This window comes from Leptodactylus fuscus, chromosome 7, assembly GCF_031893055.1.
Source record: "Leptodactylus fuscus isolate aLepFus1 chromosome 7, aLepFus1.hap2, whole genome shotgun sequence".
NCBI lineage: Eukaryota > Metazoa > Chordata > Amphibia > Anura > Leptodactylidae > Leptodactylus > Leptodactylus fuscus.
In genome coordinates, this window is record NC_134271.1 from 155,191,149 (window position 1) to 155,244,750 (window position 53,602).

Sequence of the window (53,602 nt, forward strand, 5' to 3'; positions counted from 1 at the left end):
ATGACAGGATTGATAATACCAGTCTTCATAAATCAACCCCACTGTCCAATTGCTTCTTAAGAGACGTCTAGATTTCTCACCAAGAGGTACACTACCCAAAAGTAGCCTCTTCAACTCTAATGGACAACCAAGAAAGCACTTTTGCGCCCTCTTGTGGTAAGACCTAGTGTCTGATCAGACACCAGTAATCACATATCTGCTGGATCAGAATTATAGGAATCTGACATTTGTATGGATGGGGGTGGGGGGGTGTAACTGGTGAAACTGTATACCAGTCTGTCTTGTGCAGTCTACATACTTGCCACCGATGACTGAACATTCAGACATTTCCACAGCATATGCATACAACCTAACCACGATTGATGACACCTACAGATTTCTGCTATTTCCACAGCCCGGAGTGAAGACTTCAGGACCAGAAGGTTTTTGGTTGTAACCTCGGCCGGATGACTCATTCCTAAATGCAGCGAGTGAGGATATTCCCTGGATTGCAGCGTTAAGATGAAGATGTCACGTATCACCCCCCCCCCCCCCAAACTGAATCCAAGCTTGAGCTGGCGATCCTCTAAGGATTTACACTACAATGATCTGATCTCTCCTACGTTCTTGCAGGGTTGCTGCGTATAGCGTCATCCCTTTAAGCAGAGACTCCTAGAAGGCAATAACCCCCATCAGAAACATGTTGCTGAGACTGTGCGTGCTAGGTGAAGAGGTAGCCAAGGAGGAAGTCACTCGTCACTGAGATCAGGACTGACTAAGCTAGGTGGCAGGGTGACGTTATCAGTGAGGGGACATATTGTAGGATAATGGATGACTGGTGGGGGTCCAAAATAGGACAGCCACTGATCAGCTGCTCGTAGAGGCTGCAATTATTGGGCGAGTGCTGCAGCCTCTTCATTGAATACCAAGCACAGCGCCATACATTGTATAGTGGCCGTGCTTGGTATTGCAACTTTGCCCTATGAGATGCCCAGTCAGTTCCTGCATTTAGCCCTGTGAGCAGGTGGCAGGGTCAGCAACTCGCTTATTTACCTGTGGGGAGGGGTTGGTGAGGATTCCCTCCCCCTCAACTGTCACCGACTTGAATAACCCCACAGTGTCAGACCCTGAAAGAAAACACAAAGGAAGCCATTAGATACACTTGGCCATTTAGGAGATACTTTTTGTATTCCGATACAGATTTTGTTGGAACCTTCCACCAGGGAGAAAGGCTGGGCCATCAGAGGAGTGGTGCAATGCTCATCCAAATCCAGGCCCCGCCGACTCCTGATGGGAAGGAAGTCAGTCACACCAAAGTCCAGAAAGAAGACGACTGTGTAGTCCGACACCACGTCAGATACCCAACATCTAAGTGAGGAGCAAAGGGAGGGGGGGGGGGGGTGGATACTCGACCACAGAAACCCACCCACAGTCTCGGGTGCACATAGACCACTGAAATACTGGGACATGATTTGGAGCGACATCTATAGAGTTTGCATTGTGCGACCTGACAGACACCAACCTACTCCAGGTGCCTTCAGTCTGTGCGGTCAGCACGCACCGCACCGGGCATCGCCTCCCTCTCTCCAAGTCCCTTCCATCTGTGCTGTCAGGACGCACCGCAGCAGTCATCGCCTCCCTCTCTCCAGGTCCCTTTGGTCTGTGTGGTCAGCACGCACCGGGCATCGCCTCCCTCTCTCCAGGTCCCTTCGATCTGTGTGGTCAGCACGCACCGCGCCAGGCATCGCCTCCCTCTCTCCAGGTCCCTTCCATCTGTGCGGTCAGCACGCACCACGCCAGGCATCGCCCCCCTCTCTCCAGGTCTTTCTCCTCTATATACTTCAGCTTTGGTTCTGCCTGCTCCAGTCTTGAGCAAATCTAAAAGTGTAGTAGGATTCCTGTAATAACAAATACACGTCGCCATCTTCCATAACCTACAAGACAAGACTATGAGCAATATGACTGACCTCTGTGATGGTCACAGCCCAGAAGGACTGACTGTCAGGGTAGACATTGGTCACAAGTAGCTTATCTCTCCTCTAGACTGCATTAAAGGGGTTGTCCCATCACAAGGATCCTATCTATACTGCTGGTTAATGTGGATGTAAGACTTTTCCTAAATACATTGCTTCAGCAAAACTGCTTTGTTTGTCCACTATCTTACTTTATTCAATTCTTTGTGGCCACAGCCCTGACCTAGCTGCTCCTGAGTCAAGTGATGTATCTGCTGCTCTCAGGGGGGAGGGAGGAGGGGCTAAGTGCAGGGAGCAAGCCTGTGTATCTAGCTATTCCTGTGTCTACACCACATGACCTAGGTCCTGCACTCAGATAGGGGAGAGGAGCTGCTTTCATTTCTTCTGTTCTCCCAGTTATCAGGCTAGCTAATTCAATTGTGTTCATTATGGCAGAGACAGGCAGTCTCTGTATGTAACACAGAATGGAGTTGCTGCTGCCTGTACTTCATAGTCCAATGTGGGTGGGCGGAGCTACACGCGAATTTGGGGGCAGAGCTAAACTGCAGGTTGCCTGTGAAACCCCGCCCACCAAATGATGCAAGCAACCAGGAAGAAAGAAGATTTTACAAGAGTGAAGACTGCTGAGTATGTGAGGCGGGAATACCCCTTTAACCTTGCAAGCCAGTTCAAGTCCCTGAAACATTCTCTAACCATGGCGGTCAGGAAAGATCCTCTGTCACAAAACAGCCAGAAAATAACTGTCCTGATATTGTAGTGACTTGACTGTCAGTTCTGCCATCTGATGACCAGATTATATTGTAGTGTCCCGACTGCCAGTGCTGCCATCTGATGGTCAGTTTATATTGTAGTGTCCCGACTGCCAGTGCTGCCATCTGATGGTCAGTTTATATTGTAGTGTCCCGACTGCCAGTGCTGCCATCTGATGGCCAGATTATATTGTAGTGTCCCGACTGCCAGTGCTGCCATCTGATGGCCAGATTATATTGTAGTGTCCCGACTGCCAGTGCTGCCATCTGATGGTCAGTTTATATTGTAGTGTCCCGACTGCCAGTGCTGCCATCTGATGACCAGATTATACTGCAGTGTCCCGACTGCCAGTGCTGCCATCTGATGGCCATGTTGTATTTACTATAGTGGTCAGTCTGCAAGTGTTCCAGGATAACCCATCCTTTGGCTAGATCATCAGTATGTAATAGGTGAGTGTGTACTCACTGCCTCTGATACTTGGGACCTCACAGATCAGTGACATGTTCATTGGGCACATCGCCAGTGAGCAGTTCAGTCTTAATCAACGAAAGGGGCTGAGCTGCAATACCAAGCATAACCAGTATAGAATGTATGGCGCTTTACTTGGTCTTCAGTGAAGTGGCTGCTGTCACCTGAACATAGAGCAGTTGGATGTTGGGACCCTCACCCATCTTAGTAAAACACGGTAACCAACATATTAACATCCAGCAGAGGGCGGTGTTGGCTGCACAATTGCTACCCATAAATTATCTGTCTCCAGGACATCAGAAATCAATAAATTATTGAACAATTTCTCTCCATTAAGGCCGCAGTGAAGTGCGCTCTGAAACCAGCGCACCTCATCTCCACGGAAATCGAGAGCAGGTTCCTGGTGACCACAACATGTTCTGGTTCACTCACTGATAACAGAACACAGATTCCTATTAACAGCCTGTCTGGTGAGATGGCGATCGAGCGATAGGGGCGGCGGGCCTACCTGCTTTACTGCCAGTAGGGCTCAGACCGCAGTGCGGGACCTGTAACAACACACTGAGTAATAGATCTGTCACATGAACACAACGACGCCATTACTATCTGCGCAGCAGGCAGGACGGAAGACGTTACCGTCACAGCAGCGCTCCTTACATCGAAGCTAGTTGCAGGCGAAATCCTTTAAAAAGGGGGCAGTTAAGATTGTGCATTGCCTGGACGACATCTTTGGAAGTGGCCACCTCCACAACACCAAGTCTAGAACAGAAGAGACAATATTATAGCGAGACATTACATTACAGGGGCCACTGCGGTGGGTTGTGACTGTCCTATGTGGCCTTTATACATACAGGAGCCAGTATAGAGACGATCACTGTAGCCTCATGTCCTGTGTATATAGCGCCCTCTAGCTGAGGCTTCTGCAAAATGTATAGTATTAGCCTTCAGGTCAGTAGTTATCAGCTGCTGTGCTCTGTTATCATATATATATATATATATATATATATATATATATATATATATATATATACATATATATATATATCCCATCCTATGAATAGCACACCAAGAAAAGATCTGTGGGGAGGGGGACCCAAGAGCAGGCCATGCGAGGTCACCATCATTTTCACATGGACTCATCGCAATTCAGTCCCATTGATGTGAAGGTGCTAAACTCTGATACCAAGCACAACCACTATACAACATGCGGCGCTGTGCTTGGCTGAACACTGCAGCCTCTTCAGACAGCTGATGACAGGGGGCTCAGGTGTCAGACTTTAAATCTGATAACCTGATGTAAAGGACGTCTCACTATATCAGTGATGTCAGTCAGATGAGACACTCAGGACAACCTCCAACTACCAGATTTAGTCCTTTACACACTGCTACATCTATATTCTCCTCCACACACAGCTCTGCTACATCCATATTCTCCTCTACACACAGCTCTGCTACATCCATATTCTCCCCCACACACAGCTCTGCTACATCCATATTCTCCTCCACACACAGCTCTGCCCTCTAATAGTTATATCCCGGCCTACTGAGGTGATAGGACAAGGTTATTGCCTTACTGGTCAGTCTGTAGGTATTCTTTGTTGTCCATCTATGGAGATCCTATTGATGTGATAGGACAATGATAAACAAGACATCCATCTATAGCCTTAGATGGTATACAATTCTTTTGTTGCAAGGCTTAGGCCACTGAAATACATTCTAGCTATAAGGTCAGAATCTGCTCTGATCCTATTAAAGTGATTGGGAGGAGGGCCGCAGTTCTAGGGGCCAAAACTACACTGTATGGACTGAAAATGGGGTGGGAAATTAGTTGAAAAATTAGCAAAACCAACCATGACTCTAGAAAACTGATGATACTGTATGTCCTGAGCTCTGGTCTTCATCCTCTTCTCACCTCCTGGATGGTGCTTCTGCACAACATGACCAATGTGGCCTTGGTGGTCCTTAACATTAAGGAGGCCTGAAGAGGGTGAACTCTTTGCTCACCTCCCCTGGGCGTCCGAATAATAGAGTGTAATAGATTTGGATTGGACATGCTGGAATGAGCCCACTGGGTGAAGTCAGGATGTAAATACAGACAGAAACATTGGCAGATTCTGTATAGGAAAATGGAAGCAGATTTTGCACCAAACCCAAGAATGGATTGAGCAGAAGGTAGAAGTATAAGGGGCTGTTCACATGGAGTAAACGCAAGCTGATTATGGCAAAATACACGTGTAAAAATCAGACTCCCATTGACTTCAATGCCATTTTTACACGTGTCTTTTGCCATAATCAGCTCGCGTTTACTCCGTATGCACGGCCCCTAAGGCTACGTTTGGAGATTCCTGCATTTTTGGGGCAGAAACCAGGTGGACCCCATTATAGTCTCCTCATGTTTCCTCCTCCCTTTGATTAGATTTTGGGTCCAGACAGGCGTCAGCTGTAATAGCACAGTGAATGAGTGCAGTATAATATATGATATATAATATGGGGTCACCTCGGCGGCTAGTTCCCTCTGCGCTGCTTTGCTTCTCCTGGTCCTCGGCAGACATGTGCCTCACCACCAGGACGCGGCCCCTCAGAGTGGTCTTATGGAATTTGCCGACAGCCTGGGATGCAAATTCCAGTGTCATGAACTTTATGAAAGCGTAGCTGTAACAAAAGACACGTCCGATGTAAGAGCAACGTCTAGGTCAAGTACAGCTGTGATTTCTTACCTACGTGAGGCCTTACGCCAAGGAGGTTTTCTAGGACTTGACTATTGATGATGTTTCTGTAGGACGGGTCATCAATCTCTGAATGGTGGTGGGAGGGGGTCCAACACCAAGGTGGCAAGTGCTACTTTTGCTTCACAGTCATTGGTCACATGGTCTGTTTACAGTTCCGGCCCATTACAAAGCACAAACCCTACACCATGTTCTGTGTTGTGTGAAGAGGGTGCAGCGCTCACTAAATACTGCACCAAGGCCCAAAACCTGAGATCCAAACCCTGCACAACCTCTGGGGGCACCACTCTAGTCAAGTCATAGGAGCACAGCTGACCATCTAGGACTGCAGGATAAATAGGAACTTACTGCAGAATCTGATGTGACCCAAAGCCATCAGCAGAAAAATCACAACGTGCGATAGGGGAGGGGGACTAATAAATACTGCAATGCAGGCGAGCAAATATGTGAGCGCCTGACGACTGCAGCCTCAGCAATACAGCACGACACAGGAGACAGAGCGTGGCCGTACAATATAGGAATAACTACAGCGAGCACGTACCAGCCTGTATATATCATGTGTGAGAGGTTGTCACAGCTCCACCCCCTGTTACTGCTAACCAGCCTGTATATATCATGTCTGAGAGGTTGTCACAGCACCGCCCCTGTTACTGACAACCAGCCTGTATATACCATGTCTGAGAGGTTGTCACCGCCCCCTGTTACTGACAACCAGCCTGTATATATCATGTCTGAGAGGTTGTCACCGCCCCCTGTTACTGACAACCAGCCTGTATATATCATGTCTGAGAGGTTGTCACCGCCCCGTTACTGACAACCAGCCTGTATATATCATGTCTGAGAGGTTGTCACCGCCCCCTGTTACTGACAACCAGCCTGCATATATCATGTGTGAGAGGTTGTCACAGCCCCGCCCCCTGTTACTGACAACCAGCCTGTATATATCATGTCTGAGAGGTTGTCACAGACCCGCCTCCTGTTACTGACAACCAGCCTGTATATATCATGTCTGAGAGGTTGTCACAGACCCGCCTCCTGTTACTGACAACCAGCCTGTATATATTATATCTGACAGGTTGTCACAGCCCCGCCCCCTATAATACCTTACCTGACATACAGAAGTATACCCTGATACACAGCGGTGCTATTTTCTATATACAGACAGTCACTACACCACAGCCTCACCTCTGACACATCATTTGGAAGGTTCCTGAAAAATATATAAGGATCCTCTTAGGAACAAGAAAAGAGAAAATATAACTATAATCTATAAGAACTTGTTCACACCTGTGCTGCAGTATTTCATGCTTCTGGTCGTGGGGGGGGGGGGGGGGACCAGAATATCAGATAGTACGGGATCCATTGTATGGCAGACCAACCACCACATGGACTAGAATGGATTCCATTTGGTATCTGCTTCTGTGAACTAAGCCTGAGTGCTGCAGACCCACGGAGCTTACAATCTACACCTATATACGGAGTCACTGTCCCCCCAGAGCTTACACCATGGCTCCGTATATATGTGTACTGTCCCCCAGTGCTTACACTATAGCTCTGTATATATGTGTACTGTCCCCCAGAGCTTACACTATAGCTCCGTATATATGTGTACTGTCCCTCAGAGCTTACACTATAGCTCCGTATATATGTGTACTGTCCCCCAGAGCTTACACCATGGCTCCGTATATATGTGTACTGTCCCCCAGAGCTTACACCATGGCTCCGTATATATGTGTACTGTCCCCCAGAGCTTACACTATAGCTCCGTATATATGTGTACGGTCCCCCAGAGCTTACACCATGGCTCCGTATATATGTGTACTGTCCCCCAGAGCTTACACCATGGCTCCGTATATATGTGTACTGTCCCCCAGAGCTTACACCATGGCTCCGTATATATGTGTACTGTCCCCCAGAGCTTACACTATAGCTCCGTATATATGTGTACGGTCCCCCAGAGCTTACACTATAGCTCCGTATATATGTGTACTGTTCCCCAGAGCTTACACCATGGCTCCGTATATATGTGTACTGTCCCCCAGAGCTTACACCATGGCTCCGTATATATGTGTACTGTCCCCCAGAGCTTACACTATAGCTCCGTATATATGTGTACTGTCCCCCAGAGCTTACATTATAGCTCCGTATATATGTGTACTGTCCCCCAGAGCTTACACTATAGCTCCGTATATATGTGTACTGTCCCCCAGAGCTTACACCATGGCTCCGTATACATGTGTACTGTCCCCCAGAGCTTACACCATGGCTCCGTATATACGTGTACTGTCCCCCAGAGCTTACACTATAGCTCCGTATATATGTGTACTGTCCCCCAGAGCTTACACTATAGCTCCGTATATACGTGTACTGTTCCCCAGAGCTTACACCATGGCTCCGTATATACGTGTACTGTCCCCCAGAGCTTACACCATGGCTCCGTATATATGTGTACTGTCCCCCAGAGCTTACACTATAGCTCCGTATATATGTGTACGGTCCCCCAGAGCTTACACCATGGCTCCGTATATATGTGTACTGTCCCCCAGAGCTTACACCATGGCTCCGTATATATGTGTACTGTCCCCCAGAGCTTACACTATAGCTCCGTATATATGTGTACTGTCCCCCAGAGCTTACACCATGGCTCCGTATATACGTGTACTGTCCCCCAGAGCTTACACTATAGCTCCGTATATATGTGTACTGTCCCCCAGAGCTTACACCATGGCTCCGTATATATGTGTACGGTCCCCCAGAGCTTACACCATGGCTCCGTATATATGTGTACTGTCCCCCAGAGCTTACACCATGGCTCCGTATATATGTGTACTGTCCCCCAGAGCTTACACTATAGCTCCGTATATATGTGTACGGTCCCCCAGAGCTTACACCATGGCTCCGTATATATGTGTACTGTCCCCCAGAGCTTACACTATAGCTCCGTATATACGTGTACTGTTCCCCAGAGCTTACACCATGGCTCCGTATATACGTGTACTGTCCCCCAGAGCTTACACCATGGCTCCGTATATATGTGTACTGTCCCCCAGAGCTTACACTATAGCTCCGTATATATGTGTACGGTCCCCCAGAGCTTACACCATGGCTCCGTATATATGTGTACTGTCCCCCAGAGCTTACACCATGGCTCCGTATATATGTGTACTGTCCCCCAGAGCTTACACTATAGCTCCGTATATATGTGTACTGTCCCCCAGAGCTTACACCATGGCTCCGTATATACGTGTACTGTCCCCCAGAGCTTACACTATAGCTCCGTATATATGTGTACTGTCCCCCAGAGCTTACACCATGGCTCCGTATATATGTGTACGGTCCCCCAGAGCTTACACCATGGCTCCGTATATATGTGTACTGTCCCCCAGAGCTTACACCATGGCTCCGTATATATGTGTACTGTCCCCCAGAGCTTACACTATAGCTCCGTATATATGTGTACGGTCCCCCAGAGCTTACACCATGGCTCCGTATATATGTGTACTGTCCCCCAGAGCTTACACCATGGCTCCGTATATATGTGTACTGTCCCCCAGAGCTTACACTATAGCTCCGTATATATGTGTACTGTCCCCCAGAGCTTACACTATAGCTCCGTATATATGTGTACTGTCCCCCAGAGCTTACACTATAGCTCCGTATATATGTGTACTGTCCCCCAGAGCTTACATTATAGCTCTGTATATATGTGTACTGTCCCCCAGAGCTTACACTATAGCTCCGTATATATGTGTACTGTCCCCCAGAGCTTACACCATGGCTCCGTATACATGTGTACTGTCCCCCAGAGCTTACACTATAGCTCCGTATATACGTGTACTGTTCCCCAGAGCTTACACCATGGCTCCGTATATACGTGTACTGTCCCCCAGAGCGTACACTTTACAGGAAAGTGGTGAATGCAGATTTTAACCCCCCCACAAATTGCAGCTTTCAATACACCTGCCCTATGTGTACAATGGCGGGTCTGTGGCCCAGTACACAGGATAGAGCCCGGCCCACCACAGGCCGCCATTATTAGGCTACACCACCACTATGGCCACAACTCCCAGAGCTCACACTGACACTTATATGAATCAGGGCAGTAGTGTAGGAAGGGAGGGGTCGTCATATATACAGCAGGTATACATGGAGGGGGGCGCGTCATATATACAGCAAGTATACATAGGGGGCAGATATATAACAGGTATACATAGAGGGGGGGGGGGTCGTCATATATACAGCAGGTATACATGGGGGGCAGATATATAACAGGTATACATGGAGGGGGGTCGTCATATATACAGCAAGTATACATGGGGGGGCAGATATATAACAGGTATACATGGAGGGGGGGTCGTCATATATACAGCAAGTATACATAGGGGGCAGATATATAACAGGTATACATGGAGGGGGGGTCGTCATATATACAGCAGGTATACATGGGGGGCAGATATATAACAGGTATACATGGAGGGGGGGTCATCATATATACAGCAGGTATACACAGAGGGGGGCAGATACATAACAGGTATACATGGAGGGGGGGTCGTCATATATACAGCAAGTATACATGGGGGGGTGATATACAACAGGTATACATGGAGGGGGGGTCGTCATATATACAGCAGGTATACACAGAGGGGGGCAGATACATAACAGGTATGTATACATGGAGGGGGGGTCGTCATACAGTTAGGGCCAGAAATATTTGGACAGTGACACAAGTTTTGTTATTTTAGCTGTTTACTAAAACATGTTCAGAAATACAATTATATATATAATATGGGCTGAAAGTGCACACTCCCAGCTGCAATATGAGAGTTTCCACATCCAAATCGGAGAAAGGGTTTAGGAATCATAGCTCTGTAATGCATAGCCTCCTCTTTTTCAAGGGACCAAAAGTAATTGGACAATGGACTCTAAGGGCTGCAATTAACTCTGAAGGCGTCTCCCTCGTAAACCTGTAATCAATGAAGTAGTTAAAAGGTCTGGGGTTGATTCCAGGTGTGTGGTTTTGCATTTGGAAGCTGTTGCTGTGACCAGACAACATGCGGTCAAAGGAACTCTCAATTGAGGTGAAGCAGAACATCCTGAGGCTGAAAAAAAAGAAAAAAATCCATCAGAGAGATAGCAGACATGCTTGGAGTAGCAAAATCAACAGTCGGGTACATTCTAAGAAAAAAGGAATTGACTGGTGAGCTTGGGAACTCAAAAAGGCCTGGGCGTCCACGGATGACAACAGTGGTGGATGATCGCCGCATACTTTCTTTGGTCAAGAAGAACCCGTTCACAACATCAACTGAAGTCCAGAACACTCTCAGTGAAGTAGGTGTATCTGTCTCTAAGTCAACAGTAAAGAGAAGACTCCATGAAAGTAAATACAAAGGGTTCACATCTAGATGCAAACCATTCATCAATTCCAAAAATAGACAGGCCAGAGTTACATTTGCTGAAAAACACCTCAAGAAGCCAGCTCAGTTCTGGAAAAGTATTCTATGGACAGATGAGACAAAGATCAACCTGTACCAGAATGATGGGAAGAAAAAAGTTTGGAGAAGAAAGGGAACGGCACATGATCCAAGGCACACCACATCCTCTGTAAAACATGGTGGAGGCAACGTGATGGCATGGGCATGCATGGCTTTCAATGGCGGCACTGGGTCACTTGTGTTTATTGATGACATAACAGCAGGCAAGAGTAGCCGGATGAATTCTGAAGTGTACCGGGATATACTTTCAGCCCAGATTCAGCCAAATGCTGCCAAGTTGATGGGACGGCGCTTCATAGTACAGATGGACAATGACTCCAAGCATACAGCCAAAGCTACCCAGGAGTTCATGAGTGCAAAAAAGTGGAACATTCTGCAATGGCCAAGTCAATCACCAGATCTTAACCCAACTGAGCATGCATTTCACATGCTCAAATCCAGACTTAGGGCGGAAAGACCCACAAACAAGCAAGACCTGAAGGCTGCGGCTGTAAAGGCCTGGCAAAGCATTAAGAAGGAGGAAACCCAGCGTTTGGTGATGTCCATGGGTTCCAGACGTAAGGCAGTGATTGCCTCCAAAGGATTCGCAACAAAATATTGAAAATAAAAATATTTTGTTTGGGTTATGTTTATTTGTCCAATTACTTTTGAGCTCCTAAAATGTGGAGTGTTTGTAAAGAAATGTGTACAATTCCTACATTTTCTATCAGATATTTTTGTTCAACCCTTCAAATTAAACGTTACAATCTGCACTTGAATTCTGTTGTAGAGGTTTCATTTCAAAACCAATGTGGTGGCATGCAGAGCCCAACTCGCCAAAATTGTGTCACTGTCCAAATATTTCTGGCCCTAACTGTATATACAGCAAGTATACACAGAGGGGGGCAGATACATAACAGGTATACATGGAGGGGGGGGTCGTCATATATACAGCAGGTATACATGGGGGGGGCAAATATATAACAGGTATACATGGAGGGGGGGGTCGTCATATATACAGCAAGTATACATGGGGGGGCAGATATATAACAGGTATACATGGAGGGGGGGGTCGTCATATATACAGAAGTATACATGGGGGGGCAGATATATAACAGGTATACATGGAGGGGGGGGTCGTCATATATACAGCAAGTATACATGGGGGGGCAGATATATAACAGGTATACATGGAGGGGGGGGTCGTCATATATACAGAAGTATACATGGGGGGGCAGATATATATGTTGGGGTCTCATATATTACAAGTATATATAGAAGGAGTCCCATACGGCAGGTATATATAGAAGGGGGGTCTGATATACTGCAGTTGTATATATAGAGGAAGTCTCATCTTGCAGGTATATAAGGGGGGGGGGGTCAGATATAGCAGTATGAGGGGGCTTACACACCTGTGGACCCCACGCTAATGGATACAACCTGATATCCCAGCAGTCAGCCATCACTAGCACTGCTAGCCATAGACACACATTTACCACAGCCGTAGGACTACAAGTACCAGGCTGGCTCCAGCTCCGCGGACTCTGTGGCTTCTTCCCGCCAATTGCCTGAGGTAAAGTGACACAGAGAAGTACAAGAAGGCGGAGTCACATGACCGGCGGGGGCAGGGCAGCGCTTATTGTAGTGGTGGATAGGGGGTGCTGGAATGGTCCATGTGTACAGGGGAGGGGGGGACTGACAAGACATGTATGAGCGTGTATAGACTATGGGGGTGACTATATAGGGTGTTATATATAATTCTGTATATAGGATATGGGTTTTATGTAGAGTATGTGCTGACACTGTATATAGGTGGTGTATATACATGTGGGAAGGCACTATATAGTAAGCATGTATAGACTAAGGGTGACTATATGGGGAGTTCTATACAGTGCGGTACTATATATAGGTTGTTGAAGTCATCGTATACAGGGTATTATGATGAGTAATCGCTGTATATAGAATGTGTGTGGGGTATATACAGTAAATGGAGGTGCTATATGTAGTATATTGGGGTATTGTATCTAGCAGGACTTGTTGAGTATATGGGGGTGTTATATATTTATAGGAGCACTATATACAGTGTATGGGGTGTTTTATGGACTATGATAGCACTGTATATAGAACGTGTAGGGTATATACAGTATGTGAAGGTGCTGTATATAGTATATGGATATTTTATGCCAATGTAGAGAATATGGAGGTGCTCTATATTATATGGCGTTTTATAGTATGAGTACTGTATACAGAGTGTGCGGTATATACATTTGGTGTGCTATATATAGTATGTGAACATGGAGAATAATGTATCTTATATTTCTGTATGGTACAGTATTTGATGTGTGCGGTGCTATATATAGTATATTGCATACAGTATGTAGTACTGTATATGGGGTGCGCTATACAGCACATGAAGCCCCTTTATGTAGAATGTGTGCGGTATATGTTTATGGGAGCGCTGTATTATAATACAGTATATTGGATACAGTATGTAGTATTGGGTGCTATATACACTACGTGCTGCTACTTTATCTAGAATGCGTGTGGTATATGTTTATGGAGTACTGTAGGTATATATTGGATACAGTATGTAGGATATGGGGTACGCTATATAGTATTGATGCTACTTTATCTAGAATGTATGTGGTATATGTTTAGGGGAGTGCTATATTTATAATATATCGGACACAGTATGTAGTATATGGGGTGTACTATACAGTACGTGATGCTACTTTATATAGCATGTGTGTATGTATAATATATGGGACACAGTATGTAGTATATGGCGTGTACTTTACAGTATGTGATGCTACTTTATATAGCATGTGTATATGTATAATACATCAGACACAGTATGTAGTATATGGGGTGTACTATACAGTACGTGATGCTACTTTATATAGTATGTGTGTATGTATAATATATCAGACACAGTATGTAGTATATGGGGTGTACTATACAGTACGTGATGCTACTTTATATAGTATGTGTGTATGTATAATATATGGGACACAGTATGTAGTATATGGGGTGTACTATACAGTACGTGATGCTACTTTATATAGTATGTGTGTATGTATAATATATCAGACACAGTATGTAGTATATGGGGTGTACTATACAGTGCGTGATGCTACTTTATATAGTATGTGTGTATGTATAATATATGGGACACAGTATGTAGTATATGGGGTGTACTATACAGTACGTGATGCTACTTTATATAGCATGTGTGTATGTATAATATATGGGACACAGTATGTAGTATATGGCATGTACTATACAGTACGTGATGCTACTTTATATGGCATGTGTATATGTATAATACATCAGACACAGTGTGTAGTATATGGGGTGTACTATACAGTACGTGATGCTACTTTATATAGTATGTGTGTATGTATAATATATCAGACACAGTATGTAGTATATGGGGTGTACTATACAGTACGTGATGCTACTTTATATAGTATGTGTGTATGTATAATATATGGGACACAGTATGTAGTATATGGCGTGTACTATACAGTACGTGATGCTACTTTATATAGTATGTGTGTATGTATAATATATGGGACACAGTATGTAGTATATGGGGTGTACTATACAGTATGTGATGCTACTTTATATGGCATGTGTGTATGTATAATATATGGGACACAGTATGTAGTATATGGCATGTACTATACAGTACGTGATGCTACTTTATATGGCATGTGTATATGTATAATACATCAGACACAGTGTGTAGTATATGGGGTGTACTATACAGTACGTGATGCTACTTTATATAGCATGTGTGTATGTATAATATATCGGACACAGTATGTAGTATATGGGGTGTACTATACAGTACGTGATGCTACTTTATATAGCATGTGTGTATGTATAATATATGGGACACAGTATGTAGTATATGGCGTGTACTTTACAGTACGTGATGCTACTTTATATGGCATGTGTATATGTATAATACATCAGACACAGTGTGTAGTATATGGGGTGTACTATACAGTACGTGATGCTACTTTATATAGTATGTGTGTATGTATAATATATCGGACACAGTATGTAGTATATGGGGTGTACTATACAGTACGTGATGCTACTTTATATAGCATGTGTGTATGTATAATATATGGGACACAGTATGTAGTATATGGCGTGTACTATACAGTACGTGATGCTACTTTATATAGCATGTGTGTATGTATAATATATGGGACACAGTATGTAGTATATGGGGTGTACTATACAGTACGTGATGCTACTTTATATAGCATGTGTGTATGTATAATATATGGGACACAGTATGTAGTATATGGGGTGTACTATACAGTACGTGATGCTACTTTATATAGCATGTGTGTATGTATAATATATGGGACACAGTATGTAGTATATGGCGTGTACTATACAGTACGTGATGCTACTTTATATAGCATGTGTGTATGTATAATATATGGGACACAGTATGTAGTATATGGCGTGTACTATACAGTACGTGATGCTACTTTATATAGCATGTGTGTATGTATAATATATGGGACACATTATGTAGTATATGGCGTGTACTATACAGTACGTGATGCTACTTTATATAACATGTGTGTATGTATAATATATGGGACACAGTATGTAGTATATGGCGTGTACTATACAGTACGTGATGCTACTTTATATAGCATGTGTGTATCTATAATACATCAGACACAGTATGTAGTATATGGCGTGTACTATACAGTACGTGATACTACTTTATATAACATGTGTGTGGTATATGTTTAGGGGAGTGCTATATGTATAATATATCAGACACAGTATGTAATACTGTATATGGGGTGTTCTATGTAGGGAGCACAGACTAAGCGCCTGAATGATTTGGGGTACATGTAGTGCGGTCTGTACCCCCCTCCCTGTTGGATATGACAGGGGAGGGTCTGTGTCATATACAAGGTCTGCTATATACCAGTAGAGCCCATTTTTGAGCAGATTTCGGCAGAAGAGCCCGCCTCCCATTGAGCCATGGAGGAAATGCACTTCCTTCCCCTGGGAGAGCCTGTTTTGTGAGGACTGTCTGACGTGACTTGTAATCGCTCACATATCAGTTTCCAGCATCCCACAGCCCTCCAGCCCCGGCCATTGTTCCCGTACCCACAGCTGAGGGTCCCAGGCCGCCCGTCTGTCCCTCTATACGTGCAGCGAGACCACTGGACTATGAGAAGAAGACAACCCCTGGTAGAACTTCTATAGACCATCTCCACAAGACGCCCCACCAGGCTGGACGCCATCCCCAGGTATCTGCTTCCCAAAAACGGTCCGGAAAACAATCAAAATACCCTCGGCGAGGAGACATCGCGGTCAGTCGGTGACTACCAGGACAAGACTGGGACAGAAGCCACCCTTAGGAGCCCCTGAACCCAACTCAAAAATAAATTTGGAGACCCTGGCAACGGTGGGGGCCAGGGAAGCGGGTATTAGTCACTGGATTTTGGGGACACCTGGATAGTGCTAGCCCTGGACTTGGGGCCCCTGTGGCCCTTGGGTTGTTGGAATATTCCTTCCATTCCTGCCTGTGGTCATGGCCAAGTGGTTTAAGGATCTCCCCTTGTCACTGAAGAATGTCTCGGACAGATCCAAGCCTGGACTACCAGGAGCCAGGACCCTCCCAAAAGTCGGGGCCTCCCGTAAGAATTCTTGCCCGGATTCGGCCGGACCCCAAAGTTCCTCAGTGAAGAACCGCAAGAACTCGTCATCTGACGGGCAGGGAAAGGGTGCCAAAGATGGCAGCCGACTATCTAGGGAGGGAATTCAAAGCTTCTTACAAGGCAGGAGTCGAAAAAACTCAAGGGATGAGGTGGGAATCCTCCGGGCCCCTAAGGGACACAGCACCTACATTAACCGCCTCATCAAGGTGGACCCCAGCTTGCAAGAGAAGAACGGAAGGAATTTTCAAGATGAAGAAGAACCGGGGCAAGACCAAGAGAAAGGCATCAAAGAGGAGACGGTGAGTCCAACACTTCTTCAGGATCTTGGTGCTCTGCCCCTAGTGGTCAAGTGATGTAATGGCAGCGCTCTACAATATCATTAACCTTTACACACCAATAACTCTCTAACAAGATGGCGCCTGAACAGGAGAGTCGGCGGCCATGACTGAAAGGCTTAGATTTGTGACTTGCAGGTGTGGTCTCCTATAAGTATATAGTCCCTGTAAGATATATTTACTTATGTCCCCTATTTAGATAATTATTTTAGAGGATTACGCCGACCCCTACGACGCCACACGTACTAAAGGTCAGCGGGATGCCGAGAGGGTTGGTGAAAATGACGGGTACATGGAACCGTACGATGCCCAACAGATGATAACAGGTAAGTCACCATGGTAGGAACGAGAGAGAAATATTGTCATCACTGGATAAGGCTTACTGTGTTGTAGTGACATCATCAGTGACATCACCGCTCTCTGTATATAGTGATATATTTCATCAGTGACATCACCACTCTCTATATATAGTGATATATTACATCAGTGACATCACCGCTCTCTATATATAGTGATATATTACATCAGTGACATCACCGCTCTCTATATATAGTGATGTATTACATCAGTGACATCACCGCTCTCTATATATAGTGATATATTACATCAGTGACATCACCGCTCTCTATATATAGTGATATATTACATCAGTGACATCACCGCTCTCTGTATATAGTGATATATTACATCAGTGACATCACCGCTCTCTATATATAGTGATATATTACATCAGTGACATCACCGCTCTCTATATATAGTGATATATTACATCAGTGACATCACCACTCTCTATATATAGTGATATATTACATCAGTGACATCACCGCTCTCTATATATAGTGATATATTACATCAGTGACATCACCGCTCTCTATATATAGTGATATATTACATCAGTGACATCACCGCTCTCTCTATATAGTGATGTATTACATCAGTGACATCACCGCTCTCTGTATATATGACATCAGTGGCGGATCCAGGGTTTGCGGAGCCCTGGGCAATTGACTTTGGCGGGCCCTACGCGCAGCGCGCCGCAGCAAATTAGGCCCCACCCATTGTTGACTCCGCCCATTATCATTCATTTTTCATGTGATTCCACACAGTATAATCCTCCTACAGTCACCCGTAAATTATATGTCCCCCCTCCATCTCTCCCCATTTTCATATACACCCTTCATCTACCCCTAGTTTCATGTCCCCCCCCTCTATCTCTGTCCCCAGTTTCATGCCATTCTCCCCCTTTATCTGCCCACAGTTTCATGTCCCCCCCTGTCTCTGCCCCAGTGTCATGCCGTTCTCCCCCCCTCTATCTGCCCCAGTGTCATGCTGTTCTCCCCCCCTCTATCTGCCCCAGCGTCATACTGTTCTCACACACACTCACCTTCCCTCGTTCCCTCGCAGCTCTCTCCCTCATACACATATTGTAGGCGCGATGTGACATCATCACATCGCGACTACAAATGCCGGAGCTCAGCGTTAAAACAGGAGCTGAGCTGTGACACCTCGTGCTTTAAACGCCTATGTATTCAGCTCATCGGCGTCCGTAGGACGCCGATGAGTTGAAATCGGGACATGCTGACCCAGGGCCGGCTCCAGGTTTTTATGGGCCCTTGGGCGACAGAGCCTCAGTGGGCCCCCTTGTAAAGGAGGCGGGGGGGAGTCGAGACACTGTGCGTCGCAGATGAAACGAGTGACGTCATGAAGGAGTGTGGCATCACCAACGCCATACCTCCTAATTTTTAATGAGTAGAAAGAGGGGTAAAATGTGCGGCGCGCTCTGCGTGCCGCGGCAAATTTGGCTCCACCCACTTTTATGTTGATTCCACCCAGTCTCATTCATTTATCATGTGCTCCCACACAGTATAATCCTCCTACAGTCACCCGTAAATTATATGCCCCCCTCCATCTCTCCCCCAGTTTCATATACACCCTTCCTCTGTCCCCAGTTTCATGTCCCCCCCTCCATCTCTGTCCCCAGTTTCATCACGTTCTCCCCCTTCATCTGCCCACAGTTTCATGTCCCCCGTCTCTGCCCCAGTGTCATGCTGTTCTCCCCCCTCCATCTGCCCACAGTTTCATGTCCCCCCTCCATCTGCCCCAGTGTCATGCTGTTCTCCCCCCTCCATCTGCCCCAGTGTCATGCCGTTCCCCCCCCCCCTTCATTTGCCCCCCAGTTTCATTGGGCCCCCTCCTTCTCTGTCCCCAGTTTCATGCCGTTCTCTCCCCACCCCCTTCATCTTCTCCAGTGTCATGCCGTTCCCCCCTCCCCTTCATTTGCCCCCCAGTTTCATGGGCCCCCTTCATTATGTTCCACCTTAATATGTAATACAAAACAAACACTTACACTCACCTTCTATCACTCACCTTCCCTCGTTCCCCTGACGCTCCTCTCTCTCTCCCTCCAATCACATACGCGATGCAGGAGCTGTGAGATCAGCTCCTGCTTAGCTCCGGACCGGCTTGCGTGTGTAAGCGTGATGTGATGACGTCATCGCGCCTACACACGCAAGCCGGGCCGGAGCTTTAAAGCAGGAGCTGAGGTCACAGCTCCTGCTTTAATCGCGTATGTATTCCAGCTCATCGGCGGACGGACGCCGATGAGCTGAAATCGTGACAGGCAAGTGCCGGGGGGCCCCCAGAGGCTCTGTGGGCCCTAGCACTTGCCCAACTGCCGAGCTGACCGGAACCATTTTGTTAGGGCCGGGCCGTGAGGCAGTTGACATCAGTGACATCACCGTTCTCTGTATATATGACATCAGTGACATCACCGCTCTCTATATATAGTGATATATTACATCAGTGACATCACCGCTCTCTCTATATAGTGATATATTACATCAGTGACATCACCGCTCTCTATGTATATGACATCAGTGACATCACCGCTCTCTCTATATATAGTGATATATTACATCAGTGACATCACCGCTCTCTGTATATATGACATCAGTGACATCACCGCTCTCCTAGGAGGTGTCTCCATGCTCCCACCACTCTTTCGGTGACAGATCGCTCTCCCCCAGCCCGGTCTCTGTGTTTCTCCCTCGTTCCCTCTATTATAGGTAATGGTGACACAAACAAGCTGTGTGGACGGATATAGACATTAACCCTTTCATAGCTATCACATCAGTCCCATGGAATCGCTGGACAGCGGACGCTGAGGTTGTAGTTTATGCCCTTGTGCTACAGCTAAGACGTGTATCCTCCAATCTCTTCCCCCAGGAGGAGCTGCAGCTTCCTGCCCCCCCATCCCCATGTCCCAGTGCCGTACCCGCAGTGTGCGATCACCTCATACATATACGTTATATACATCAGACATGGTTTATTCCTGTATATTATATAAGGAATAATATTTGTGTACCGTATTGGCCAGTGGATATGAAATATAACAATTGAGAGTCTTCATGAGGTGATCCCTTTAATAATAATAATGAGGACAGATTACAAGCTTTCGCGGCTCCCGGCCCCTTCCTCAGGCTTGGTATGACACAACTTCTGAAGGAAGGAGATTTATGTACAGAGAGACCCCTAGGACTAGAATGTTTGGTGGGAGAGTGGACGGCCTTTGGTACATACAAGTACACAATCCATCAGTTACAACATTCACTGTGCAGCCACAATGACATGTCCCCTGTATTCTGCGTTTCGGTACGATTCCGAGGATACCTCATTTATATGGTTTATTTACATTTTAATTTTAACCCCTTAAAAAAATCCAAAACTGTGTTAAAAATTTTTTCTCTAAAAGTCACCATTATCCGACAGCCGTAACTTTCTTATAATTCCGTGTACGGGGATGTATAGTGCGTCTTTTCTTGCGGGGCTGGGTGTACTTTTCGGTTCTACCACTTTGGGGAATTGCTTTTGCTTTGATCACATTGTATTCAAATTTTTATGAGTAATAAAACTGTGAAAAAATTGGCAGTTTTGACTCTTTTTTCCGCTACGGCGAAATATTTTTATAGATTTGTAGAGCGGGCGATTTCGGATACAGGGAGAACTAACATGTAGGGGTGTCACAGTATTTAACCACTTTTATATGTGTTCTAGGGAAAGGGGGGGATTTGAACTTTTAATATTTTTAATTTTTTTTACTTTTTTAAAAACTTTTTTTTGCATTTGTTAGATCCCCTAGGGGTCTGATCACGGAACGCTAATGCATTGCAAAATGCTGGCACTTCTATTGCAGGCTGCCTAGCATAGCCTGCAATAGAAGCAATAGAATGACAGGCTGGGGAACCTTCTTAAGGCGCCCGGCTGTCATAGCACGGTACTAGTATGGTGGATTCCAGGAAGGGGTTAATAACTCCGATCTTGGTATTCTGGTGGCCCTGGTGATTTGGTTTTCGCTGTTCTTGGATGGTAACCCTGCCTCAAGAATGTGTTTCTGAGGCCTCCAAGGTGTTCGTCTCTATCTGCAGGGTTAGAACATATGTGATGGTATCTGATAGCCTGGCTGTATACAATGGATTTCTTTATGTGTTTCGGATGAAAGCTGTCCCATCTTAGGTAGGTAGGGCGGTCAATCGGCTTCCGATACAGCGATGTCTCAAGTTTATTGTCCTGTATCTTGATGACTGTGTCCAGGAAGTTTATTTCAGTAAAGGAAACTTAGGATGCGGATGAACTCGCACCGTCACACAATCACAGAGAATGGACCTCCCCGCAACACTTAAAACACTCCTGCAATCAGGATCATTATATCACCAATCACATGAACATTTTGGTATTAAGGGGAAATTTCAAAACCAAAAACAACAGAAAAGTGTATGAATATAAGCTGATGACTTTGGATGACACACTCCAGGGGGGTTGAATCTGTCACACGGGTTTATGGCCTTCTACAGGAACAAGAACAAGCCCTCACATCACTGATCAAAGCCGCCATAAAGCCGCTCATTGTCCTGATAAGGAGCTTGTGCACTGATGGATTGTGTACTTGTATGTACCAATGACTGTCCACCGTATATACTCGAGTATATACAGTACTCTCCCACCAAACATTCTAGTCCTAGGTGTCTGTACATAAATCTGCTTCCTTCAGAAGTTGTGTCATACCAAGCCTGAGGAAGGGGCCGAGAGCCGCGAAAGCTTGTAATCTGTCCCCATTATTATTAAAGGGATGAACTAATGAAGACTCTCAAGATTTATATTGTATATTATATGTAATCCATCTTAGGCTGTGTCATCAACGAATGCAGATGGATAGTAGTATGTAATACCTATGTATCCACCAGCATATCTGTACTGTACACCAGGCGTTCTGTAGGCATGGGATGTAATGTAATATATCAATATATATAGAGAGCGGTGATGTCACTGATGTAATATATCACTATATATAGAGAGAGTGGTGATGTCACTGATGTAATATATCACTATATATATAGAGAGTGGTGATGTCACTGATGTAATATATCACTATATATAGAGAGCGGTGATGTCACTGATGTAATATATCACTATATATAGAGAGCGGTGATGTCACTGATGTAATATATCACTATATATATAGAGAGAGTGGTGATGTCACTGATGTAATATATCACTATATATATAGAGAGTGGTGATGTCACTGATGTAATATATCACTATATATAGAGAGAGCGGTGATGTCACTGATGTAATATATCACTATATATAGAGAGTGGTGATGTCACTGATGTAATATATCACTATATATAGAGAGTGGTGATGTCACTGATGTAATATATCACTATATATAGAGAGAGCGGTGATGTCACTGATGTAATATATCACTATATATATAGAGAGCGGTGATGTCACTGATGTAATATATCACTATATATAGAGAGCGGTGATGTCACTGATGTAATATATCACTATATATAGAGAGCGGTGATGTCACTGATGTAATATATCACTATATATAGAGAGAGCGGTGATGTCACTGATGCAATATATCACTATATATAGAGAGTGGTGATGTCACTGATGTAATATATCACTATATATAGAGAGAGCGGTGATGTCACTGATGTAATATATCACTATATATAGAGAGCGGTGATGTCACTGATGTAATATATCACTATATATAGAGAGCGGTGATGTCACTGATGTAATATATCACTATATATAGAGAGTAGTGATGTCACTGCTGTAATATATCACTATATATAGAGAGCAGTGATGTCACTGATGTAATATATCACTATATATAGAGAGCGGTGATGTCACTGATGTAATATATCACTATATATAGAGAGCGGTGATGTCACTGATGTAATATATCACTATATATAGAGAGCGGTGACGTCACTGATGTAATATATCACTATATATAGAGAGTGGTGATGTCACTGATGTAATATATCACTATATATAGAGAGTGGTGATGTCACTGATGTAATATATCACTATATACAGAGAGTGGTGATGTCACTGATGTAATATATCACTATATATAGAGAGCGGTGATGTCACTGATGTAATATATCACTATATACAGAGAGCGGTGATGTCACTGATGTAATATATCACTATATATAGAGAGCGGTGATGTCACTGATGTAATATATCACTATATATAGAGAGCGGTGATGTCACTGATGTAATATATCACTATATATAGAGAGAGCGGTGATGTCACTGATGTAATATATCACTATATATAGAGAGTGGTGATGTCACTGATGGAATATATATCTATATATAGAGAGCGGTGATGTCACTGATGTAATATATCACTATATATAGAGAGAGCGGTGATGTCACTGATGTAATATATCACTATATATAGAGAGAGCGGTGATGTCACTGATGTAATATATCACTATATATAGAGAGCGGTGATGTCACTGATGTAATATATCACTATATATAGAGATTAGTGATGTCACTGATGTAATATATCACTATATATAGAGAGTGGTGATGTCACTGATGTAATATATCACTATGTATAGAGAGAGTGGTGATGTCACTGATGTAATATATCACTATATATAGAGAGCGGTGATGTCACTGATGTAATATAGCACTATATATAGAGAGTGGTGTTATCACTGATGTAATATAGCACTATATATAGAGAGCGGTGATGTCACTGATGTAATATATCACTATATATAGAGAGTGGTGATGTCACTGATGTAATATATCACTATATATAGAGAGCGGTAATGTCACTGATGTAATATATCACTATATATAGAGAGCAGTGATGTCACTGATGTAATATATCACTATATATAGAGAGCGGTGATGTCACTGATGTAATATATCACTATATATAGAGAGCGGTAATGTCACTGATGTAATATATCACTATATATAGAGAGCGGTGATGTCACTGATGTAATACATCACTATATATAGAGAGCGGTGATGTCACTGATGTAATATATCACTATATACAGAGAGCGGTGATGTCACTGATGTAATATATCACTATATATAGAGAGCAGTGATGTCACTGATGTAATATATCACTATATATAGAGAGCGGTGATGTCACTGATGTAATATATCACTATATATATAGAGAGCGGTGATGTCACTGATGTAATATATCACTATATATAGAGAGCAGTGATGTCACTGATGTAATATATCACTATATATAGAGAGCGGTGATGTCACTGATGTAATATATCACTATATATAGAGAGCGGTGATGTCACTGATGTAATATATCACTATATATAGAGAGCGATGATGTCACTGATGTAATATATATCGCTCTAGTGATGGAGGTGATGTCATGAAGGTACAGGCTGTATCTCACACTGTCAGATCACTGGATACAGTATGTGTCTTTGCTGTACTGTGTGAGGTTATAATAACCATGTTATAATAGACCACTAATATCCTATAAAGTACAGCGGGTGGTTTCTGGGGTATCTTCCATCTCTGCTACTATTTTCTTCAGTTTTGTAGGTTCGGGGCTCTCCTGTACCTCGCGCCTCATTCCTCTTTGAGCACAGAAAGGCAGTTTTTGCTCATTCCAATGTTGGGGAGGAAAATGTCACCGCTGGTAATCCTCTGTGAGTGACTCGGATCCCCCCGGTACTAGTTGTATACTGTATATGTGTTGACGTGACTACTGATGATGTCACTGCTGGTAATCCTCTGTGAGTGACTCGGATCTCTCCGGTACTAGTTGTATATTGGATATGTGGTGATGTGACTACTGATGATGTCGCCGCTGGTAATCCTCTGTGAGTGACTCGGATCCCTCCGGTACTAGTTGTATACTGTATATGTGGTGACGTGACTACTGATGATTCACCACTGGTAATCCTCTGTGAGTGCCTCGGATCCCTCCGGTACTAGTTGTATACTGTATATGTGGTGACGTGATTACTGATGATGTCACCGCTGGTAATCCTCTGTGAGTGACTCGGATCCCTCCGGTACTAGTTGTATACTGTATATGTGGTGACGTGACTACTGATGATTCACCACTGGTAATCCTCTGTGAGTGACTCGGATCCCTCCGGTACTAGTTGTATACTGTATATGTGGTGACGTGACTACTGATGATGTCACCACTGGTAATCCTCTGTGAGTGCCTCGGATCCCTCCGGTACTAGTTGTATACTGTATATGTGGTGACGTGATTACTGATGATGTCACCGCTGGTAATCCTCTGTGAGTGACTCGGATCCCCCCGGTACTAGATGTATACTGTATATGTGGTGACGTTACTACTGATGATGTCACAGCTGGTAATCCTCTGTGAGTGACTCGGATCCCTCCGGTACTAATTGTATACTGTATATGTGGTGACGTGACTACTGATGGTGTCACCGCTGGTAATCCTCTGTGAGTGACTCGGATCCCTCCGGTACTAGTTGTATACTGTATATGTGGTGACGTGATTACTGATGATGTCACAGCTGGTAATCCTCTGTAAGTGACTCGGATCCATCTGGTACTAGTTGTATAATGTATATGTGGTGATGTGACTACTGATGATGTCACCGCTGGTAATCCTCTGTGAGTGACTCGGATCCATCCGGTACTAGTTGTATAATGTATATGTGGTGACGTGACTACTGATGATGTCACAGCTGGTAATCCTCTTTAAGTGACTCGGATCCCTCCGGTACTAGTTGTATACTGTATATGTGGTGATGTGACTACTGATGATGTCACAGCTGGTAATCCTCTGTGAGTGCCTCGGATCCATCCGGTACTAGTTGTATAATATATATGTGGTGATGTGACTACTGATGATGTCACAGCTGGTAATCCTCTGTAAGTGACTCGGATCCATCTGGTACTAGTTGTATAATGTATATGTGGTGATGTGACTACTGATGATGTCACCGCTGGTAATCCTCTGTGAGTGCCTCGGATCCCTCCGGTACTAGTTGTATACTGTATATGTGGTGACATGACTACTGATGATGTCACAGCTGGTAATCCTCTGTGAGTGACTCGGATCCCTCCGGTACTAGTTGTATACTGTATATGTGGTGACGTGATTACTGATGATGTCACTGCTGGTAATCCTCTGTGAGTGACTTGGATCCATCCGGTACTAGTTGTATAATGTATATGTGGTGACGTGACTACTGATGATGTCACCGCTGGTAATCCTCTGTGAGTGACTCGGATCCCTCCGGTACTAGTTGTATACTGTATATGTGGTGACGTGACTACTGATGATGTTACCGCTGGTAATCCTCTGTGAGTGACTCGGATCCCTCCGGTACTAGTTTTATACTGTATATGTGGTGACGTGACTACTGATGATGTCACTGCTGGTAATCCTCGGTGAGTGCCTCGGATCCATCCGGTACTAGTTGTATAATGTATATGTGGTGATGTGACTACTGATGATGTCACCGCTGATAATCCTCTGTGAGTGCCTCGGATCCATCCGGTACTAGTTGTATACTGTATATGTGGTGACGTGACTACTGATGATGTCACCGCTGGTAATCCTCTGTGAGTGACTCGGATCCCTCCGGTACTAGTTGTATAATGTATATGTGGTGACGTGACTACTGATGGTGTCACCGCTGGAAATCCTCTGTGAGTGACTCAGATCCCTCCGGTACTAGTTGTATACGGTATATGTGGTGACGTTACTACTGATGATGTCACCACTGGTAATCCTCTGTGAGTGACTCGGGTCCCTCCGGTACTAGTTGTATACTGTATATGTGGTGACGTGACTACTGATGATTCACCACTGGTAATCCTCTGTGAGTGACTCGGATCCCTCCGGTACTAGTTGTATACTGTATATGTGGTGACGTGATTACTGATGATGTCACTGCTGGTAATCCTCTGTGAGTGACTCGGATCCCTCCGGTACTAGTTGTATGCTGTATATGTGGTGACGTGACTACTGATGATGTCACTGCTGGTAATCCTCTGTGAGTGACTCGGATCCCTCCGGTACTAGTTGTATACTGTATATGTGGTGACGTGACTAATGATGATGTCACAGCTGGTAATCCTCTGTGAGTGACTCGGATCCCTCCGGTACTAGTTGTATACTGTATATGTGGTGACGTGAATACTGAAGATGTCACCGCTGGTAATCCTCTGTGAGTGACTCGGATCCCTCCTGTACTAATTGTATATTGTATATGTGGTGACGTGACTACTGATGATGTCATCGCTGGTAATCCTCTGTGAGTGACTCGGATCCCTCCGATACTAGTTGTATACTGTATATGTGGTGACGTGATTACTGACGATGTCACAGCTGGTAATCCTCTGTGAGTGACTCGGATCCCTCCGGTACTCGTTGTATACTGTATATGTGGTGACGTGACTACTGATGATGTCACCGCTGGTAATCCTCTGTGAGTGACTCGGACCCCTCCGGTACTAGTTGTATACTGTATATGTGGTGACGTGACTACTGATGGTGTCACCGCTGGTAATCCTCTGTGAGTGACTCGGATCCCTCCGGTACTAGTTGTATACTGTATATGTGGTGACGTGACTACTGATGATGTCACCGCTGGTAGTCCTCTGTGAGTGACTCAGATCCCTCCGGTACTAGTTGTATACGGTATATGTGGTGACGTTACTACTGATGATGTCACCACTGGTAATCCTCTGTGAGTGACTTGGATCCCTCCGGTACTAGTTGTATAATGTATATGTGGTGACATGACTACTGATGATGTCACCGCTGGTAATCCTCTGTGAGTGCCTCGGGTCCCTCCGGTACTAGTTGTATACTGTATATGTGGTGACATGACTACTAATGATGTCACAGCTGGTAATCCTCTGTGAGTGACTCGGATCCATCCGGTACTAGTTGTATAATGTATATGTGGTGACATGACTACTGATGATGTCACCGCTTGTAATCCTCTGTGAGTGCCTCGGGTCCCTCCGGTACTAGTTGTATACTGTATATGTGGTGACGTGACTACTAATGATGTCACCGCTGGTAATCCTCTGTGAGTGACTCGGATCCCCCCGGTACTAGTTGTATACTGTATATGTGGTGACGTGACTACTAATGATGTCACCGCTGGAAATCCTCTGTGAGTGACTCAGATCCATCCGGTACTAGTTGTATACTGTATATGTGGTGACGTGACTACTGATGATTCACCACTGGTAATCCTCTGTGAGTGACTCGGATCCCTCCGGTACTAGTTGTATGCTGTATATGTGGTGACGTGACTACTGATGATGTCACTGCTGGTAATCCTCTGTGAGTGACTCGGATCCCTCCGGTACTAGTTGTATACTGTATATGTGGTGACGTGACTAATGATGATGTCACAGCTGGTAATTCTCTGTGAGTGACTCGGATCCCTCCGATATTAGTTGTATACTGTATATGTGGTGACGTGACTACTGAAGATGTCACCGCTGGTAATCCTCTGTGAGTGACTCGGATCCCTCCGGTACTAATTGTATATTGTATATGTGGTGACGTGACTACTGATGATGTCATCGCTTGTAATCCTCTGTGAGTGACTCGGATCCCTCCGATACTAGTTGTATACTGTATATGTGGTGACGTGATTACTGATGATGTCACAGCTGGTAATCCTCTGTGAGTGACTCGGATCCCTCCGGTACTAGTTGTATACTGTATATGTGGTGACGTGACTACTGATGATGTCACCGCTGGTAATCCTCTGTGAGTGACTCGGACCCCTCCGGTACTAGTTGTATACTGTATATGTGGTGACGTGACTACTGATGTTGTCACCGCTGGTAATCCTCTGTGAGTGACTCGGATCCCTCCGGTACTAGTTGTATACTGTATATGTGGTGACGTGACTACTGATGATGTCACCGCTGGTAGTCCTCTGTGAGTGACTCAGATCCCTCCGGTACTAGTTGTATACGGTATATGTGGTGACGTTACTACTGATGATGTCACCGCTGGTAATCCTCTGTGAGTGACTTGGATCCCTCCGGTACTAGTTGTATAATGTATATGTGGTGACATGACTAGTGATGATGTCACCGCTGGTAATCCTCTGTGAGTGCCTCGGGTCCCTCCGGTACTAGTTGTATACTGTATATGTGGTGACATGACTACTAATGATGTCACAGCTGGTAATCCTCTGTGAGTGACTCGGATCCATCCGGTACTAGTTGTATAATGTATATGTGGTGACATGACTACTGATGATGTCACCGCTGGTAATCCTCTGTGAGTGCCTCGGGTCCCTCCGGTACTAGTTGTATACTGTATATGTGGTGACGTGACTACTAATGATGTCACCGCTGGTAATCCTCTGTGAGTGACTCGGATCCCCCCGGTACTAGTTGTATACTGTATATGTGATGACGTGACTACTAATGATGTCACCGCTGGAAATCCTCTGTGAGTGACTCAGATCCCTCCGGTACTAGTTGTATACTGTATATGTGGTGACGTGACTACTGATGATTCACCACTGGTAATCCTCTGTGAGTGACTCGGATCCCTCCGGTACTAGTTGTATGCTGTATATGTGGTGACGTGACTACTGATGATGTCACTGCTGGTAATCCTCTGTGAGTGACTCGGATCCCTCCGGTACTAGTTGTATACTGTATATGTGGTGACGTGACTAATGATGATGTCACAGCTGGTAATCCTCTGTGAGTGACTCGGATCCCTCCGGTACTAGTTGTATACGGTATATGTGTTGACGTGACTACTGAAGATGTCACCGCTGGTAATCCTCTGTGAGTGACTCGGATCCCTCCGGTACTAATTGTATATTGTATATGTGGTGACGTGACTACTGATGATGTCATCGCTTGTAATCCTCTGTGAGTGACTCGGATCCCTCCGATACTAGTTGTATACTGTATATGTGGTGACGTGATTACTGATGATGTCACAGCTGGTAATCCTCTGTGAGTGACTCGGATCCCTCCGGTACTAGTTGTATACTGTATATGTGGTGACGTGACTACTGATGATGTCACCGCTGGTAATCCTCTGTGAGTGACTCGGACCCCTCCGGTACTAGTTGTATACTGTATATGTGGTGACATGACTACTAATGATGTCACAGCTGGTAATCCTCTGTAAGTGACTCGGATCCCTCCGGTACTAGTTGTATACTGTATATGTGGTGACGTGATTACTGATGATGTCACAGCTGGTAATCCTCTGTAAGTGACTCGGATCCATCTGGTACTAGTTGTATAATGTATATGTGGTGATGTGACTACTGATGATGTCACAGCTGGTAATCCTCTGTGAGTGCCTCGGATCCATCCGGTACTAGTTGTATAATGTATATGTGGTGATGTGACTACTGATGATGTCACAGCTGGTAATCCTCTGTAAGTGACTCGGATCCATCTGGTACTAGTTGTATAATGTATATGTGGTGATGTGACTACTGATGATGTCACCGCTGGTAATCCTCTGTGAGTGCCTCGGATCCCTCCGGTACTAGTTGTATACTGTATATGTGGTGACATGACTACTGATGATGTCACAGCTGGTAATCCTCTGTGAGTGACTCGGATCCCTCCGGTACTAGTTGTATACTGTATATGTGGTGACGTGATTACTGATGATGTCACTGCTGGTAATCCTCTGTGAGTGACTTGGATCCATCCGGTACTAGTTGTATAATGTATATGTGGTGACGTGACTACTGATGATGTCACCGCTGGTAATCCTCTGTGAGTGACTCGGATCCCTCCGGTACTAGTTGTATACTGTATATGTGGTGACGTGACTACTGATGATGTTACCGCTGGTAATCCTCTGTGAGTGACTCGGATCCCTCCGGTACTAGTTTTATACTGTATATGTGGTGACGTGACTACTGATGATGTCACTGCTGGTAATCCTCGGTGAGTGCCTCGGATCCATCCGGTACTAGTTGTATAATGTATATGTGGTGATGTGACTACTGATGATGTCACCGCTGGTAATCCTCTGTGAGTGCCTCGGATCCATCCGGTACTAGTTGTATACTGTATATGTGGTGACGTGACTACTGATGATGTCACCGCTGGTAATCCTCTGTGAGTGACTCGGATCCCTCCGGTACTAGTTGTATAATGTATATGTGGTGACGTGACTACTGATGGTGTCACCGCTGGAAATCCTCTGTGAGTGACTCAGATCCCTCCGGTACTAGTTGTATACGGTATATGTGGTGACGTTACTACTGATGATGTCACCACTGGTAATCCTCTGTGAGTGACTCGGGTCCCTCCGGTACTAGTTGTATACTGTATATGTGGTGACGTGACTACTGATGATTCACCACTGGTAATCCTCTGTGAGTGACTCGGATCCCTCCGGTACTAGTTGTATACTGTATATGTGGTGACGTGATTACTGATGATGTCACTGCTGGTAATCCTCTGTGAGTGACTCGGATCCCTCCGGTACTAGTTGTATGCTGTATATGTGGTGACGTGACTACTGATGATGTCACTGCTGGTAATCCTCTGTGAGTGACTCGGATCCCTCCGGTACTAGTTGTATACTGTATATGTGGTGACGTGACTAATGATGATGTCTCAGCTGGTAATCCTCTGTGAGTGACTCGGATCCCTCCGGTACTAGTTGTATACTGTATATGTGGTGACGTGAATACTGAAGATGTCACCGCTGGTAATCCTCTGTGAGTGACTCGGATCCCTCCTGTACTAATTGTATATTGTATATGTGGTGACGTGACTACTGATGATGTCATCGCTGGTAATCCTCTGTGAGTGACTCGGATCCCTCCGATACTAGTTGTATACTGTATATGTGGTGACGTGATTACTGACGATGTCACAGCTGGTAATCCTCTGTGAGTGACTCGGATCCCTCCGGTACTCGTTGTATACTGTATATGTGGTGACGTGACTACTGATGATGTCACCGCTGGTAATCCTCTGTGAGTGACTCGGACCCCTCCGGTACTAGTTGTATACTGTATATGTGGTGACGTGACTACTGATGGTGTCACCGCTGGTAATCCTCTGTGAGTGACTCGGATCCCTCCGGTACTAGTTGTATACTGTATATGTGGTGACGTGACTACTGATGATGTCACCGCTGGTAGTCCTCTGTGAGTGACTCAGATCCCTCCGGTACTAGTTGTATACGGTATATGTGGTGACGTTACTACTGATGATGTCACCACTGGTAATCCTCTGTGAGTGACTTGGATCCCTCCGGTACTAGTTGTATAATGTATATGTGGTGACATGACTACTGATGATGTCACCGCTGGTAATCCTCTGTGAGTGCCTCGGGTCCCTCCGGTACTAGTTGTATACTGTATATGTGGTGACATGACTACTAATGATGTCACAGCTGGTAATCCTCTGTGAGTGACTCGGATCCATCCGGTACTAGTTGTATAATGTATATGTGGTGACATGACTACTGATGATGTCACCGCTTGTAATCCTCTGTGAGTGCCTCGGGTCCCTCCGGTACTAGTTGTATACTGTATATGTGGTGACGTGACTACTAATGATGTCACCGCTGATAATCCTCTGTGAGTGACTCGGATCCCCCCGGTACTAGTTGTATACTGTATATGTGGTGACGTGACTACTAATGATGTCACCGCTGGAAATCCTCTGTGAGTGACTCAGATCCATCCGGTACTAGTTGTATACTGTATATGTGGTGACGTGACTACTGATGATTCACCACTGGTAATCCTCTGTGAGTGACTCGGATCCCTCCGGTACTAGTTGTATGCTGTATATGTGGTGACGTGACTACTGATGATGTCACTGCTGGTAATCCTCTGTGAGTGACTCGGATCCCTCCGGTACTAGTTGTATACTGTATATGTGGTGACGTGACTAATGATGATGTCACAGCTGGTAATTCTCTGTGAGTGACTCGGATCCCTCCGATATTAGTTGTATACTGTATATGTGGTGACGTGACTACTGAAGATGTCACCGCTGGTAATCCTCTGTGAGTGACTCGGATCCCTCCGGTACTAATTGTATATTGTATATGTGGTGACGTGACTACTGATGATGTCATCGCTTGTAATCCTCTGTGAGTGACTCGGATCCCTCCGATACTAGTTGTATACTGTATATGTGGTGACGTGATTACTGATGATGTCACAGCTGGTAATCCTCTGTGAGTGACTCGGATCCCTCCGGTACTAGTTGTATACTGTATATGTGGTGACGTGACTACTGATGATGTCACCGCTGGTAATCCTCTGTGAGTGACTCGGACCCCTCCGGTACTAGTTGTATATTGTATATGTGGTGACGTGACTACTGATGATGTCATCGCTGGTAATCCTCTGTGAGTGACTCGGATCCCTCCGATACTAGTTGTATACTGTATATGTGGTGACGTGATTACTGACGATGTCACAGCTGGTAATCCTCTGTGAGTGACTCGGATCCCTCCGGTACTAGTTGTATACTGTATATGTGGTGACGTGACTACTGATGATGTCACCGCTGGTAGTCCTCTGTGAGTGACTCAGATCCCTCCGGTACTAGTTGTATACGGTATATGTGGTGACGTTACTACTGATGATGTCACCACTGGTAATCCTCTGTGAGTGACTTGGATCCCTCCGGTACTAGTTGTATAATGTATATGTGGTGACATGACTACTGATGATGTCACCGCTGGTAATCCTCTGTGAGTGCCTCGGGTCCCTCCGGTACTAGTTGTATACTGTATATGTGGTGACATGACTACTAATGATGTCACAGCTGGTAATCCTCTGTGAGTGACTCGGATCCATCCGGTACTAGTTGTATAATGTATATGTGGTGACATGACTACTGATGATGTCACCGCTTGTAATCCTCTGTGAGTGCCTCGGGTCCCTCCGGTACTAGTTGTATACTGTATATGTGGTGACGTGACTACTAATGATGTCACCGCTGATAATCCTCTGTGAGTGACTCGGATCCCCCCGGTACTAGTTGTATACTGTATATGTGGTGACGTGACTACTAATGATGTCACCGCTGGAAATCCTCTGTGAGTGACTCAGATCCATCCGGTACTAGTTGTATACTGTATATGTGGTGACGTGACTACTGATGATTCACCACTGGTAATCCTCTGTGAGTGACTCGGATCCCTCCGGTACTAGTTGTATGCTGTATATGTGGTGACGTGACTACTGATGATGTCACTGCTGGTAATCCTCTGTGAGTGACTCGGATCCCTCCGGTACTAGTTGTATACTGTATATGTGGTGACGTGACTAATGATGATGTCACAGCTGGTAATTCTCTGTGAGTGACTCGGATCCCTCCGATATTAGTTGTATACTGTATATGTGGTGACGTGACTACTGAGGATGTCACCGCTGGTAATCCTCTGTGAGTGACTCGGATCCCTCCGGTACTAATTGTATATTGTATATGTGGTGACGTGACTACTGATGATGTCATCGCTTGTAATCCTCTGTGAGTGACTCGGATCCCTCCGATACTAGTTGTATACTGTATATGTGGTGACGTGATTACTGATGATGTCACAGCTGGTAATCCTCTGTGAGTGACTCGGATCCCTCCGGTACTAGTTGTATACTGTATATGTGGTGACGTGACTACTGATGATGTCACCGCTGGTAATCCTCTGTGAGTGACTCGGACCCCTCCGGTACTAGTTGTATATTGTATATGTGGTGACGTGACTACTGATGATGTCATCGCTGGTAATCCTCTGTGAGTGACTCGGATCCCTCCGATACTAGTTGTATACTGTATATGTGGTGACGTGATTACTGACGATGTCACAGCTGGTAATCCTCTGTGAGTGACTCGGATCCCTCCGGTACTCGTTGTATACTGTATATGTGGTGACGTGACTACTGATGATGTCACCGCTGGTAATCCTCTGTGAGTGACTCGGACCCCTCCGGTACTAGTTGTATACTGTATATGTGGTGACGTGACTACTGATGGTGTCACCGCTGGTAATCCTCTGTGAGTGACTCGGATCCCTCCGGTACTAGTTGTATACTGTATATGTGGTGACGTGACTACTGATGATGTCACCGCTGGTAGTCCTCTGTGAGTGACTCAGATCCCTCCGGTACTAGTTGTATACGGTATATGTGGTGACGTTACTACTGATGATGTCACCACTGGTAATCCTCTGTGAGTGACTTGGATCCCTCCGGTACTAGTTGTATAATGTATATGTGGTGACATGACTACTGATGATGTCACCGCTGGTAATCCTCTGTGAGTGCCTCGGGTCCCTCCGGTACTAGTTGTATACTGTATATGTGGTGACATGACTACTAATGATGTCACAGCTGGTAATCCTCTGTGAGTGACTCGGATCCATCCGGTACTAGTTGTATAATGTATATGTGGTGACATGACTACTGATGATGTCACCGCTTGTAATCCTCTGTGAGTGCCTCGGGTCCCTCCGGTACTAGTTGTATACTGTATATGTGGTGACGTGACTACTAATGATGTCACCGCTGATAATCCTCTGTGAGTGACTCGGATCCCCCCGGTACTAGTTGTATACTGTATATGTGGTGACGTGACTACTAATGATGTCACCGCTGGAAATCCTCTGTGAGTGACTCAGATCCATCCGGTACTAGTTGTATACTGTATATGTGGTGACGTGACTACTGATGATTCACCACTGGTAATCCTCTGTGAGTGACTCGGATCCCTCCGGTACTAGTTGTATGCTGTATATGTGGTGACGTGACTACTGATGATGTCACTGCTGGTAATCCTCTGTGAGTGACTCGGATCCCTCCGGTACTAGTTGTATACTGTATATGTGGTGACGTGACTAATGATGATGTCACAGCTGGTAATTCTCTGTGAGTGACTCGGATCCCTCCGATATTAGTTGTATACTGTATATGTGGTGACGTGACTACTGAAGATGTCACCGCTGGTAATCCTCTGTGAGTGACTCGGATCCCTCCGGTACTAATTGTATATTGTATATGTGGTGACGTGACTACTGATGATGTCATCGCTTGTAATCCTCTGTGAGTGACTCGGATCCCTCCGATACTAGTTGTATACTGTATATGTGGTGACGTGATTACTGATGATGTCACAGCTGGTAATCCTCTGTGAGTGACTCGGATCCCTCCGGTACTAGTTGTATACTGTATATGTGGTGACGTGACTACTGATGATGTCACCGCTGGTAATCCTCTGTGAGTGACTCGGACCCCTCCGGTACTAGTTGTATACTGTATATGTGGTGACGTGACTACTGATGTTGTCACCGCTGGTAATCCTCTGTGAGTGACTCGGATCCCTCCGGTACTAGTTGTATACTGTATATGTGGTGACGTGACTACTGATGATGTCACCGCTGGTAGTCCTCTGTGAGTGACTCAGATCCCTCCGGTACTAGTTGTATACGGTATATGTGGTGACATGACTACTAATGATGTCACAGCTGGTAATCCTCTGTGAGTGACTCGGATCCATCCGGTACTAGTTGTATAATGTATATGTGGTGACATGACTACTGATGATGTCACCGCTGGTAATCCTCTGTGAGTGCCTCGGGTCCCTCCGGTACTAGTTGTATACTGTATATGTGGTGACGTGACTACTAATGATGTCACCGCTGGTAATCCTCTGTGAGTGACTCAGATCCCTCCGGTACTAGTTGTATACTGTATATGTGGTGACGTGACTACTGATGATTCACCACTGGTAATCCTCTGTGAGTGACTCGGATCCCCCCGGTACTAGTTGTATACTGTATATGTGATGACGTGACTACTAATGATGTCACCGCTGGAAATCCTCTGTGAGTGACTCAGATCCCTCCGGTACTAGTTGTATACTGTATATGTGGTGACGTGACTACTGATGATTCACCACTGGTAATCCTCTGTGAGTGACTCGGATCCCTCCGGTACTAGTTGTATACTGTATATGTGGTGACGTGACTACTGATGATGTCACTGCTGGTAATCCTCTGTGAGTGACTCTGATCCCTCCGGTACTAGTTGTATACTGTATATGTGGTGACGTGACTACTGATGATGTCACTGCTGGTAATCCTCTGTGAGTGACTCTGATCCCTCCGGTACTAGTTGTATACTGTATATGTGGTGACGTGACTAATGATGATGTCACAGCTGGTAATCCTCTGTGAGTGACTTGGATCCCTCCGGTACTAGTTGTATACGGTATATGTGGTGACGTGACTACTGAAGATGTCACCGCTGGTAATCCTCTGTGAGTGACTCGGATCCCTCCGGTACTAATTGTATATTGTATATGTGGTGACGTGACTACTGATGATGTCATCGCTTGTAATCCTCTGTGAGTGACTCGGATCCCTCCGATACTAGTTGTATACTGTATATGTGGTGACGTGATTACTGATGATGTCACAGCTGGTAATCCTCTGTGAGTGACTCGGATCCCTCCGGTACTAGTTGTATACTGTATATGTGGTGACGTGACTACTGATGATGTCACCGCTGGTAATCCTCTGTGAGTGACTCGGACCCCTCCGGTACTAGTTGTATACTGTATATGTGGTGACGTGACTACTGATGGTGTCACCGCTGGTAATCCTCTGTGAGTGACTCGGATCCCTCCGGTACTAGTTGTATACTGTATATGTGGTGACGTGACTACTGATGATGTCACCGCTGGTAGTCCTCTGTGAGTGACTCAGATCCCTCCGGTACTAGTTGTATACGGTATATGTGGTGACGTTACTACTGATGATGTCACCGCTGGTAATCCTCTGTGAGTGCCTCGGGTCCCTCCGGTACTAGTTGTATACTGTATATGTGGTGACGTGACTACTGATGATGTCACCGCTGGTAATCCTCTGTGAGTGACTCGGATCCCTCTGGTACTAGTTGTATGCTGTATATGTGTTGACGTGACTACTGATGATGTCACCGCTGGTAATCCTCTGTGAGTGACTCGGATCCCTCTGGTACTAGTTGTATGCTGTATATGTGTTGACGTGACTACTGATGATGTCACCGCTGGTAATCCTCTGTGAGTGACTCAGATCCCTCCGGTACTAGTTGTATACGGTATATGTGGTGACGTTACTACTGATGATGTCACCGCTGGTAATCCTCTGTGAGTGACTTGGATCCCTCCGGTACTAGTTGTATAATGTATATGTGGTGACATGACTACTGATGATGTCACCGCTGGTAATCCTCTGTGAGTGCCTCGGGTCCCTCCGGTACTAGTTGTATACTGTATATGTGGTGACGTGACTACTGATGATGTCACAGCTGGTAATCCTCTGTGAGTGACTCGGATCCCTCTGGTACTAGTTGTATGCTGTATATGTGGTGACGTGACTACTGATGATGTCACCGCTGGTAATCCTCTGTGAGTGACTCGGATCACCCCGGTACTAGTTGTATACTGTATATGTGGTGACGTGACTACTGATGATGTCACCGCTGGTAATCCTCTGTGAGTGACTCGGATCCATCCGGTACTAGTTGTATAATGTATATGTGGTGACGTGACTACTGATGATGTCACAGCTGGTAATCCTCTGTGAGTGCCTCGGATCACCCCGGTACTAGTTGTATACTGTATATGTGGTGACGTGACTACTGATGATGTCACCGCTGGTAATCCTCTGTGAGTGCCTCGGATCCCCCCGGTACTAGTTGTATACTGTATATGTGGTGACGTGACTACTGATGATGTCACCGCTGGTAATCCTCTGTGAGTGCCTCGGATCCCTCCGGTACTAGTTGTATAATGTATATGTGGTGACGTGACTGTCACGGAGCAAAGGTATACGTCTTCCTCCGGAGGATATCTTGAATCAACACGGACGCAAGAGGTCGGGAGACAACAGCAATTTATTGTAATCCACAAAGTTAGTAGCCGGCGGCGGTCACATCAACCGTAATAACAATAAGTCCACAGAAGTCACAATCCAATGATAGCTTTGGTTCCTTGGTCCTGTAACTATATCCTGGCTCTCTGCAGAGCTGTGCACAGGCCGGCTAACACATACTAACTGCTAGCTACATCTATATACTAAACTGTTACTTCCTATATCTGGGGGTGGGAGGGCTGAGTCACAGATCCTTCCCCCCTCACCTATACCAAGGAGAGCAGACTCCCTGTCTACTATGGACAATGCACCATCCAACATCTTCTTGGAGACACTGATCAGATTATCTCCACCCATTGTCCTCACTGGTCCTCACTAGTTAGAGGTATTTGCATACAATGTGCTAACACACTAGACCCTAATCAGCCAACTACACATTGATGTATATAACAGGTTAGAGAATACATTCCACATGAAATATATATTACACATGGCCTATAGTATAGACTCTAACCATCCCGTGACAACCCCTCCCCCTCTCAAAACATGTGCATGACACAATTGGCCTACACAGGTAAATTGGGGAATGCACATCAGTCTCTATAGCTCATATGTCCTCCTGCCGGGATAACCCATCTGCGTTCTGGTGTTGGTTCCCTCGGCGGCGCTGAATGGTAAAGTTGTAGGGTTGAAGGGCTGGCATCTGGCAGAAAATCCGGTGGATCCATGTTGGCGTCTCTCTGAGCTTGGCTTCGGGTCACTGCTCCCACAAAGTGGCACTGTAGATTTCCAACATCGTTGCCTAACAGAACATCGGCCGGCAGCCCGCTCATCACACCAATTGTGCATCGTTTTGGTCCATAACCATAGTCGAGTTCCACGGTAGCTTTAGGAATATGTTTCCGAGTACCCCCTGCCAACTTGATAGAAATGCCAGGGCCCTCCTCTAGGGCCTCGGGTCGCACAACTCGGGGGTCCGCTACCGTTAGGAAAGCTCCCGAGTCCCGGAATCCAACAACTGTTCGGCCATCCAGTAGGACCTCCTGCAAGTGCTTCCTCTGAAGGTTTGCGGGATGTGTGGCAGAAGGCTGAATCCCATAGACCCCTGGAGGTGGAACAGATGGGTCATTCATGGAGTCATCTGGAAATGGGGCCAAACTTTCTGTCCTAGGGGTGGTTCCCAGGTAGTGAATAGGCCGGGATGCCACGGTGGCCCGTGCCCCCATGTTAGCAGGGCAACTAGCTTGCAAATGTCCAGGCCTCCCGCACCCAAAACATCTGCGCTCTAGCATTCTTCCAGTGGGTCGTTGTCTAGGGACAGGGTTGTTCATAGCTGGAGGCTGATGGGCTGGGGCAGGGGTAGAGGGGGAATTGTAATCCTGAGGCCGGGCACGAAAGGTGGGTGGCTGGATGAAGGGTGTCTGGCGGACTGTGGTAGTTTTCCGCTCCTCTGCAAACAACCTCTTCCACTGCGGCTTGATGGTCAGGCCCTCATCTGCAAGAGAAGCAGCTTGCTCAACTGTGGCTGGGTTCCGTTCCAGCACCCACTCACGGATCTCAGCGGGGCACTGGGAAAAGAACTGTTCCTTAAGTATGACTTGGAGGATCTTATCGACTGTGACAGCCTCCTCTCCTTCTAGCCAGCGCTTGCATGCTTGCTTCAACTTGTGGGCGAACATGTGGAAGGAGCTTCCCCCATTGTAAGACAAAGAGCGGAACTGAACTCGGTAGGACTCTGGAGTGACTGCATAATACTTCTGCACCGCTCTTTTAATGGCCTCATAGTCCCGCTGATCACTAGGGTCCATGGCTCTGAGAGCTTCCGCAGCCCCATCTCGTAGGTGCCCCACCAGATACCGGACCCAATCCTTCTCTGGGACTTCCATCAGGCGGCACTGGTGTTCGAAGTCCTGAAAATATCCATCAACATCCCCAGCCGCTTCATCAAAGGTCTTGAAGTGTTTATGGGAGACATATGGTGGTTCTCTCACTGTTGGGCTGGGGGTCGGCGTTTGATTATAATTCCGCGCAGTTATCTCAGCCATTCGCCTTTCATGCGCCATTCTTTCCTTTTCATGCGCCATTCTCTGTTCCTCCTTCTCCGTTTCCTGAGCCCTCTGTAATGCTCTACTCCTTTGCTCTGCAGTTGCTCCTAGCCCCAGCACTGCCAATTCCTCCTCATACAAAACAACCCATCTGCTCTTTTGGGTCTGTACCTGCCACTCCTGTATCTCTCCAGTCTCCTGGGGGCAGCCCTCCTCATGGTCGCTTTGCAGGGTCATCTCCTCCAGTGCCTCGATCAGTTGATCTTTCGTTCTTCCCTGGTAACTCAGGTTTAGTTCCCGGGCCCTTACTTGTAGACTTGCCATAGTCCAGTTCCTGTATTCTGAGGTTGTGGCTCCATTAATCGCTGAGCTGCTGTAGTCCATCTCGCTGTCCTCTGTTGATCCCACCGCTGCCAACCAGTTGTCACGGAGCAAAGGTATATGTCTTCCTCCGGATGGTCTTTTGAATCAACACGGACGCAAGAGGTCGGGAGACAACAGCAATTTATTGTAATCCACAAAGTTAGTAGCCGGCGGCGGTCACATCAACCGTAATAACAATAAGTCCACAGAAGTCACAATCCAATGATAACTTTGGTTCCTTGGTCCTGTAACTATATCCTGGCTCTCTGCAGAGCTGTGCACAGGCCGGCTAACACATACTAACTGCTAGCTACAACTATATACTAAGACTGTTACACCTATATCTGTGGGTGGGAAGGGCTGAGTCACAGATCCTTCCCCCCTCACCTATACCAAGGAGAGCAGACTCCCTGTCTACTATGGACAATGCACCATCCAACATCTTCTTGGAGACACGGATCAGATTATCTCCACCCATTGTCCTCACTAGTTAGAGGTATTTGCATACAATGTGCTAACACACTAGACCCCAATCAGCCAACTACACATTGATGTATATAACAGGTTAGAGAATACATTCCACATGAAATATATATTACACATTGCCTATAGTATAGACTCTAACCATCCCGTGACAGTGACTACTGATGATGTCACCACTGGTAATCTTCTGTGAGTGCCTCGGACCCCTCCGGTACTAGTTGTATACTGTATATGTGGTGACATGATTACTGATGATGTCACTGCTGGTAATCCTCTGTGAGTGACTCGGATCCATCCGGGACTAGTTGTATAATGTATATGTGGTGACGTGACTACTGATGATGTCACTGCAGGTAGTCCTTTGTGAGTGACTCGGATCCCCCCGGTACTAGTTGTATACTGTATATGTGGTGACGTTACTACTGATGATGTCACCGCTGGTAGTCCTCTGTGAGTGACTCAGATCCCTCCGGTACTAGTTGTATGCGGTATATGTGGTGACGTTACTACTGATGATGTCACCGCTGGTAATCCTCTGTGAGTGACTCGGATCCCCCCGGTACTAGTTGTATACTGTATATGTGGTGACATGACTACTGATGATGTCACAGCTGGTAATCCTCTGTGAGTGCCTCGGGTCCCTCCGGTACTAGTTGTATACTGTATATGTGGTGACGTGACTACTGATGATGTCACCGCTGGTAATCCTCTGTAAGTGACTCGGATCCCTCCGGTACTAGTTGTATAATGTATATGTGGTGACGTGACTACTGATGATGTCACTGCAGGTAGTCCTTTGTGAGTGACTCGGATCCCCCCGGTACTAGTTGTATACTGTATATGTGGTGACGTTACTACTGATGATGTCACCGCTGGTAATCCTCTGTGAGTGACTCAGATCCCTCCGGTACTAGTTGTATGCGGTATATGTGGTGACGTTACTACTGATGATGTCACCGCTGGTAATCCTCTGTGAGTGACTCGGATCCCCCCGGTACTAGTTGTATACTGTATATGTGGTGACGTGACTACTGATGGTGTCACCGCTGGTAATCCTCTGTGAGTGCCTCGGGTCCCTCCGGTACTAGTTGTATACTGTATATGTGGTGACGTGACTACTGATGATGTCACCGCTGGTAATCCTCTGTAAGTGACTCGGATCCCTCCGGTACTAGTTGTATACTGTATATGTGGTGATGTGACTACTGATGATGTCACCGCTGGTAATCCTCTGTGAGTGACTCGGATCCCTCCGGTACTAGTTGTATACGGTATATGTGGTGATGTGACTACTGATGATGTCACAGCTGGTAATCCTCTGTGAGTGATACTAGTTGTATCAGTAATCACGTCACCACATATACATTATACAACTAGTACCACTGGTCACCACTGGTAATCCTCTGTGAGTGACTCGGATCCCTTCGATACTAGTTGTATACTGTATATGTGGTGACGTGACTACTGATGATGTCACCACTGGTAATCTTCTGTGAGTGCCTCGGATCCCCCCGGTACTAGTTGTATACTGTATATGTGGTGACGTGACTACTGATGATGTCACCACTGGTAATCCTCTGTGAGTGACTCGGATCCATCCGGTACTAGTTGTATAATGTATATGTGGTGACGTGACTACTGATGATGTCACTGCTGGTAATCCTCTGTGAGTGCCTCGGATCCCCCCGGTACTAGTTGTATAATGTATATGTGGTGATGTGACTACTGATGATGTCACCGCTGGTAATCCTCTGTGAGTGACTCGGATCCCTCTGGTACTAGTTGTATAATGTATATGTGGTGATGTGACTACTGATGATGTCACCGCTGGTAATCCTCTGTGAGTGACTTGGATCCCTCCGGTACTAGTTGTATAATGTATATGTGGTGACGTGACTACTGATGATGTCACCGCTGGTAATCCTCTGTGAGTTCCTCGGATCCCTCCGGTACTAGTTGTATACTGTATATGTGGTGACGTGATTACTGATGATGTCACCGCTGGTAATCCTCTGTGAGTGCCTCGGGTCCCTCCGGTACTAGTTGTATACTGTATATGTGGTGACGTGATTACTGATGATGTCACTGCTGGTAATCCTCTGTGAGTGACTCGGGTCCCTCCGGTACTAATTGTATATTGTATATGTGGTGACGTGACTACTGATGATGTCACCGCTGGTAATCCTCTGTGAGTGACTCGGATCCCTCCGGTACTAGTTGTATACTGTATATGTGGTGACGTGACTACTGATGATGTCACTGCTGGTAATCCTCTGTGAGTGACTTGGATCCCTCCGGTACTAGTTGTATACGGTATATGTGGTGACGTGACTACTAATGATGTCACCGCTGGTAATCCTCTGTGAGTGCCTCGGATCCCTCCGGTACTAGTTGTATACTGTATATGTGGTGACGTGACTACTGATGATGTCACCACTGGTAATCCTCTGTGAGTGCCTCGGATCCCTCCGGTACTAATTGTATACTGTATATGTGGTGACGTGATTACTGATGATGTCACAGCTGGTAATCCTCTGTGAGTGCCTCGGATCCCTCCGGTACTAGTTGTATACTGTATATGTGGTGACGTGACTACTGATGATGTCACCGCTGGTAATCCTCTGTGAGTGCCTCGGATCCCTCCGGTACTAGTTGTATACTGTATATGTGGTGACGTGACTACTGATGATGTCACCGCTGGTAATCCTCTGTGAGTGCCTCGGATCCCTCCGGTACTAGTTGTATACTGTATATGTGGTGACGTGACTACTGATGATGTCACAGCTGGTAATCCTCTGTGAGTGACTCGGGTCCCTCCGGTACTAGTTGTATAATGTATATGTGGTGACGTGACTACTGATGATGTCACAGCTGGTAATCCTCTGTGAGTGCCTCGGATCCCTCCGGTACTAGTTGTATACTGTATATGTGGTGACGTGACTACTGATGATGTCACAGCTGGTAATCCTCTGTGAGTGACTCGGGTCCCTCCGGTACTAGTTGTATACTGTATATGTGGTGACGTGACTACTGATGATGTCACCGCTGGTAATCCTCTGTGAGTGACTCGGATCCATCCGGTACTAGTTGTATACTGTATATGTGGTGACGTGACTACTGATGATGTCACCGCTGGTAATCCTCTGTGAGTGCCTCGGATCCCTCCGGTACTAGTTGTATACTGTATATGTGGTGACGTGACTACTGATGATTCACCACTGGTAATCCTCTGTGAGTGCCTCGGGTCCCTCCGGTACTAGTTGTATATTGTATATGTGGTGGCGTGATTACTGATGATGTCACCGCTGGTAATCCTCTGTGAGTGACTCGGATCCCTCTGGTACTAGTTGTATACTGTATATGTGGTGACGTGACTACTGATGGTGTCACCGCTGGTAATCCTCTGTGAGTGCCTCGGATCCCTCTGGTACTAGTTGTATACTGTATATGTGGTGACGTGACTACTGATGATGTCACCGCTGGTAATCCTCTGTGAGTGCCTCGGGTCCCTCCGGTACTAGTTGTATACTGTATATGTGGTGACGTGACTACTGATGATGTCACCGCTGGTAATCCTCTGTGAGTGACTTGGATCCCTCCGGTACTAGTTGTATACGGTATATGTGGTGACGTGACTACTAATGATGTCACCGCTGGTAATCCTCTGTGAGTGCCTCGGGTCCCTCCGGTACTAGTTGTATACTGTATATGTGGTGACGTGATTACTGATGATGTCACTGCTGGTAATCCTCTGTGAGTGACTTGGATCCCTCCGGTACTAGTTGTATACGGTATATGTGGTGACGTGACTACTAATGATGTCACCGCTGGTAATCCTCTGTGAGTGCCTCGGATCCCTCCGGTACTAATTGTATACTGTATATGTGGTGACGTGATTACTGATGATGTCACAGCTGGTAATCCTCTGTGAGTGCCTTGGATCCCTCCGGTACTAGTTGTATACTGTATATGTGGTGACGTGACTACTGATGATGTCACCGCTGGTAATCCTCTGTGAGTGCCTCGGATCCCTCCGGTACTAGTTGTATACTGTATATGTGGTGACGTGACTACTGATGATGTCACTGCTGGTAATCCTCTGTGAGTGACTTGGATCCCTCCGGTACTAGTTGTATACTGTATATGTGGTGACGTGACTACTGATGATGTCACCGCTGGTAATCCTCTGTGAGTGCCTCGGATCCCTCCGGTACTAGTTGTATACTGTATATGTGGTGACGTGACTACTGATGATGTCACCGCTGGTAATCCTCTGTGAGTGCCTCGGATTCCTCTGGTTGTATGATACTTGTAATGTGACTACTGATGATGTCACCACTCCCTCACTATACATGATGACGCTGCTGTATACATATCGGGGCGCCTTGTTCTGCCCTCTGAGGTCACCGGTCCCAGACTGTTCATTAAAGGTATTTTCCAAACTCTGTGTGCCTGGGTGTGACTTCCCCCGGCCGTTTCCTGACTCGCAGGACGGCTTCCGATGGTGAACGGCTCTGCTCCAAGAGGAAGGATACGGTGGCGGCAAACAGGATGGGCTCCGTTGCCATGGCGCCAAGACAATCCAGGCCCCATGTATGGAACAGGGGGCAAGAGAAAGGGCGGAGGCAGCTGTGGAGGTGGCGGCGTTATATTGTCATATGTTATATCATTATTATCTCATATATTCAATGGTTGTCACCCATTGGTTTTTATATACAATTACTATTATATATGTACGGTGTAATATACTATAGCGTCATACAGTATAATGTAGTATAGCATAATAGTATAATCAAGTGTTGCACCATATAGTATATAAAGTAGTATAATATAATACAGTATAGAGTAACATAGTGTAACTTAATAGCATATAATAACATAATATTGTATATAATAATGTAATATATTATAATGCAATAATATAATGTGTAATATAATATAGTGTGTAATATAGTATAATATAAGATATAATATAATATAGTGTGTGATATAGTATAATATAAGATGTAATATAATATAGTGTGTAGTATATTATAATATAATATAGTGTGTAGTATAGTATAATATAATATAGTGTGTAATATAGTATAATATGTAATATAATATAATATAGTGTGTAATATAGTATAATATCTTATAATATGTATATGTGATATAATATAGTGTGTAATATAGTATAATATCATATAATAATATAGTGTGTAGTATAGTATAATATAATATAGTGTGTAATATAGTATAATATGTAATATAATATAATATAGTGTGTAATATAGTATAATATCTTATAATATGTATATGTGATATAATATAGTGTGTAATATAGTATAATATCATATAATAATATAGTGTGTAGTATAGTATAATATAATATAGTGTGTAATATAGTATAATATCTTATAATATGTATATGTGATATAATATAGTGTGTAATATAGTATAATATCATATAATAATAGTGTGTAGTATAGTATAATATAATATAGTGTGTAATATAGTATAATATCTTATAATATGTATATGTGATATAATATAGTGTGTAATTTAATATGTGTTATATAATATAGTGTGTACTGTAGTATAATATGTAATATAATATAATATAGTGTGTAATGTAGTATAATATGTAATATAATATAATATAGTGTGTAATGTAGTATAATATGTAATATAATATAATATGTGTTATATAATATAGTGTGTAATATCATATAGTATGTAATATAATCTAAAAATACAGTATAATATAATATAATACACCCCTGACTCTAGACCCCATACCATCCTCTGTACCCAGTCCCATAGCTCCACCTTCTGGCAGCATAGGGGTATGACACCATCTATTTCCAGACTTGCAAAAGTGTCAATAATTGTCATGAAACTCCTCCAGGTTCTCCAAAAAGAGGTTCTGCAGCAGCAGTGACATACAATACAGGGCGCACTATCCCTTTCCTATAAATGATATATCACCTCTATGGTGGCAGATACCTTATTTGTAATACTACAACTCCCATCATGCCCTGACGCTGCGGGTTGTAGTTTTCCAAGAGCTGTACAGCCACAGGTGGTGAACTATAGCGCCTATAGTTGTATATGGTCTCTGACCCCGGCATAGAGCGCCCCCTATGTGTGATTTACCATGAAGTCTCCCATAGTGTCCCTTCCATTGCAGAGATCCGGCAGCAGGGATCCCGGGATCAGCTGATCACTGAGCTCCTCCTGATGGAACTTGGCTCTCAGGTTGAGGTGAAGTCGGAGGTGAAGCGGCAAGGCTCGCAGGAGCTCCTGGGCAAAGCCCCCCAACTGTACGACACGCCGTACGAGCCCCCCGAATCTGAGCTGAGTGCGGAGGAGCAGAAGCAGCGACCTGTGGATGGCACCAGACCGGAGAATGACGAGCGCCCGGCCGAGGAGTATGAGCAGCCCTGGGAGTGGAAGAAGGAGCACATCGTACGAGCGCTGTCAGGTAGAGTGTAAGCTCTGCGGATCAGCCCGCTGTCACTGAATGGAAATGGATCCTGTGTACAGAGCTGGGGGTTTGTTACCGTGTGTCAGTGTAGGCAATCTTCTATAAGCCACCTGCAGTAAGATTTGTCTGATATCCGTTATCTACAGGGTGACAGCCCCCCAGCTGTGTGAGCAGGTCTCAGTTATCGGCCCCTCTGTGGGGGGCCCTGACTACTACATCCCCTCTTATCCTCCCTCCTTCCATGTCTCCCGCAGTCCAGTTTGAGAACAGCGAGCGGAGTCCCGTAAAGGAAGAGTCCGGGCGGCTGCACCAGCGCCAGAAGAGCTGGAGCGCCAAAGTCCTGAAACAACCCCAACCTGATCAGAGCGAGAAGGTGGACCCGACGCTGCCCCTGGAGAAGCAGAGGTGAGTGCCGGAGGGTCCGCGGGGTCATCTGTCTGCCCTGTCTGCTTAGCTTGTAACACCTTTTGTCCCTCTTGTGGTCACAGTTGGTATCACGGCGCAGTGACCCGGGCGGAGGCGGAGACTCGTCTCCAGTCGTGCCGCGAGGCCAGCTACCTCCTGCGCAACAGCGAGTCCGGGAACAGCAAGTACTCCATTGCCCTAAAGTGAGTACGACTTATAGGAACCTTCCGTCTTAAAGGGACAGTAACGCGGAGTCTTCTGACTATAATTATATTCATGGTCACCCCCAGTCCAGTCTGGAGCCGCCTTGTCTGTAATATTAGGGCATTGTACCTGGAGCTCCCCCCCAATAATAAGTAATGGCTCCTCGTGCAGTCCCATAATATTGTAGGGAAAGTGACTCCGCACCGATGCGTCAGTGTGTGGTTTTAGTGTGTGGTCCTGGGTGTCAGAGGATGGGGGTACGCGGCCTCCCCCTATATCAGGGGTCCTCCAGTGTTAGCCTGCGTATCTAAGCTCCGAGTGGATCTCATCTAGTTCTTGTCTTACAGACCTGGTAGGTCAAGATGTACTGGTATTTATCAGAACAGACCCCAAAAATAATCCCTGACCCCGAGACACATACACACCTCAGATCAAAGGAATGGTAATGAACCCCAGACCCCAGGACAAATGAGACCCCCAACCCCCTAAAATCATTTCACACCTCAGACCAGACCCTAATAAGTAATTAGAACCCTAATAATTTATCAGACTCCAGACCCTAATAATTAATAAGACTCAGACCAGACTCCTAATAATTAAGCAGATCCCTTCCTAAACCATAAGATTACTGAAATACCAGTCAACCTCCAAGACTTAGACCCCAGGGTATGACCCAAAATTAATGAGAACCAGACCAGAAAATGAATCCACACCCCCAGCCAGCCCTAGGGTCATTCTTCCTCCTCCTCTTCTGCCTCCTCCTCTTCCTTCTCCTCTTCCTCCTCCATTTCCTCCTCCTCTTCTTCCTCCTCCTCCTCTTCCTCTTTCTTCTCCTCTTCCTCCTTCTCCACTTTTTCCTCCTCTTCCTTCTCCTCTTCCTCCTCCTCCACTTTTTCCTCCTCTTCCTTCTCCTCTTCCTCCTCCTCCACTTTTTCCTCCTCTTCCTCCTCCTCCACTTTTACCTCCTCTTCCTCCTCCTCCTTCTCCTCTTCCTCCTCCTCCTCTTCCTCCTCTTCCTCCTCCTCTTCATCCTCTTTCTCCTCTTCCTCCTCCTCTTCCTCCTCCATTTCCTTCTCCTCTTCCTCCTCCTCCTCCTCCCCTCCATCCTCCTCCTCTTCCTCTTCCTTCTCCTCTTCCTCCTCCATTTCCTTCTCCTCTTCCTCCTCCTCCTCTTCCTTCTCCTCTCCATCCTCCTCCTCTCCATCCTCCTCCTTTTCCTCCTCCTCTTCTTCCTCCTCCTCTTCCTTCTCCTCTTCCTCCTTCTCCACTTTTTCCTCCTCTTCCTTCTCCTCTTCCTCCTCCTCCTCCTCCTCCTCCTCCACTTTTTCCTCCTCTTCCTCCTCCTCTACTTTTTCCTCCTCTTCCTTCTCCTCCTCTTCCTCCTCCTCTTCCTCCTCCTCTTCCTCCTCCTCCTCCTCTTCCTCCTCTTCATCCTCCTCCTCCTCTTCCTCCTCATCCTCTTCATCCTCTTCCTCCTCCATTTCCTTCTCCTCTTCCTCCTCCTCCTCTTCCTTCTCCTCTCCATCCTCCATCCTCCTCCTCTTCCTCCTCCTCCTCTTCCTCCTCCTCCTTCTCTTCCTCCTCCTCCTCTTCCTTCTCCTCCTCCTCTTCCTCCTCCTCTTCCTCCTCCTCCTCCTCCTCTTCCTCCTCCTCCTTCTCTTCCTCCTCCCTCCGCTCCCGTATTCTCCACTACTTACCTGCACTATGGGGTTGGCAGACTACAGTAAAACCACACCATAGCACAGGTAAGTAGTGGAGAATATGGGAGCAGAGAAGGAGGTGAAATAAATTAAGTTAAATTAAAACCCCTTTATATTGAACAAGGTCTAGATGAGACACCCAAGACCAGACCCCTAAAACTAATGAGAACCTAGACCAGCCCCTATAATTTATACAGACCCCAGACCAACCTGAAATAGACCCTAAACCAGAGGCCTAATTAGAAGTAAAGTATGTAATGGGGCCCCCACTTACCATGTGCTATCTATAACACTGGTGCCTTCTTATGTTGCAGTGAGGCCTTTGGGCCCCCCTGAGGCTACAGGGCCTGGTAGTGACTGCTACGTCCGCACCCCCTATAGATACCCCTCTAATCTACACCTCAACCCAGCCCTTTACATGGAAGAGACCCCAGACCAGACTCTTAAAATTAATCAACGGGTCCGGTACCCTTGGTGGTGGGTCTGCCCACAACATCCTGGCATTGGCTGGCATCAAGTCCTGGTGTGTCGGACCCCTACAGTCACTCCTCTAGAGACACCACCCCCTTAAAACCTTCTCCCCTTCCTCCTAGGACCAGCCAGGGGTGCGTCCATATCATCGTGGCCCAGACCAAAGACAACAAGTTCACCCTGCACCAGACGAGCGGCGTCTTCTGCAGCATCCCCGAGGTCATCCATTACTACTCCAGCCAGAAGCTTCCCTTCAAGGGAACCGAGCACATGAGCTTGTTATACCCGGTGCCGAGAGTCCAGTGAACCCCGCGGACCTCGCCGCCCTCCTCGTGCCATCTGCTCGCCCCCTCCGCCTCTACGCTTCTATACCTTCCCCTCACAAACCAGTGTCAAAGAAGAGATGGACAAGTACGTTAGAGAAGGACCAGAGGAGGTGACGGCCGGAGGCGATACATGAGAAGACTAGGATGTGCGGTACTGACCGAGACATGGAAACCAGACGTGAACGACCAGGCCGAAAACTGAAAAAGTGAATGTATAACAAGAAATAAGGAGACTGTAGTTCCTGTGAGCTCCCAGCAGATGGCGCCGCTCTCCACGCAGACCTCATGTATCCGCTTGTATTATACGTGTATACTAGCTAATAAAGTCTTTGTACATTGGCCGCCGGTGTGTGCGAGGTGATTGTGTAACACTAGTCGTGGAGCGAGGTGAGGAAGGATGTGGCGCTGCGGTCACCTGTAATCGGGTAACCGTCAGGAAGCCACAAATCCAGGAGTTGGTGTCAGCGCAGGACACAGGTACACGTGGGTGACACTTTTTGGACTATAAAATGCACTTTTTATTTTCCATTTGGGTCGTATTCATATGATGGTATTGTACACCCGTGTGTGGTCTGCGTGTCTAACAGACTGCACATGGACAATGGGACGATGTACGGTCACAGTAGGTATGAGGGTACTGTACGGTCACAGTGGGTATGAGGGTACAGTACGGTCACGGTAGGTATGAGGGTACAGTACAGTCACGGTAGGTATGAGGATACTGTACGGTCACGGTAGGTATGAGGATACTGTACGGTCACAGTAGGTATGAGGATACTGTACGGTCAAGGTAGGTATAAGGGTACAGTACAGTCACGGTAGGTATGAGGATACTGTACGGTCACGGTAGGTATGAGGATACTGTACGGTCACAGTAGGTATGAGGGTACTGTACGGTCACTGTAGGTATGAGGGTACTGTACGGTCACTGTAGGTATGAGGGTATTGTACGGTCACGGTAGGTATGAGGATACTGTACGGTCACAGTAGGTATGAGGATACTGTACGGTCAAGGTAGGTATAAGGGTACAGTACAGTCACGGTAGGTATGAGGATACTGTACGGTCACGGTAGGTATGAGGATACTGTACGGTCACAGTAGGTATGAGGATACTGTACGGTCAAGGTAGGTATAAGGGTACAGTACAGTCACGGTAGGTATGAGGATACTGTACGGTCACGGTAGGTATGAGGATACTGTACGGTCACAGTAGGTATGAGGGTCCTGTACGGTCACTGTAGGTATGAGGATACTGTACGGTCTCAGTAGGTATGAGGGTACTGTACGGTCTCAGTAGATATAAGGGTACAGTACAGTCACGGTAGGTATAAGGGTACAGTACAGTCATGGTAGGTATGAGGGTACTGTACGGTCACGGTAGGTACGAGGGTACTGTACGGTCACGGTAGGTATAAGGGTACAGTACAGTCACGGTAGGTATGAGGATACTGTACGGTCACAGTAGGTATGAGGGTAGAGTACGGTCACGGTAGGTATGAGGATACTGTACGG

The 53,602-nt window shown here is 45.9% G+C and overlaps 1 protein-coding gene across 1 annotated transcript; it reads left to right on the plus strand.

The window, feature by feature from the left end:
- The first annotated feature begins 16,383 nt into the window (after positions 1 to 16,383).
- SHE (Src homology 2 domain containing E) lies at positions 16,384 to 52,396 on the plus strand. The gene is made up of 6 exons (XM_075283325.1): positions 16,384 to 17,374; positions 17,610 to 17,736; positions 48,687 to 48,980; positions 49,238 to 49,388; positions 49,472 to 49,591; positions 51,886 to 52,396. Exons 1-6 carry the CDS (start codon positions 16,949 to 16,951, stop codon positions 52,067 to 52,069), a joined length of 1,302 nt encoding a protein of 433 aa, XP_075139426.1. The 5' UTR covers positions 16,384 to 16,948; the 3' UTR covers positions 52,070 to 52,396.
- The last annotated feature ends 1,206 nt before the right edge of the window (positions 52,397 to 53,602 follow it).

Excerpts from the sequence above, each read along its gene's own strand:
- SHE (XM_075283325.1), top strand. The coding sequence starts at position 16,949 with ATGGCCAAGTGGTTTAAGGATCTCCCCTTGTCACTGAAGAATGTCTCG. Across the intron at positions 17,375-17,609 it reads AAGGCATCAAAGAGGAGACG|ATAATTATTTTAGAGGATTA; the intron begins GTGAGTCCAACA and ends TCCCCTATTTAG. Across the intron at positions 49,389-49,471 it reads CTGCCCCTGGAGAAGCAGAG|TTGGTATCACGGCGCAGTGA; the intron begins GTGAGTGCCGGA and ends TTGTGGTCACAG.